Here is a 72,089-nt window from a genome sequence, read left to right as displayed (position 1 = left end):
CACCATGTTCACGGAACATAAAAGACACTATACAAAGAGTCAGTCGGTTGTACAACGAAAGATAACTCTAGTTTGATCTTAATATCAATATACATTCCAGAAACAAACTCTGTTAAATGACTATCTTTGAAGCATACAAATAAATGCAGATAAACGTTACAACTCATTCTATATCTATATTGGTACGTGTAGTTAGACAATATATGTATAGTGTCTTGAAATATGAAATTTATATGTATAAGGCTTAGAAACGGGGGAAATGCGAGGTTCTACCGAGCATTTTCCCGTTTCGTGCCGAATACAAATAATTTTCATATTTCAAGACACTATACGTATATTGTTTTTATACTGAAATCGATAAAAAATAAAAAAAATAATAAAAATATGAAACAAATATTGTTAAAAAAAGTGTTTAGAATTTCCCTCTTGGGGTACCATTTTGGGGTATTTCCCTTTGAGCGTAGTCCAGGCGGTACAAAATTGACATTTTAAGGAAAAAGACAGGGAAAATGAACTCTAATTAATAACATTTGATAAATCATGGTATATAAATTACCAATTTGAAGACATAACAAGTTTAAATTCATAAAAGTTTGACCATTGTTACTACACGTTGTCATGGTTGTGACGTGACGTTGTAAGTAGGTGGGGCTTATAGGTGAGTTGAGGTCATTGACGTATAAAGCTAACGTTTATACGTATAGCTTTATCTGTATAGTAAAATAGCTGATTGCAGTATAAAATCCTGTTAAGACTTTTATTCACTGTGGAGAAGAGCGTTGTTGTTATAGGCGGTGTTCTTGTAGAGTGGTCTTATATGCCTCTAGAGAATCTGCAAGCACACCTTTATCCGGTAATTGGTTCCGGTGACTGGTTGTTTCCATGAAGAATGAATTTTTATATTGTGGCTTTATTTAGCCGGCTTATTGCTGTCAGGTACTTTAAGCCTTCTGGTTTTATTGATTATTTATCGTTCAATAATATTGTCTGTTTCGCAGTTTGAATATATTGTGGCTTTTGATTGTTCTTTTCGGTCTTTCTGGTCAAGGCCGTAACTAGGCATCTTATTTTAGTGAGGGAAAATAATTGAGCCGAGCGAAGCGAGGCGAAAATTTTTTTTGGAGGGTATGAAATGAATGGTGCAAAATCCTGCATTCTAGGCATTTTTAGAGAGTTTGATAATGTTTTGAATTTGGACACTTTTTATATAAATTTTTCATTTTTTAAGACTTTTACTTACACCAATTTTTTAAAAACTTAATTTAAATTTATATGTAAGATAATCATCCAAATATCACTGATTTGAGTCTGCTGCCAGAACAAAGAACAAACATCAATTCAGTAGAGTTTGCCAAATTTTTCTATGGCCGGTTCAGTCTAATCGTTTCAGAATCATAATTTGGTCTGCTGATATCCTTATCACGATGAACATGGAGCATGGATAGACCGCACATTCTTTCGCCACTCATGCAAGCTCTTTTCCAAGTTTTCAGTCGTTTCAGGGCAGTTTGTGCTTCTAAAGGTAGCACATTATCTGTCTTCTTCCAACTCCTTCTCCATCAGCAGTTCGGTGGCAGCATCGGTGGTAACAGTTTTGTTTACAAAAGGGAATTAAGCTTTCCTGTAAGCACCATCATACACAGTCGCAGTTACAAAATATTAAACTCGCTTTTATATCTTTGACATTTACATTTAATAGGTCCGTATTTTCAAATTATTTCTGGAAATAGTTGGTGGTATTTTAGTTCCAAAATCTATAAATTTAGGGGTTAGGGGTTGCATGGGGGTGTCCGATTCCTAAACCCCGAATATAAAGAAACGAAATTCCGTAGTCCCGAATAAGTAACGACAAAATCCTGTGTTAAAGGTTCTACCATTCCTCAATAATATCAAATTGGAATATGGAATATTCTTTCAACTTTTAAGGTTAAAGAAACATGGATAAAAACTAATCCATGCATGTTTCATATTGTTTATATTTTATTAATCTGTACAGAGATAATCGTTACTAGGTTAATGTAATCGAGAAACATAACCCGTAGAGATGCTGAGTTATATCCAGGAAGAATAGTTTAAACGCAATGATGACAAGTTATAGAAATTAAGGTTGAGACAGAACAACAAATGACTATTATATTTATATATATGTATAAAAAAAATAATCAGTGTCAAAATTTTAGTGAGGCAATTGCCTCACTTGCCTCAAGGGTAGTTACGGCCTTGGTAGTTTTTCTAAATAAATCATATATATCTTTGTTTTGGATACGTTCCAATTTGTCTATATCCCCTTTCATATATGGGTTGCGCCATATTCAATTATGCATCTTACTAGAGATAAGTATGCGGCTTTTCTACATAAATGACTTCCTACAAGAGCATAACAAGGGACATTAAACCGACCAGGACTTCTCAAAAGCATTTCAGTTCCATACAACAAGTAACTACATAAAAACTGTCAGATCAATGCACACCATTGTGAAGGAAATATCCGGCGAAACAACAGTTGACTCTGAGGTACACCAGGGCACCTTTTTAGGACCAATGTTATGTTTCTGTGCCACATAAACGACCTGCAAGACAGCGAAATATCATCAGTAAGACTTTTTACAGACGGTTGCTTTTGCACACACCAATTGTTAAAACTGGCCAAAACCAAAACAAACTACAATCAGATTTGGATGAACTAGAAATTTTGGACCACAAATGGGGGATGCGATTCACCACCAAAAATTGCTATTCTTTAACGAGTTCTGTACCACAGGGCCGATTATCGGCCCAAAGTCATACTCCTTTCAGTGCCACAGTTGGAAAGCAAGTTCTTGGAAACGTCCGTTGTCGTCAAGCTCTATCAGCAACAATAGCAGGGGGAATTAATTAGGTGGCGCTACAGTCGTCCGTAACCTCAAAAAGTCCGCCAAATCAATCGGCTAAAAGATTGACGTTTAACGTATTTTCTTCAACTTGTCATGCTTTTATCATAATTAAATTTTAAAATTTGTAGGTTTTTTTACCAATATAGTTTCTTTACGACATACACACATTATAAAAAAAATGCTTGTTATTGCTATTCCTTAATCCTGCCGTTCTAAAAAAAATAGCCATCTTTTTTGTTCGCCAAAAAAATCGATTTTTCCTAACTTGACGTTTGCGTATCCAAATACAGAAAAGAACGGTTATAATTTTAAATGAAACCGGGAAACCTATTTCAAATTTCTACACAATTTTGAAGCCATCATTTTTTACTATTATAAATAAATTTTAGTGACCACCAGCCATGTCAATTTGTATATGGTTTTAGCTGCGTTTCTACTTCAAAACAGTGAAGTTTAGCTTCTTTTCATTGTACCTGTTTCAAAAGTACTCTAAAATACTGATTTTATTAAAGATATGAATGAAATTTTGATTAGAAATTGTGGTTCTTCACAATTCCATACGACACCTGTATTTTAAAGTAACTAAAACCCCTTTTGATCCCCTACACAAATTGACTGTGACATTGTTTTCTTTTTTCAACAAACGTCATGTAACGTTAAAAACAAAATATGTGTCAGGGTCATGTACATAGTAAAAATTTACACATTGGAAAAGTGAAACGACAAACAAAGATCTTCTTTATTGCGTTTGAAACTCTACGTCTCGGGAAATTCTGACAAATCTGACAAATTATTGTTTCCATTTGGATGGACAAAGTCAAAGGCACAAAAAATAGCAATAGAAAATCATTACAAAGAAAATTTCTGTAGGAAAAAACATATTTAAACAGGAAATGAAGGTCAGTTTAATAATTATATTTATATTTTATAAGTTAAAATCTTGCTTATATTATTATCTCTTTACTAAGTAAGCTACAATAATAAGAGCAAAAACTAGCTTATTAAGTCAAAAGATGTGTTCTTACAAAATTGAATTTATTTGGCAAATTCTTGTCAAATTTAATCATCATTGAACATTATTAAAGTAATATGCAGAAGATTTGTCCCACCAAATTTCATTTCATTTCTGAGATTGATATCCAATTATTCAAGTAAAATATATATACAATACAGCAGCTGCTACAGCAACCTGAAGAGAAGAAGCCCCATTTTTTCAAAAAGTTTACGTTCATAATCTATATAATGAGAAATAAGACAAAGGGCTACTGTGCAAATTAATCTAATAGTTTAATTCTACAATAATAATGATTTTGAAATTCAAAATTGTGTCACTTTCACTTATAATTTCAAGCATTATTTTTTTACAGGATTTTCTGTCAATATTTTTGGTATAAAACATGTAAAACTAATCCCTTTTCTGTAGGATATTTTCTAGGCAGTATTTTACTGTTCGACTAAGAAACAGTTACATAGTCTTCAGTTTAAAGGCTCTCTTACTTTGAAGAAAGTTATTGTGACCCTTGGTCCCATTTTACAGAATATAAAATATAAATGATCAGTACTATTATTCTATCCATTTTCAGAAAGATTATTCAAGTTGTTTAAAATATGTTTTATTGCATTAAATATTATCAGAAGTGTTTAAATAAATTCTTCTAGGTTTGATCCCATATACAATTATAAATATTACAAAGTATATTTCATCAGCCAGATCTAATTTATATCAATAATTCAGGGGCGGATCCAGGATTTTGGAAAGGGGGGCGAGTTTAAAAAATCGCCGAGCGTAGCGAGGCGAAACATTTTTGGGACCTGTTTTTAGCCTAAAAAAACATAAAATAAGTGTAAAATACACTTTTTAAACGGTTTCTGACGTGGGGCATGTATATTTTATAGTTGCTGTAAAGATCTGTAAAGTGTAAGGGTAGGACATTTTTGATGCTTTATAGTAGTCTCAGATTCTCCCTATTAACTGTCTATAATAAAATGATAGTATGGATTCAAAGCTATGTACTGATATATTTGATGTGAGACTTGTCAGTAATAAATAGACCTGGACAATTCTCGTTTGTTGTATGTTAAGTAAGCACAACCTCGTTAGATTTCTTGTTGTAAACAAAATATACGCCGGGCTATTCGATGGAATACAATACGACCGACACGAGTTAAAACAGACGAACACGCAATTTTATTCAAATGTTTGGTTGATATGCTTCACCAAACAAAATAAAGGGAAGTGAGGGGTTCCAAATCAACAAAAGGCTACGAATGAGTCTGAAATGACAGTGAATTAATGAACGACGGTCGACAAAAGGAGACATAAAGGCCACACCCAACAGGCAGGTTGCAGTCTGGCCTTGAGAAAAAAGTCAATATAGCAGTTCGGCGAAACAGGCATTCAGGTCAGACGTCACATGCAAACCTCCGCCCCCCCCCAAAAAAAAAATACGCCCGCTTTTTATTCATCATGTTCATTTAATGCTAAATGATTCTGTTGGAAATTTTCGTTTCTAATAGCAAAAATCAGAGTCAGATTTTGTTTACTCATATATCTCAGACTGCCCCCTCAAATCAAATGGTTCGTACCTTAGACTTAAAATATATCTAGAGCTTATACTGAGTGGGGATCATTATTCAGCTACATCTATGTTATTTTAGACCGCGTGAAAACTTCGACTCATCCGAAATTTCGAGTCAACCGAGTTCGATACAACGAGAGTTAAATGTATGTTATTTCAGAATAGGCTGGGGTGTTTGGGATTAAACATGCTTAATCCTGTGTCGCTTTGAAGGTGTCATGATTGTCAGTCTCAGCTTAAGCAATGTGTTACTGTAATTTGAATTCCAAAATGACTGAGTGACGTTTTTTCGACCCACTCGTCAACTCCACCATACCGAATCATATGACTTTGACATGATAAGTAAATACCAGCGAAAAATATCTTAATAAGTAAAGAATTGTCGCATGAAAATTAAAGACACGGGAAATAAGTTCACGAAGTCTAGTTTGATTAATCATTTTACGCCCCCCTCTGGATCCGCCACTGAATATAGTTAGGTTTTTAGTTTTACATGTAGGTGCCATTATCCACATTTCTGAATTGTTTTTTTTTACTAATATTTTGTCTTTTAATAATTACATTTAGTCCTTCTCTGAAAAATAGGGAAGTATTTCTTCTTTATATTATTATAACATAGTTGTAAATCGAGTTTCGTTTATTTTCTTTCTTATTTTTGTAAAGTAAGGCCACACCAATTTAATTTCTTGTTCTACGGATTTTTGGACTTCAAAAATTGGGGCGAGCGAGCGATTTGAAAATTTTAATAAAAAAATATTTGATTTGCAAATTTTTGAGGCGAAGCTTGAAAAGTAAAGGCGAGCGACTATATTTTTTTTTGTAAACATAAAATAGTAGGTTTTGACAATTTTAAAACTTGATTTGTCACTTGTACTTTGACTATGTTGACATTTCTTTAATCTATGAAGGATTTTTTCCCTGTTCACCAAGATATAATAGAATAATTAGAATTGCTATATGTATGTGTGCCAATTAATGAGACAATTCTTCATCCTAAAAACAATTTTATAAGTATCCCTTTTATGAGGGGTCAATATAAGTTATAATGTATTTTTTTGTAAATAACACTTTTTAGTACAAAAGGGCTCATCTTTTCCCAAAGAACTATATATCTATCTGGTATTAATTGATAAAAACATGTCCAAGAATTTTGTGATATTCCTGGACCTTAGCCATTTTAACACATTTTATTTAATATTATTTAAAACAAGTGGACCTCTCTAGTTGTTTAAAATATGATGTATTTCTCCTCTTTTTAAGTAATAAAATTGAAGTTTTTCAATTGATTTGTATAGAAGCACTATACAAATCCTTGGTATTTCTTTTCTACAACAGTAAAATGATCCCATATAAGCCCTGTCAACACAGGGCATTGACCCAGACCATCCAGCAAGCTATAAGGGACACAAAATTATAAGTAAAATTGAGAAAGGAAATGGGGAATGTGTCAAAGCGACAACAACCCGACCATAGAGCAATCACAATTTGAACTGGAAAACCAACGATCTTATTTATATATACAAACGGGAAAATACCAAATAATTTTTATGAACATCAACAAACGATATCTACATTGTAACTGCTGAACGACAAGCCCCTGAAGCAATCAGGACAGGTGCTTAAACATGCGGCGGGTATGTATTAGTTTTGTATTGCCAGCATACAATATAATTGCAGTTGAAGGCATTTCTTTCCGAAGTTCTTTGAAGACGTTTATTCTAATAGAATAAACGTCTTCAAAGTTAAACAAAGAAAATTTCTTGATAGAGAATATAAGTAAGGGGAAGGAAACCAATGTAGGTAACTCAATAATGCCAATAGTTAGCCAAACAACCCATATGGGGGCAGAGGCGGATTTAGGGGGGCCAGGGGGCCCGGGCCCCCCTTTTTGGGAAAAAATTTGGTTGCTTATACAGAGAATCATTGAAGCGTGACTGGAGCGGGCCCCCTCTTAGGTCAGTCAGTGGGCCCCCACTTATGAAAATTTCTGGATCCGCCACTGGGGGGGGTCTTAGGCAGCAACCATTTGATTTTCTGGGGGTGGGGGGGGGTGGGGGGGGGTCTATGGTTTTTTTTGGAAAAAAAGTTTGTTTCCAGTTTTTGGAGAAAAAAATAATTTGTTTTTGATTCTGAGAAAAAAAAATTGTTTGTTTCACCCTCAGCTCCCACTATATGTAATGCTAAAATTGAAAGAAAAAAAATTGTTTTCGACTTGTCGCGAAAAAAATAGATTGTTTTTGTCCAGAAAAAAAACCATAGCCCCCCCCCCCCCCCCCCCCCCAGAAAATCAAATGGTTGCTGCCTTACGCACATCAAAACCAGATGATCCTATTCCGCTGTATGAAAATGTGAAAAAAGCTAGACGAGCCATGTACAGTTTAATGCCAGCTGGTTTGCATGGGAAAAATGGACTGGACATACAATCCTTACTACATATATTTAACATCTATGTCATTCCTGTACTTCTGTACGGCCTGGAATTAGTAACTCCTACAGGAAAAAACTTGGATATTATTGACATATTCCACAAAAAATGCATTAAGCAATTACTTTCTTTACCAACAAGTACAGCTACGCCCGCCATATATATTCTTTCTGGACAACTACCAATAGAGGGCCAAATACATAAAAAGATTTTATCATTATTTGGAAATATATCTAGACAACCACATAATAGTTTAGAAAAACAAATTGCATATAGACAACTACTTATGAAAACGGATGATAGTCACAGCTGGTTTATTATTGTTAAAACGATTCTAGCGAAATACAACCTACCATCAGCTTTATATCTATTAGACAGTCAAATTCAAAAATTCAAATGGAAAAACATGGTAAATAAAGAAGTATCAAAGTTTTGGAAACATTTTATCGAGGGTCATTGTAAGCTGTACCCCTCACTAAAGTATTTAAATAGTCAATATATACCAGGAAAGACACATGTATTAGTAAACCTATCTGCTAGTAATTCCATGCAAGAAGCTATGAGAATACCCGTAAAATTAAGAATAGCAACAGGAAGTTATATACTCATGGCCGACAGAACAAGGCATTCAAAAAACAAAGGACTATTGGCAACGTGTCCTTTGTGTCAAACATCAGATAAAACCTTAGAACATTTCTTACTGCTTTGTCCTGCACTGTCGAACCAGAGAAAATCAATCTTAAGCAATATCCAACTGCTACACGAAAAGCTCAGTATTCAATTCAAATACAACGGAGCGAAGTAGACCTTATCCAAGTGATAATTGATTCAAGTACAATTGGATTACTGGAACCCAGTTGTGACAATTCAATCCTAATGAACATAGAATTTAAATCAAGGAGACTATGCTTTCTACTACACACAAGCAGGTCGAGAATTCTCAATGATATCGATCGAACATCAAGTTAGCTTAAAAGACACCGTGAGCGTGGGTTACGCCACACTCTACGGACACAACGAAGAAGCGATCTCAACATTAATACAAAATGAGCGTGGATTTCGCCACACTTGTTAACTCAACCATAGTCCATAACGCCTTCTAAACCGTGGATCTCGCCACACTTTATTGAAGATGCTAAATATATATCGTTTATCAGAGAATAAGCGTGGATCTCGCCACACTTAAATGAAACTTTAATACTACAACTCAGCCCAATAAAGTCCTATGAAGCAGTAAGCGTGGGTACGTGGCCACACTACACTGTATACAGATAAAAGTTAACTATCCTAAATAAAACCAGCAAACATGCAGAAGAACGATTTATGCTGATCATATATATATATACATGTAAATAAACTGTAAATATCGAGGAAGTTTTAAATTTTAAATTTCATGACGTTGAACTAGCTCATATTTTTATGCCGATACATATGTATATACAAAACACTTTAAATATTCCTTTTAATGATGATAGATGCCTACCTGTGTGACTTTTATATTTTAAAAATTAAGATATATGTACTTTTGAACTGATGGTGGAATACTCATTGATTGAGGTGCTCCTTTATTGGAGGAAGTTATGCAATACAAGCTACAAATGTTTTGTTTTGACTGGTATTTTCCTCCGTTACATATTTCTAGCGGAGCACTCCCACTTTAGTCTTGGGATAAATGTGTATCATGCTGAATCAAATATTATTTCAGATATTTACACAAATGGGGTGCTTATATGTTTAAAATCGTTATATACTGAGGTGAGACTGTATATCTATAATACTAAAATTACGAGGTCCAATTTGTCAGCCGTCATCACGTAAAAACGACGAATCAAAGAATTCAACTTTATATATAACTAATATAGTACAAAGGTGTAGATTAAAAATTACACCACTCCAGGCCCTTTTGTTTTCCACGTAATTAATATTGCCAATAATTAAGAAGTTCCGGGTCGAGTCCGATACCGATACCAATAGTATATTCACCTGTTACCGATTACCTTATCTGTACGTTTCGCATCAGACAGGCGCACCACCAAACGGTGTATTCAGGATTAATATGCTATATAGTGTTACACGGGTCATAATCACAGTGTTGACACTACTTAATTGTCAAATTGTTACCTATTGTAGTATTTTAATCAGTTAGACTTTCTAAGATAACAATACGAATACTAAAAATCTGGACTAAAATAAGGCGTATAGGTACAGTTTTCAATTTGTTAGCGGGCATGACGTAAAACAGCGAATCAAAGAATTCAATATTTATAACTAATATAGGATAATGCTGTTGATTAAAAAATACTCCATTCCAGGACCTTTTGTTTTCCAAATAATTAATATTATCAATAATTGATAAGTTCCAGTTTGACGGGTTCAAACAGAAAGATTTGAAAGCAGAGAAAACTGTGTATCTTATAATCAGCATGACTTTATCAGATGACAATACTAATACTAAAATAAGGCTTGCGCATAGTTATATACTTTAATTCAGTCACGGACCCGCGATATACGGGTGTGTTCTAGTATCTTTTTATATTTACAAAAAACGGTGCGGAAAATGGACACGATTACATTTCCCGATGCGGGAAGCGGGAATATAAAAAAAAAAATAAAAAAATTCTGTTTTGAAAAAAATAGGTGCAGGCGGGTTCGTTGAACAAGGAATTAAATTGGTGTGGTCTAATGATTGATTTATATTTCATGTTTTAAGTGTTTTGACTTTGAAAGTTCTATAAACGTATGCCGTATAAAGCCTAGAAAAATCAAACACAGCAAAAAAAAAAAAAATCATCGAAATTTATTCCATGCATTTAAATTCTCTGATGTCGTTTTAATGGAACATGGGCATAACTGTAGTGTTATCAAGACAAACTTCTTCGTCGAATGAATTGTGAAAATCAGCATGAAATAGGCAATGGTTTTGAAATTTTTCTGCAGTATTCTTTTATATGTCCTACATTCTGGTTAAATGATGTGTGATCTAATCTGTTCTTTGTAAAGGTATTTGAGTAACTTCTATCTTCTATATTTTATGTTTGTACAATTTTATTTGTATTATATTCTTTCCATTTTTGCAAAGTAAACGCTTAAAAACTTAAGCCAGTTTAGGAAAGTAATCCTATATAATACATAAATATACTAAATGACCTACTGCAATAGCGCCGAGAAAAAAGAGTGGATTTGAGACGCTATAGTTATAAATGTTATATACATATTTATAAATGCATCCTTACATAATTTTATTTTCATAAATTTCATAAAAAAAGCTCCCTTTTTTGGTGAAAAAACGCGCGAATGTTTCAAGACGGAGGAATTTTAAATTTATCACAAAAACGGTGACGTCATAGTACATTACGTACTTCATAACATCATAACAATCGTCCGATGAATCGGTCCTTTGCAGTTGAAAAGCAGGTCACGGTTTGACCCCAAGTTTATCAGCAACAATAGCGTCACGTGACCGTGAAAATTCAGTAAAAAAAAACGGACGAGACAAACCTCATTTTTACTCACTAAATACTATTGTTGTAATAAAGAATTATTGACCCAACTAATCTTGAATACACATAGTTTTCACTCGTCAAAACTTACACATCAAATCTAAGTCCTTTATTCTTTATTTTATCTTCAAACTTGGAGTTTGGGTTAAAATTGTCAAGTCTCCTGATCGAAAAATCTAAATATTTTAATACGAGGAAACTAAATATGATGGGCTGAATTTAAATTTAATAAAGCATCTCATTAAAACAAACACTCGATATAAATATCTAGGCAATAGAATGTTGGATACGCAAACGTCAAGTTATTTTCGATACGAAGCGGTGGTTTTTGTGCCGATTTGTGCAAGTGGTTATCTCCCCTTAATATCACCAGTCAAATTTATATATTAAAACCCAGCAAAATGCATAAAGGAGTTTACTTTACAAAAATAAGAAAGAAAATAAACGAAACTCGATTTACAACTATGTTATAATAATATAAAGAAGAAATACTTCCCTATTTTTCAGAGAAGGACTAAATGTAATAATTAAAAGACAAAATATTAGTAAAAAAAAAAAAACAATTCAGAAATGTGGATAATGGCACCTAGTCTACATGTAAAACTAAAAACCTAGCTATATTGATATAAATTAGATCTGGCTGATGGAAATATGCTTTGTAATATTCATAATTGTATATGGGATCAAACCTAGTAGAATTTTTTTTAAACGCTTCTGATAATATTTAATGCAATAAAATATATTTTATACAAATTGAATAATTTTTCTGAAAATTGATAGAATAATAGTACTGATCATTTATATTTTATATTCTATAAAGTGGGACCAAGGGTCACAATAACTTTCTTGTCAAAGTAATAGAGCCTTTCAACTGAAGCCTATGTAACTGTTTCTAAGTCGAACAGTAAAATACTGCCTAGAAAATATTCTACAGAAAAGGGATAAGTTTTAAATGTTTTATACCAAAAATATTGACAGAAAATTCTGTAAAAAAATAATGCTTAAAATTATAAGTGAAAGTGACACAATTTTGAATTTCAAAATCATTATTATTGTAGAATTAAACTAAAAATAGATTCGCTTGCACAGTAGTCCTTTGTCTTATTTCTCATTATATAAATTATGAAAGTAAACATTTTGAAGAAAAAAAATGGGGCTTCTTCTCTTCAGGTTGCTGTATCAGCTGCTGTATTGTATATATATTTTACCTGAATAATTGGATATTGATCTCAGAAATGAAATGAAATTAATGGGACAAATCTTGTGCATTTTACTTTAATATTAAATGTTTAATGATGATTAAATTTGACAAGAATTTGCCAAATAAATTCAATTTTGTAAGAACATATCTTTTGACTTAATAAGCTAGTTTTTGCTCTTATTATTGTAGCTTACCTAGTAAAGAGATAATAATATAAGCAAGATTTTAACTTATAAAATATAAATATAATTATTAAACTGACCTTCATTTCCTGTTAAAGTATGTTTTTTCCTCCAGAAATTTTCTTTGCAATGCATTTTCTATTGCTATTTTTTGTGCCTTTGTCCATCCATACTGGCTAACAATAATTTGTCAGATTTGTCAGAATTTCCCGAGACGTATAGTTTCAAACGCAATAAAGAAGATCTTTGTTTGTCGTTTCACTTTTCCAATGTGTAAATTTTTACTATGTACACGTACATGACCCTGACACATATTTTTATTTTAACGTTACATGACGTATGTTGAAAAAAGAAAACAATGTCACCGACAATTTGTCACGGTAGGGGATCAAAAGGGGTTTTAGTTACTTTAAAATACAGGTGTCGTATGGAATTGTGAAGAACCAAAGCTTTTAATCAAAATTTCATTCATATCTTGAATAAAATCAGTATTTTAGAGTACTTTTGAAACAGGTACAATGAAAAGAAGCTAAACTTCACTGTTTTGAAGTAGAAACGCAGCTAAAACCAGATACAAATTGACATGGCTGGTGGTCACTAAAATTGATGTATAATAGTAAAAAATGATGGCTTCAAAATTGTGTAGAAATTTGAAATAGGTTTCCCGGTTTCATTTAAAATTATAACCGTTCTTTTCTGTATTTGGATACGCAAACGTTAAGTTAGGAAAAATCGATTTTTTTTGGCGAACAAAAAAGATGGCTATTTTTTTTTTAGAACGGACAGGATGAAGGAATAGCAATAACAAGCATTTTTTTTATAATGTGTGTATGTCGTAAAGAAATATATTGGTAAAAAAACCTACAAATTTTGAAATTTAATTATGATAAAAGCATGACAAGTTGAAGAAAATACTGTAAACGTCAATCTTTTAGCCGATTGATTTGGCGGACTTTTTGAGGTTACGGACGACTGTAGCGCCACCTAATTAATTCCCCCTGCTATTGTTGCTGATAGAGCTTGACGACAACGGACGTTTCCAAGAACTTGCTTTCCAACTGTGGCACTGAAAGGAGTATGACTTTGGGCCGATAATCGGCCCTGTGGTACAGAACTCGTTAAAGAATAGCAATTTTTGGTGGTGAATCGCATCCCCCATTTGTGGTCCAAAATTTCTAGTTCATCCAAATCTGATTGTAGTTTGTTTTGGTTTTGGCCAGTTTTAACAATTGGTGTGTGCAAAAGCAACCGTCTGTAAAAAGTCTTACTGATGATATTTCGCTGTCTTGCAGGTCGTTTATGTGGCACAGAAACATAACATTGGTCCTAAAAAGGTGCCCTGGTGTACCTCAGAGTCAACTGTTGTTTCGCCGGATATTTCCTTCACAATGGTGTGCATTGATCTGACAGTTTTTATGTAGTTACTTGTTGTATGGAACTGAAATGCTTTTGAGAAGTCCTGGTCGGTTTAATGTCCCTTGTTATGCTCTTGTAGGAAGTCATTTATGTAAGTTATGAGATTGGTTTCACGGATTAAGTTGGTAAGGATCTTCTTTTCAATATGTTTTATGATGTCCCTGTATATGATATGTTCTAGTATTTTGCTTGTGGCAGATGTTAAGGATACAGGTTTGTAATTTTCTGCGAGATGTTTGTCTCCTTTTTCGAAGATATTGGATATTTTTGCATTCCTCCAGCCTTTTCGAAGATCACCTGTGTCTAGCCAGCATTGTTCAATTTTAGACCCTTTAGACCACAATGTGGACCAATTTGATAACCGGGCCCAAATATTAAAAATCTAAATACATGGTTAGATTCAGCATATTGAATAACCCCATATATTCATTTTTTGTTGAAATCAAACAGTTTAATTTTTGACCCTTTGGACCTTAATGTAGACCAATTTTAAAACGGGACAATACTGAGCAATTGAATATTTCTTGCTATCGCGCAAAATTGTGCAATTGAAAATGTCTTGCTATTGCGCAATATTGTGCAATTAGATATTTCTTGCTATTGCGCAATACTGTGCAATTGAAGATTTCTTTCTTTCTTAATGTAGACCAATTTGAAAACAGGACCAAAAATTAAGAATCTGAATACTCGGTAAGATTTGGCATATCGGAGAACACCAATAATTCATTATTTGATGAAATCAAACAAAGTTTAATTTTGGACCCTTTTGGCCCCTAATTCGTTGGGACTAAAACTCCCAAAATCAATCCAAACCTTCCTTTTGTGGTCATAGACCTTGTGTTAAAATTTCATAGATTTCTATTAACTTATACTAAAGTTATTGTGCAAAAACCAAGAAAAATGCTTATTAGGCACCTATTTTTGGCCCCTAATTCCTAAACTGTTTGGACTAAAACTCCCAAAATCAATCCCAACCTTCCTTTTGTGGCCATAGACCTTATGTTAACATTTTATAGATTTCTGTTAACTTATACTAAAGTTATTGTGCGAAAACCAAGAAAAATGCTTATTTGGACCCTTTTTTGCCCCTAATTCCTAAACTGTTGCGACCAAAACACCAAAAATCAATCCAAAATAAAGTTAGAGTGCGAAAACCAAATGTCTTCGGACGACGACGTGATACCAATATACGACAAAAAAATAGGCCCACAAAGATGTTTTGGTTGACATTTTCGTATTCTGTTTTCTTCAGTTTTTTCTTGCATTCCTTTTGACCATTTGTTTGTTTTCATGGCTGGTTTGTATAGCCTCTGTTTTTCTTGAGCATTTTGCCCTCTTTGTGTTTGATACATTGATCGTTGTTTCTCGATCTTATTTCTTTATTAGGAATGTTCGTGTTTATGGTGTTTTTGTGGCTTACTTTTAAAAGTGTCCCACAGTTGATGTACCTCATCTCCTTGATGATGTTTTTCTTTGACCTCTTTTAGATATAGAGTGTGTTAAATTGGTTCCATCTTGCCTTCTTGTATATGTAGCATTTTCTTGTTTTTTCCGGGTCGGTTGGGATCATGGATTGATATACCTGGTACGTTGTTCGGATATTTGACAAGAGTTGGTTTTGTTACAAGTACAAGACCTATGAGGGTTCCTACACGAGTTGGTACAGTATGTATTTGTGTCAGATTTTATGTTTCAGCTATGTCAACTAGTACCTGTTGGATTTCTCTATCTGGTCCACGAGCTGTTGATATGTCCATATGTTTTCAGGGCAATTGAAATCTCCTTCTAGAATGACATTGGTGTTACCATTGATCCTGGCCTTATTTAGTGATATTTTGCAATTCTTATTATTTTAAGTTTTTTTTTTTTTTTTTTTTTTTTTTCATCTCTGTGTGGTATGTAAAAAGATGCTACTAGCAAGTCATTTTGTTTTTTTACTTTAATCTTTACCTATTCAATTTCTCCGTCAGTGATTAATGATGGTTGTTCAACTGATGTGATTGATTGAAGGGCCCCGCTAACATTTCTGAATATGTTGTAATTAGGTGGAAGTATTTCGCTTGACATTCTGGCGTCTTTTGTGGGATTAGATTCTGGTTTTACTCCTTTTAGCCACGAGTCGTTGGCGCAGGCTATGCCTGGCTTCAAATAGTTGTGTGCTGTTTCAAATTCTTGTCTATTAGGTTTTTATACTTCGGCAGTATATTGTCAAAATGCGGAGGTAAAAAATGTATGTTTTCGCTGGTATCTCATGTGGATTACTACTATGTGTGATTGCCTTTGGTTTATTAATGATCGGGTTTCGCTGTGTGATGATAAATTTCCACTCTTTGGGCTGCATGACATCAATGGGCTGAAGACTGATGATATTGAGTCCATGGTGGAATCAAATCCTATAATTTGTTTGTAAATGTTGGTTGTTTCTTGTTCATAATTTCTGAAGGCAAATAAGCTTATGTTAATGCTTTCACATTTACAGCATATCCACTGTACGTTGGATGTTTCTAGAAGCTCGTAATCTTTTGAACAAAGCTCTGTGCAAGAATTGTGGTGCCAGATGTTACATCTATCGCAGCATACTCCTCGACAATCTATGTTACTGAATGCTCGCATAGTCCATAAGGATATTCAGGATAAACAGATATTTTTTGGTCGGTCCAGGGTTTAATTCGATATCTACACTTACAAAATTTTTAATCGTAGGAGCAAACATTTATTTTTGGTGTTACAGGTAGGTAAACACATTGGTCTTCTACCAGCTGGGTGTAGCTTAGCATTGCGTATTTGTTGGATTAAGTTTCGGTGAGTCCATATTTTTGTGTGTTGTGTTGGTACAATGAGTAGTACATATATGAAAATAAGGGTCACTGCAAACATAGTGATTTAGTGTAGATCAGTGTAGTGTGGGAAAACCCACGCTGACTATGTCTGTCTGCAATGATCTTTTGAGAATGGTTTATGTACCACTTCCCAGCAGTCTCTCTTGGTCTGCTCCGATGTCTTCTTTCGCCAGTATTTTTTAGCTAAATGATCGCCTGGGTTTATAACGTCCTGGTATAGTCCGAATTCGTAGCTTCTCTTCGTTTTGAGCTTTATGTCTTTCCCACAGTGGTGGTGTTACTAATATCTGAGGAAGGTTCTGGTGAGTGGCTTTCTATACATCTGTTTATTTCACATATTTTCTCGTTCAGTGTGTTTAGCTGTCTCTCTAGTTCATTACTAGTTTATTACTATTTGACTTCTTTATTTAACTGTCTTTGCTTGAAGATTGAGTAGGTTAGTAGTCACAAACAGATGGTCTTCTTGGATTCTTGGAAATATTAAACTAATCGCAATAAATTTATTTCACTAGATTTTTTTAACTTTTGAATTTCCCCAAAAATATCCCCTCAGGATGGATTTTCCATGTGTAGAGAAGAAATCCGAAAATGAACCCAAATCTTTCATTGTGACTGTGACTTCAATTTATTACTAGAAACAGAGACATGTAGAATGCAATTATGTTTATGATTATTGTATTATACATCTCCGCTAGAGAGCATTATTTTTATATTAAGTTAATTTTTAAATTCAAATAAAATGTTTCATTGATCACAGCCTGGTACAAATGAAAAGGTCGAAACCTGAACAGTTGGGGCAAGTTTGGACACGATATTCAAGCTTGATACTGTCTTAATTTGGATTATGATCAAATTTTTGACATAATATAGGTTTCTGACACAAAATAAATGTGGTCAAAGATCTTAAAGCTATTGCACAATACTATACAATTGAAGATTTCTTCTTAAAACTTTTCAAAAAATTTTGAAGAAAAAAATATGAACCCCCGAAACAATGTATTATCCCCAAACTCAATTTTAAAAAGATCCATACACTTAAATCAAGGTATATACTGGAAGCTACAATAATGCTAGTTACTGGCCCCTCCCCCCAATTCCTGTAAATTTGTCGCAATTCTTTTTGTAATATGGAACCTTATGGTACAATTTCAGAGAGATCCATATACTTACACACAAGTTATTGTCAGGAAACTTGAAAAATGCCTATTTTTGTTCCCTTCCCCCCATTCCTGCAAATTCGGGGCAATTACCCCCATACTCCAGCCTTCCCTTTATAATATGGAACCTTATGGTACAATTTCAGAGTTATCCATATACTTAAACACAAGTTATTGTCAAGAAACTTCAAAAATGCTTATTTTTGGCCCCTAATACTTAAACTGTTAGTTTAAACACATTTATTTATAGTGGGGTGGGAAACATATTATTGCAACTGTCAACGTGCCGGTATATTTACCCCTTTCCACTCTGCGGGGTCGAGTGCTGCCTTGTAGCAGTATTTGCCTGTTCTTTTTTCGAAATCTACAAGGGTGTCTTTTATGTGCAAGATATATTGCTCTCTCTGATATGGGCCAACCCATTTATTGCCTTCTTCCGACGGACTATCATCATTTCTCAAGACCATACTCGAAAATGGTGTGGATGGAGAGCCTGAATTTTTTTTCCGGGATGTGGATCGAACCAGAAACCTTTGTGTTTGTAGTCTGATGCGCTAACCACTACACTACGGCATTCCTAGACTTTTGGTACCATAACGGCTCTTCTAGACTGTTGGTAACATAACCCCCAACATTAATCCCAACCTTCCATTTGTGGTATTGAACCTTCTTCTAAAATTTCATAAAGATCAATTCACTTTAACTAAAAGTTATTGTCTGGAAACCAAATGTGTCTTCAGACGGCGAAGACGCAGACAACAACATCATAACTTTATATGGACTCCGAAAAAAATGCAGTTGTATAAAAATTAACTTGCTATAAAATATGTTTTTAAGATAGCCATGATCATTGTGAATTGACGAAACTGTGACTATGTCATACCTGAGTATTCTATAAACCTTGTTCAAGTTGTTCAATGATGGATGCATTAACGAGAGGACATTGCTGGATAGAGTGGGAGAACATCAGACGTGGAGGGATTATCTGAGTTAGCTAAGGATAGATTGAGAGAACATCAGACGTGGAGGGGTCATCTGAGTTAGCTTAGGATAGAGTGAGTTAACATCAGACGTGGAGGGATTATCTGAGTTAGCTTAGGATAGAATGATAGAACATCGGACGTGGAGGGATCATCTGAGTTAGCTTAGGATAGATTGAGAGAACATCAGACGTGGAGGGGTCATCTGAGTTAGCTTAGGATAGAGTGAGTTAACATCAGACGTGGAGGGATTATCTCAGTTAGCTTAGGATAGAGTGAGAGAACATCAGACATGGAGGGATCATCTGAGTTAGCTTAGGATAGAGTGGGAGAACATAAGACGTGGAGGGATTATCTGAGTTAACTTAGGCTAGAGTGGGAGAACATAAGACGTGGGGGGATTATCTGAGTTAGCTTAGGACAGAGTGGGAGAACATCAGACGTGGAGGGATAATCTGAGTTAGCTTAGGATAGAGTGAGAGAACATCAAACGTGGAGGGATTATCTGAGTTAGCTTAGGATAGAGTGGGAGAATATCAGACGTGGAGGGATCATCTGAGTTAGCTTAGGATAGAGTGGGAGAAAATCAGACGTGGAGGGATTATGAGTTAGCTTAGGATAGAGTCGGAAAACATCAGACGTGGAGGGATTATCTAAGTTAGCTTATGATAGAGTGGGAGAACATCAGACATGGAGGGATTATCTGAGTTAGCTTAGAATAAAATGGGAGAACATCAAACGTGGAGGGATCATCTGAGTTAGCTTAGGATAGAGTGGGAGAAAATCAGACGTGGAGGGATTATGAGTTAGCTTAGGATAGAGTGGAAGAACATCAGACGTTGAGGGATCATCTGAGTTAGTTTAGGATAGAATAGAACATCAAACGTGGAGGGATTATCTTAGTTAGCTTAGGATAGAGTGGTAGAACATCAAACGTGGAGGGATTATCTGAGTTAGCTTAGAATAGAATTGGAGAACATCAGACGCGGAGAGATTATCTGAGTTAGCTTAGGATAGAATGGGAGAACATCAGACGTGGATGGATTATCTTAGTTAGCTTAGGATAGAGTGGGAGAAAATCAGACGCGGAGGGATCATCTGAGTTAGCTTAGGATAGAGTGGGAGAAAATCAGACATGGGATTATGAGTTAGCTTAAGGTAGAGTGGAGGAACATCAGACGTGGAGGGATTATCTGAGTTAGCTTAGGATAGAATAGGAGAACATCAGACGTGGAGGAATTATCTGAGTTAGCTTAGGATAGAATGGGAGAAAATCAGACGTGGAGGGATTATCTTAGTTAGCTTAGGATAGAGTGGGAGAAAATCAGACGTGGAGGGATTATCTGAGTTAGCTTAGGATAGAATGGGAGAACATCAGACGCGGACAGATTATCTGAGTTAGCTTGGGATAGAGTGGGAGAAAATCAGACGTGGAGGGATTATGAGTTAGCTTAGGATAGAATGGGAGAACATCAGACGTGGGGGGATTATCTGAGTTAGCTTAGGATAGAATGATAGAACATCGGACGCGGAGGGATCATCTGAGTTAGCTTAGGATAGAGTGGGAGAACATCGGACGTGGAGGGATTATGAGTTAGTTTAGGATAGAATGGGAGAACATCAGACGTGGGGGATTATCTGAGTTAGCTTAGGATAGAATGATAGAACATCGGACGCGGAGGGATCATCTGAGTTAGCTTAGGATAGAGTGGGAGAACATCGGACGTGGAGGGATTATGAGTTAGTTTAGGATAGAATGGGAGAACATCAGACGTGGAGGGATTATCTGAGTTAGCTTAGGATAGAATGATAGAACATCATACGCGGAGGGATCATCTGAGTTAGCTTAGGATAGAGTGGGAGAACATAAGACGGGGAGGGATTATCTGAGCTAGCTTAGGCTAGAGTGGGAGAACATAAGACGTGGGGGGATTATCTGAGTTAGCTTAGGATAGAGTGGGAGAACATCAGACGTGGAGGGATTATCTCAGTTAGCTTAGGATAGAGTGAGAGAACATCAAACGTGGAGGGATTATCTGAGTTAGCTTAGGATAGAGAGGAAGAATATCAGACGTGGAGGGATTATCTGAGTTAGCTTAGGATAGAATGGGAGAACATCAGACGCGGAAAGATTATCTGAGTTAGCTTATGATAGAGTGGGAGAAAATCAGACGTGGAGGGAGTATGAGTTAGCTTAGGATAGAGTGGGAGAACATCAGACGTGGGGGGATTATCTGAGTTAGCTTAGGATAGAATGATAGAACATCGGACGTGGAGGGATCATCTGAGTTAGCTTAGGATAGAGTTGGAGAACATCAAACGTGGAGGGATCATCTGAGTTAGCTTAGGATAGAGTGGGAGAAAATCAGACGTGGAGGGATTATGAGTTAGCTTAGGATAGAGTGGGAGAACATCAGACGTGGAGGGATTATCTGAGTTAGCTTATGATAGAGTGGGAGAACATCAGACGTGGAGGGATTATGAGTTAGCTTAGGATAGAGTGGGAGAACATCAGACGTGGAGGGATTATCTGAGTTAGTTTAGGATAGAATGGGAGAACATCAAACGTGGAGGGATTATCTGAGTTAGCTTAGAATAGAACAGAACATCAAACGTGGAGGGATTATCTTAGTTAGCTTAGGATAGAGAGGGAGAACATCAAACGTGGAGGGATTATCTAAGTTAGTTTAGGATAGAATGGGAGAACATCAGACGCGGACAGATTATCTTAGTTAGCTTAGGATAGAGTTGGAGAACATCAGACGTGAAGGGATTATCTGAGTTAGTTTAGGATAGAATGGGAGAACATCAAACGTGGAGGGACTATCTGAGTTAGCTTAGAATAGAATAGAACATCAAACGTGGAGGGATTATCTTAGTTAGCTTAGGATAGAGTGCGAGAACATCAAACATGGAGGGATTATCTAGGTTAACTTAGGATAGAATGGGAGAACATCAGACGCAGAGAGATTATCTGAGTTAGCTTAGGATAGAGTGGGAGAACATCAGACGTGGAGGGATTATCTAATTTAGCTTAGGATAGAATGGGTGAACATAAGACGTGGAGGGATTATCTTAGTTAGGAGGGATTATCTGAGTTAGCTTAGGATAGAGTGGGAGAACATCAGACATGGAGGGATTATCTGAGTTAGCTTAGGATAAAATGGGAGAACATAAGACGTGGAGGGATTATCTGAGTTAGCTTAGGATAGAATGGGAGAACATAAGACGTGGAGGGATTATCTTAGTTAGGAGGGATTATCTGAGTTAGCTTAGGATAGAGTGGGAGAACATCAGACGTGGAGGGATTATCTCAGTTAGCTTAGGATAGAGTGGGAGAACATCAGACGTGGAGGGATCATCTGAGTTAGCTTAGGATAGAATGGGAGAACATCAAACGTGGAGGAATTATCTGAGTTAGCTTACATCATACACAGTTAATGTAATCATCTTGTTTTCATTAAGCATTTGCATGATTGAACACTGTTTTCTATATGTCCCTGGCAGGGAATTGAACCCTGGTCCCTTGCCAATAAAAGCAAGTGTACTATCCACTGTACTACCAGAGATTTCAATTGGATTTACAGCGTACATTGTTTTACATTAACAAGACAGCTTTGAACTTTTGAATATGAACAAATTTCTTACATAAAGTAAACCACGATTGAATCAACCATGTACTTGTCTAATGGTCCAACACATTTTGGGAATCCAGATGGAATTACACAAATGTATTCAAATAAAAGAATCATGGGTGCTATGATCCAACAAATTATGCAGCTTGTCAGATATTTCTTATTTTCAATATTTTTAATGTTGTTTTTTTTAATTCAAATAGTCTTACAAAAATCTTTTATCCTAAAACCAAAATATTGAATAAACATTTTACGTTTTATTTATTGATTGCTTTACGACACATCATTTCTTATAACCACTTGTTCAATGTTAAGATTTGTTACTAATGAGAAAGGGAATTAATTTTCAAGGTGATTAAATAACTATTTTTTTAATTTACATGTAAATTGTTTATTCTTCATTGAGAAAACAATAATTTCTTGTTTTCAAATAACTAATACTGTTAAATAGCAATATATTGGAAAAATAATAAATACATTTCTTTGCAGAAAATGCTCAGAGTTAGAGTTATGCAATTGTGTTTATTTTTAAACTAATTATTGGTATTTGTAACTTAAATTATCCAAAATTATTGACTATATCAGATGACTGTTGCACTGAGTTTGAGAGTGAAACAGAAACTGCTTGACAGGTGAAACACATATTTTATTTTTTAGGGTCTGACTGGATGTACAAATTGCTTAACATGTAAAGTCGAATTTAATTTTGCAGCTTAATGATTACTCTTTAACCATATTAACTAAAGATATTTGGTATATGTGTCGTGTACAAGTTGCGATTTTGTACAGGTTATAACATGTACAAAAATATTGTACATGTTATAACTTGTATAATGCAAAAATACAAGTTATAACATGTACAAAAGTACCTCATACATGTTATAACCTGTACAAAATACTGCTTAAAAATGGTTTTAACTTGTACAAAATTTAAAATAAATGTTAATGAAGTAAATAATACATTTAAATTCACCAATGCATAAAGAACGACAATAAATAGGCCAGAACGTGTCTTTTTCTGTAGAGGACAATGATCACAAAGTTTCAGAAATATATGTTTCATGACTTATTTTTGGCAAAATGTGTTTTCATGTAATTGTATGTTTTATGCAGTCCATCATGGCTTAAATAAGTGTGAATTTATTTACTAAAAGCTTGCATTCCTTAATGACAATTACATTAGATACTAGTAACTAAATTCTTCCAAAAAATTTAAGAACGATTCCTAATAATTTTGGGAAACACTCCTCCCTCTCGTTTTTATAGCATGCAAAGACTAAAAAAATGTCTTATATGCTTTCTCTATCAAAGCAAGAGAGAGCTGAAATAGTTTTCATTGGACCACGCTTCATTATCAATATCTTTTGATCTACTCTTCAACATTTTTGGCCTTCAGCATGACTTATGTAAATTTATAACTCAATTTTTGTTTATAAACTATAAGATCATTGCATGACGCGAATGTCATTTTGATGTTTTAAATATATATCCTCTACTTTGAAAGCATGTATTTGTGGCCTTTGGATGTTGTCTGGTCCATGGGCGGGTTGTTGTCTTTTAGACACAAACCCCATTTCAATTCCCAATTTTATTTGTAGACACATCTATCCTGGCTATCCTCTTATGTCTTTTAGTGTCAAATAAAAAGAAAGTATTTTACTATTGCCTTCAAAGTGAACATTCACAATTATAATTCATCAAATAAAGATATGTCCATAGATAGTCATAAGAGGATCATAAGACATGTCCTAAGATATATCTTATGACAGGACTTAGGAATGCTTCGTAATACCGACCGCTGGACATTAACTGTATAAAAAAAGGACAAAACACACTAACATGAAGGAATAATTCAAAAGTTTTGAAAATGTTATTGAGGTCAATATCATCTGTTGCGATAATAGAAAAATATCCTTATTTTTCGATTTTGTACAAGTTAAAACCATTTTTAAGCAATATTTTGTACAGGTTATAACATGTATGAGGTACATTTGTACATGTTATAACTTGTATTTTTGCATTATACAAGTTATAACATGTACACTATTTTTGTACATGTTATAACCTGTACAAAATCGCAACTTGTACACGACATATGCATGTGGTCCAATTATTTATATAAGTATAAGATAATATAAATAAACAAAAATGTTCACATAGGAATCTACAAATGTTGTTTGTGGATTCCAATGGTAAACATTTCTTTGTATATTATATTTTTTCTGTCTTAATTACTCATTAAAAATTGTTCAAATAATTTATTCAATATGGCCTGTAGAAGAAATTCTTTCAGGCCAGGATGGAAATTTCAGAAGCCAGACCTGGAAGATAAGGGATTCTACAACATACCTATACAGAAACAAACTTTTGGGCGAGTGGAACCACTACTCTTTTTAAATATCAATCATAATGTATACCTTATCATTCACCAGAAAGTTTCCAGATGGATCCTTGAGGAGCGTTGTTTCAAAGGAGGGCAGTAAGGCATATTTCTTGGTTTGATTAACATGTTTTTAGAGAGTAAATAAAGGCAGGGAATAGAAACAGCGTATGGGTGTATGATGGGAAGATTATTAGGGTGGAAGTTAGAACCATAGACTTACCAGAGTCGGTTTCAAACCAGTAAAAGCACAAAGATGAAATGAAAAGCAAACCCTCCTCTATAGCTTATGTCATGGACAAAAAATAGATTTCTTTGTATCAGAAGGAGAAGATGATATGGAGACAGTTATTAAATTTACATATCACAAAGAAAACAAATAGTAATTATTACAATTAAATCTAAGTTTATAACATTAAAAGGAATAACATTTCCCAATTCTGAATTCCAAATTCTGAATTTTGAATTCTGAATGCTGAATTCTGAATTATAGGTGAGCCTTCTCGGCTTTTGTAATATTACATTTACTTACAGATATCACAAAACCTCATCTTGAACATCTTGAACGGATTATCCTACAAGAACAAAGAAAGCAGAGACACTTCATTAATTATGATGTTATATGAGGCAGGTGTTACCTGTGAAAGTGGACAAAATCATATATACTATATTTAGAATTCCAGCATATTTCATCTTCAGAATCTGTTAAAAACAGAAATGGAATTACAGATTATTTTCCAAGGTCGTACTGTTATTAGGGATTTTTCTCTCTCCGTAAAGTGATTGTATACCTGTTCAGAAACTATTTTCCTTTATCCATCAATTAGTTTATAGTAGAACAAAATGTATCTGGATGGGAACTGGAACTGCCAGAGAGTTTAGGTTTTTAGTTGTGACATTATTTTCAATATAAACAAAGAAATGCTTTCAGCAAGTTACTTTTTCCTCATATCAATATATTTAATTAAATTGAAATTGTTATCGTACTCCTTTCTATATTTTCTAGACTGATAAATAGAATCAAATTCATAACAGTGTGGTCGACGGTAAAACGTTTGTTATTAATTGAACTGAAAAATTCACCTATATAACTGGTCCAAGGACACAGTTATCGTCCTTGGTTTACGTTGTCTACGAATATAGTCCCTAGTGTAAACAGTGTATAACTTGCATGTTTTATTTGATACACTTTCCCAATTTATTTCTTGATATCAAATGCATGAAATATTAAGTAGGGGGATGTATTTACATGTTAAAAAAATTTGGGTGCTGAATCTTTATGTTAAGTAGTGATTTGGTCCAGTTCAAAAAGGTCAAATTTTATCACGTCTGAAGCTGTCAAACTGACTTTTACACCCCCTTAACACAGAATTGTCAATATTTTGAGTTAGAGCTGGTAGAAGTTTCTATAATTTTGATATTATTTGTCTCACTGGTAGTACACTACACTGTAAAAATCTTTTTGAGAAAGAGCAGGTGCGATTTTTTTCATTTGAATTTATTGTCTAAAAGAAATGCACTACGAAATAACTGTGTTCTCGGGCCAACTTGTTTGTCATTGGCGATGATTTTATGCTCACTCAGTCTTTCAGAGGCTTTCTAGTGGGGATTTAAATCAGCGTGTTACGTTTGCGCTGATTGGTCCTACATTTGCTCGACAAAAATCCACGTTTGCGTGGATTTATACAAAAACATATGGAAAATAAATTTCTAATTTTTAAATTATCACTTGTTGAACATTTCGATACATAAAATTAAACTTTCTGTTCACAAAGCTTTTAAGGAATATGTTTTAAATAATTTTTATACCATCACATACAACCGTTTAATTTTTAGGTAAATAATGTTTATAGCTGATATCATAAAGTAATAACAAAAAAAGTGTTTTCATATATATATTCTTGTGATTTATTCTTTTGTTGAAGAATAAATGTTGCTCCATTTTATTTGCGATCGTAAAATATACGAAGTCGTCCATAACTATGTAAGTTGGCTCGATTTAAATAAATAAGTTGATATAAAAAAATAACCGAAGTGGTATGATTGCCAATGAGACAACTTCTTCTTGAAGATTTCTTTTGCCAAGAGTTTTTCACAAGTATAGTAGTGAACAGAACAGTTCAAGTTTCCTATATACAACAAATTATACATTTTGTGTATGTATGAAATAACGTAAATGCAAATTTCAGACGGTTAGATCCAAATACCTTTTTTACTATCCAATAACTTGCAAGTACGAAAAAGACAGAGCAGAAGTATATTTTGTCTATATGTCAGGCCTGGTAAACCATCTAATTTCAACCAAATGGTTGAGACGGAAAAAAGTATTCTGGCACTTCCTGTTGAGCTTTTCTGGTTCAAAATATTGAAAATAAACACAGGGTAGGTCGAATTTTCGTCGATTAACTGAAAATCAACGACTTTTTTGAAAAATCGGAGAATGTCATGCCATAGATAAATCATAATTGTAACTAATATGTCTCTTCTTGGTTTAAAATATTTTAAATTGAAGTCACAATCACTTTTCTCCTACGGATTATAATGTTTAATTCTTTAAATCCGATAGAACTGCTATGATATTAATGACTTTAGCAAGAAAATATGTCAATTTTTTGTGTTTTTTTTTAGGCTTTACGATAACCACGTCTGTAAATTGAACAAATATGTGTTTGTCAAGCCTACACTGAGCAGAAAAATAAAAAAAATAGAAATGGTTGAGATATAAAGGTATTGGTTGAGTCTTTCTGTCACAATGTTGAGACTTTCTGGTTGCGCTAAATACTATTCGAGTAATCCATAATTACTACTGAAATCAAAACATTTCATATAACATCAAATAAATTCACATAAGCAAGATAAAAAACTTAACTGAGAAACACGTCTAGTCGAGTCGGCCCTGTCGTGCTGAATGGCTATATCCCATGAAGCGCGGGAAAACAACTAACGGTCTATGGGAGACAACTAGAAGAAATTAATTTCAATCTAATTCAGTTCCTTCAAACGGTTGAAATTACATTTTCTGTCTGTGGTAACATAAAATCTAAATACAGATACGATTTTAAGCATTGGCGATAGAAAAATGCATGCTTTACAAATATAAATAAGATTATTTTACAATGGGTATTCATTAATATGATTTGGATGAATTCGATTCCTAACAGACATTTTTTAATGCAGAAAATGCATACATTTATAAAGAAATAAAATAGTTAGAAACTAAACAATCGAACAGGACCCCTTTTCTAGGTTTATTTTTTCGTACACATTATTTCAGGGTGGTGATAATTTAAATGTGAGTAAAAGATGTCATTTTTGTCAATATAATACTGATCACAAAAAAAATATGACGATTTTAAAATTGCTTTGTAAGTATTATAAGTGACGTCCAACTTAGTGTAATCACAGGTGTTGTATTGAAATAATTAAAACTTTGATGTTTGTTCACAACTGCATTCAGGGCACATACTTCATATTTGGTAATATTCAGCAACATTTATTTTATAACTGGCCCGGGCCCCGTCACACTAGGTCGTGATCGCACTACGATCTCTAAAAAAATAATGCTATTGACGATCGTAGTGCAGTTTGGTCGTGTTACGGTGGTGATCGTGTTGAGAGTAGCCAACTTTAAACATGTTCAAAACAATCGTGATGCGTTCGTGGCGAAATCAGGTCGCAGTTCTGTTCTAGTCGTAGATAATAATCAGTTCTAGGTAGAACTTACCAATGACCAAATCAGTTCTTGATTAGAACTGTTCTAGCTAGAACTGTCTTAAAATTGTCCGGAGATAGTTCCACATTTGTCCGCTAGAACAGCCCAGCTAACACATAATATTTTTATGATATTATTGACTGGTTATATGTATGTTTGTCAAAAATATTTACCAAAAAATATTTTATAGACATTTTTTTAAATCAGAAATTATGCATGAATGATATTTTAACAATAATATTTCATTCCAATGTTTGATTGCTAATATAAAAACATGTTTTGTTAATATTTTTTTATAATAAATAAATAAATATTCTTTGCTGATGTTTTTAAAACGTTAAATAGACAGTTTTCTAAATGAGTACAATTGTATGTCGAGGAGATATTTCTTTGCAATATTCAAACAATATCTGATGGACATTTTTATATTACATTTAATATATATATTTATTAGATGTATAAAAGAAATATTTATAAAACATTTTTGATTAATATCTATGTAAAGCATAGGTTTGATGTTTGATAAAATATCTTTTTGATGTAACATTTATATAATTTTCTTGTCTTAATTAAAAATATAAAAATGGTAATATCTAATGAATATTTCAATAACATCATAACACTATATTTTTTCGATTTTATTTAGAAAATATTAGTTAAAGACTGTTTCATAATCGTTTTAAGATAATATGTTTAATAGATATTTGTAAGATGTATGATAGAAATGTTTTCCAAATGTTTGTTAGTGATATTTGAGTGAAGAACATGTTTGATATGAAAAAAGAAATATTTTATAAACATTTTTACATAATATTTCTAATTGATATTTGTAAGATGTACGACAAATGTTTTTCTAATGTTTGTTAGTGATATTTGTGTCAAGCCCATGTTTGATATGAAAAAGGAAATATTTTTTATATAATTTTTTAATCAGATTAACATGAATGTCTTCTCATTTTTGATAGAAAAGTTTTAACAAATCTAATCTAACTTGGATGAAAATTCCAATCAAGTCAAAAGAAAAATTATCTATCGAATAACGATTGTGTTTGAAGAGCATTGAGGACTCAGTAAAAAATCAAATGATAAAGTCATACCAAATAGGACTACGATAATCTGTGCCTAGAACTAGAAAATTCAAAGTTTTTAAAACAGTGTTTATAAAAAAAATATCATTGATATTTCTTGCCAATAAAGAAATATAAGCCAACATTGTGCCAACAATATGCCAACGTGTTAGGTACTTATCTCCCCCCTTTATACCACATAATTGAAAATTTATGTTTTATATTATTCCAACGTTCTAACAAAAAAAAATGTGCTCTTCATTCTCTTTATCTAACATTTTCAAATCTGATTAGTCATTTAAATGTATTTACCTAAATGATTAAACATTTTTTTGCACAAATAAAAAATAGTTAAAACCAGCCCAAAACAACTTTCATTTGTTGTTTTAATTGAAATTATGAGATGTATGACACGAGAAAATTTACTGCTCTCCCATTGACAGTTGTGAAACGTCTGAATTTTAAGAGATGACTTATAATCTTACATACTAAAGCAATTAATGAATGGCTATTATCTATTTTGAATTTATTGAACCATAAAACTAATTTTTGACTCTTCACGTTGAATAATCCGCGAAGCGGATTATGTAAAATGTGAAGAGTCAAAAATTAGTTTTATGGTTCAATAAAATCAAAATAAATTATTGCCATTCATTATAAATAAATTTCTATCAAAAATAAGGCTAAAAGAACTTTTTATATTATTTAAATTACCAATAACAACGTACACACATGTTGGCGTATGAATACACAACGTCAGAGTGGGCGTGTCGCCATCAAAATTGATAACATTGGAAATAAAACTAATAATTTTAACCAATCAGAAGACAGTAAAAACACTAAATTTATTTATTTCATAATAAATCATAAACATTTTATTAAAATGGGTACATGGTTGACAGACTGTATATAAAAACATTTGGTAGACATCCATAAAACATATCCTAGACATAAGAAGAATATTTTTGTCCAGATGTTTGAAAGATGTTGTCTGGATATTTTCAATTGACACTGAATTATATCAAAATTATGTTAATTCAATATATAATCAAGATATTTAAAAATAATGCTCTTTAAACATTCAGAACAAATATTTCCATAAAATATGCTATTCACATGAGTAAAGCCAGACATATCACGTCAAAAACATGTTTTTGGATGATATTTTGGTTACATTTTGCAAGATATTTTAAAAATATCAATAAAATGTTTTTGTACTACCTGGGAGTCCTCCTTCAGATTATGACAGTTAGGGGTAATCTCCATTTGTATGTACATCTCTTTTGCAATTATCTATTTTAAATGAGAATAACTTTTGATGAAATGAATGAATTTAATGATTATCCATTTCTGAATATTAATTCAATTTTCTTTTTAAATATCTTAAGGTGGTACCTAACACTACAGGGAGATAACTCTGTAAAATCAGCTAAACGTTTTGATTACGTAGTGTTGTAAAGGGAATATAAAGCTTCTCAATGATAAAAATTGGTGTTTGTCAAAATGCTATATAACCAGTGTAATTTTTCTGACAAAACAGTTGGTTCAAATTTTTTGAATTTTTTATATTTTTGTTAAAGGGTCAAAGTAAGTACTTTGACAAAATTTTATAAAAATTAAACGAGCCAAATTAATTTTAGTACAAGTGTTGGGTACCACCTTAAAACTGAATTCGACGTAGCTAAATTATGAGAGATAGTTAAAAAAAACAATTATGTGTGTCTATGCTAAGCATGCGATATCTGCTAAAAACTGATCACACCTTACCAGATAACTCGAACGACGCCGAAAGGATAAACAAAAGTTTTTCATGTACAAATTTTGCATCCGTTAGGAGTCCGCGATGTAATGGCCAAATAAAACGGACGTGTTATATGCCGAAAAATGGGGTGGAAGAGGAATAAAAAAAATGTCAGAATAAAAAGCCAATAATTTTGCCTGATCATGATTAAGAAGATGAGCCAAAAATATTCATTATACTAAAGAAAACTAAAATATCAATAATTGCTTTTTCTTACGCGATTTGTTTTCAATTTGTATGTATCCGTTTTATTATCAATGTTCTTTCTGTGGTACGATTGCCAATGATACAACTCTCCACAAGAGACCAAAAATGACACGTAAAGTAACAACTAGAGGTCGGCGTACGGCCTTCAATAATAAGCAAAGCCCATACTGCATAGACAGCTATAAAAGGCCCCAAAATAACAATGTAAAACAATTGTAACGAGAAAACTAACGGCCTTATTAATATAAAAAAAATGAACGAAAAACAAATATGTTACACATAAATAACTAAATAAATTCTAGCCCTGGAGATGCTTAAAAAACACAGCTATTTACTATTTAGACTCTATTACAACCAAGGGCCTCTCTAGAAGCTGCTGTGATAACTACAGACAAGATTAAAATGACTGTTGAAATGTCAAACAATATACGGCAAGTTTATGAATTTTGACAGTTGTATATGTAATTGATACTAAACTACACAAGGTCGTGTTTTTCTCTGACTGTTTATGACGTCTTTCCACTAAATTCATTGGATGTTGGATATGTACGGATTGATAGTTTAGTCTTAGATGCATGATTTTTTTATGAGTTGTTAGTGGCTTTTAACCAGCTGTCAGATAACTGCGAGTACTCTCAAATCTGTTCCTAGTGTCTTTTTGTTGTCGGGATGTTCAAGAACCCGGCCACGTCCAATTACATTTTTGTCCATCTGATGAGTTAAACCGTTTTCAACTGATTTTTATAGTTCGTTCTTATGTTGTACTGTTATATATAGCACTGTCCCAGATAAGGGGGAGGGTTGGGATCCCGCTAACATGTTTAACCCCTCCACATTGTTTATGTATGTGCCTGTCCCAAGTCAGAAGCCTGTTATTCAGTGGTTGTCGTTTGTTTATGTGTTACATATTGAATCATATTTGTTTTTCGTTATTTTTTATTTTATTTTTTTATATAAATAAGGCCTTTAGTTTTCTCGTTTAAATGTTTTACATTGTCATATCGGGGCCTTTTATAGCTGATTATGCGGTATGGGCTTTGCTCATTGTTGAAGGTCGTACGGGGACCTATAGTTGTTAATGTCTGTGTCATGTTGGTCTCTTGTGGACAACTGTCCCATTGGCAGTCATACCACAGCTTCTTTTTATAGTTGAAAATTTCATTCACCAGAAGATCTCAACATTGTTCCAGAATATCTCAACCGATACCAGAAAATCTCAACATGACATACTTTATAACATATTTAGCTTAATGAAATTATATTAGTAAAGAAAAAGAACAAACTGTAATTTTATGTTTATAATGTTTTAGAAAAATACTAATTTACTGATATATATGCTAGTTTATCAATGATATCACTGTCATTTTGTCAATAGCTGACTGCGCTGGCCACATTTACCTGCTGGAGAAAAGTCACTACGATGTCATTTTAAATCATATTCATTTGTGTTATACACGAGACAAACTGTAATTCCAATATCTATGGCATGACATTCTCCGATTTCACAAAAAAACGCATTGATTTTTAGTAAATTGACGAAAAGTCGACCTACCCTGTGTTTATTTTGAATATTTTGAACCAGAAAAGCTCAACAGGAAGTGCCAGAATACTTTTTTCCGTCTCAACATTTGGTTGAGATTAGATGGTTTACCAGGCGTGTATGTTTTGATTATGTACAACTTTTGAAAGTTGATCATGCATTTGTTCTAAAATAAAATTTCAGACCACATAAGAGTTAATAATTATAATCTTTATTTGTCATATAAGTAACATTATACTTGTGACATAAACAAAAGTAACAACAACAATAAAATAACTGAGTTGAACACACACATATCTATATATATACAAGTAAAACTAACTAAGAGTCCCCTGTCCTCAGCTCTAAAGACTGTTTTATAAAGGAACCTGTTTTTTTTTCACTTGGTTTATATTAGAAGGATTTAGTAGGACTTCAGATAGATTTGGAAACATAGGATTATCTATTGTCATGTCATTAAAAAGTTTTATACGTAAAACATTATTAATTTGACAGTAGAGGAGAAAGTGATTTTCATCTTCTAAGGTTTTACAAGTTAGACATGTTCTATTGTCTCGAGGTATTTTTAGATATCTGCCCTTCTCAATGAGCAAATTATGGTCACTAATTCTAATTTTGGTAAATAAACGTCTAGTTTCAAAATTTGGATATTTTGGATAAAATTCTTGGTCTTGTTTGATTTTAATAATTTTGTAAAGAAAAAGTTTGTTATTTTCGTTCAAACTGTTTATTTTATTTTCCAGTAGTTCTGAATAAAAGTTGTTTGTGATATTCTTGATCCAAGGCTTTAGTTTGTTAACTTCTTCCATATTTTGACAGGACATTATTTTTTGTATATCAATATTCATTTCTTGTGTTGAATCTTTGATAAAAGTTCCTTGTGAATCAAGGTGTTTATTTAATGTATAACTTTCTTTTAGTAATGGGTTTATGTTTTCAGTATTTAATCTAGCCCAATAAAGAATTGCTTGTGTTTTTATATATTTTTCTATTGGTTGTCTACAAAGTTCAGCTTTAACACCTAAATTAGTAGATGTTTTTTTAGTACCTAGAATATATTTACAGAAATTAACATGAACCTTTTCGAAGGGAGTCTTATCCAAATATTGGAAATTATCCATATCTTTGTTTTGGGATTTTAATCTGCCTTTTGCTCTATAATAAGATTGATATGTATCCATGTATGATATTTCAGCATTATATGTTAAAATTGGTTTTCTAAGAGGAACAAAAAGATTACAGGATACATTAACAGGGAAATTTCCCAAAAAGGCTGTATGTGTTTTTAATGAAAACAGAGCTTTCCTAGCTTTTTTGGCTAAATCTGTTAAACTTGCATTTAGATTTCCATTATGTTTTATCAGAGTGCCCAGAAATTGATACCCAGTAACGTTATCATTTTTTTCATTGTTGAACCTTACAATGTATGGTTCCAGATTTGTAGTTCTTTGTTCAATGATCATCGTTTTTGTTTTTTTAGTATTTAGACATAACTGACATTTTTCACAGTAATTTGATAAGTTATTTAAGCTATTTTGAAGACCTTCTTTACTTTCAGATAAAATTATAAGGTCATCGGTAAACAAAAGACTTCCTATATCAGAATTTAATATTCTCAAGGGTTTTAAACCTTTATGGTCAAAATTTTCAACTATGTCATTTTAAATAAATAAATTGAAGAGTGTGGGACTAATACTGTCCCCTTGTTTTACTCCTCGGTCAATGGAAAGAATCTAGAATGTTTATCATTATATTTTAAAGATGCTTCAGTATGAATAAACTGTTGTTTTATTATTTCAAACATATGTTTCCCTACACCCATTATAGCTAGCTTATAAAGCATTCCAATTCTCCAAAGGGAATCAAAAGCCTTTTTAAGATCTACAAAAAAGACATAAAATTTTCTTTTATTTTTATGAATATATTTATTAATCAAAGTTTTAAGGATAAATACACTGTCTGCAGTTCTATGATTAACTCTAAATCCAAACTGGGCATTAGTTAATTTTTTTTCCATAGTTTTAATCATTCTTTGATTTAAGATACTGCTAAATAATTTGGATATACAATTGATTAATGAAATTCCTCTGTAATTGCTTGGATTACATTTGTTACCAGATTTATGTACTAAAGTTATGTATGCAGAATTCCAGGAAGTTGGATAGTATCCAGTTTTTAACATAAGATTAAATAGTTTAGCATATATGCTTTGGTAGTTACTGGACTACTAAATTTAATTACCTCGTTCAACACACTATCTGGACCGCTCGCTTTTCCATTTTAAAGTTTTTTATAATACATTTAATTTCAGAGCAAGTAAAAGGCTTGTCTGTCTCTGGGTTAAAAGAAATAGTATCTTCAATATTTTTCAGCTTTTGCTCAATTTTGGTTTGAAAATCATTATTTATTTTTGAAAACTTTCCCTGATTTTGGAAATGTTTAATTGTGCTTTCACTGTCCTTTAACATTTCTTTTAAATCATCATCTCCATCTATATTTTTGTTTTCTAGTGATTTTAGTATTTTCCAGTATTCCTGAGGATTTTTATTCATCGAATCTGAAAGTTTATCAAAGATTTTCTTTTTACATTCTATTTTTTTTGTTTCGTTAACTTTCTAAAAGATTTAAGTAAACAAAAATATTTATGTTTCAGTGAACAGTTAAAGGGATTTTGTCTTAATTCTTTTCCAACTGCATTTATTGACTTTTAATATTCATATACTTCATTATCTGACCATTTTTGTTTCTTTTTTTTTTGGTTTCTTTAAAGTTTGGTATACCTCTTACATGTCTTAGTGTACAAGATTTTTCTGTTAAGTTACATAAAATTAAATCAAGCTCACTAGCTGCCTGATCTATCCATTTTGATTTTCACTATATTTCTTTGAATAATGACATAATTCGACAATCGCTATAACGTCCGAAAAAATATAATTATCCGGCAACACATGCATTATAACTTTTAAAGCCAGTTAAAAAAAAATCTCTAAAAGTACGTGCAATATCATATTAATTGATTATCAAAACACAACAAATACACCAGTAAAGATTTTTTTTTAGATGTTCGATATTATAAATCAAAATTGATTTTTTTGGAAAAAATAGTTTGTTTTCCAGTTTTGAGAGAAATAGTTTTTGACTCTGAGAAAAAAATTGTTTGTTAAACCCTTAGCTGCCACTGTATGTAATGCTAAAATCGAAAGAAATTTTTTTTTTCGACTTGTCGCCAAAAAAAAGATTGTTTTCGACGAAGCGAAAAACAAAGTTTCATTTGTCCTGAAAACAATTAACGCCCCCTCCCCCCGAAAATCAAATAGTTGTTGCCTTAGTTGTTCCAATTATTTTATTTCGGCGTGGAGAACCTTTGGCGACCCCAGTTTAAATGTCTATCTTAGGTACGTCGTGAACACTGGTCGTTACAGACAAACGTTCACGTAAATTGTCCCAGTCAATAGATTAATTTAATGCGTCAATCAATGGCCAGAGCTACACTGTTATGAATTTCATTCTAACTATGTTTTTTTATAAAGAAAAAAAAGGAAGATGTGGTATAAATGCCAATGAGACAACTCTACAAAAAAAAAAACAAATGACACAGAAATCAACAACAATAGGTCATTATACAGCTTTCAACAATGAGCAAATCCCATACCGCATACATACATGTATATAGTCAGCTATAAAAGTCATCGAAAGGACATATGTAAAACAATTCAAAGAGACAATTAATGGCTAAATTCATGTTTAAAATAATGAACAAAGAATAAATATATTGCAAAACAAAAAACGACAACCACTAAATTATAGGCTCTTGACTTTGGATAGGCAAATACAGAATGCGGCGTTGTTAAACATGTTTGTCAACTCTTATGAACCTTTGCTTTTGTTTTTTTATTTTCAATATTTAGAGATGACTAGAGGGGAGAAGAATGTTTTATCTGTGTATGTCCATATACATTCCTCGACATATTTTTTTAAACTTAACAAAAGTCCTGGAATGGACGGAATAAATATAAACTTTTATAAAAAGTTTTGGGAACTTCTTGGACCGCTACTTGTAAAAATTTTAATTTAAGCTTTGAAAATAAACATCTGCCATTTACGCAAAGACAAAGTTTACTGAATCTAATTTATAAAAAAATGATCCTTTAGAACTTGCAAATTATAGACCAATATCATTATTAAATAGTGATTACAAAATACTCTCGTACACTCTAGCTTTAAGAATAAAAAAAATCTTAAATTTAATCATTAATGCTGATCAAACAGGATACATAAAGAACAGACTTATAGGTTTTAATTTACGCCAAATACAAGATTACGCAGATAAGTCTTAATATAGAAGGAGCAATTTTGTTCATAGATTTTTCGAAAGCTTTCGACACATTAGAATGGAATTTTATTTATCATACTTTAGAATATTTTGGTTTTAATAAACCCTTCATAAATTGGATAAAAACCTTGTATACAAATATAAATAGTTAAATATATAAACAGCATTAAATATAATCGAATTTTTTGAAACTTTTTCTGGATTACAACTTAACAGAAATAAAACGGAAGGAAGTTGGATTGGTAAACTAAAGCACTGCAGAGATAAATTTCACGGACAAACTTGTAAAAGTGCTAGGTATATATTTCGGCATTAATAAAAAAGATTGTGAAAAATTAAATTGGGATTTGAAAAGAAGTCGAAATCTGATTACATCGTGGAAAAAAAGAAACTTAACCATTTCAGGTAAAATTCTAATAGTTAAAACTCTCATTATACCACAATTTACTTTTTTTTAGCAAATGTCACAGTTTTAAGTAACTCAAAAATGATTGATATAGAAAGAGAATTCTTTAGTTTCATGTGATATAGTAAGAAAGACAAAGTTATAAGACATACTTCGGTAGCAGATAACAACCAGGGAGGGCTGAAAATGACCAACATAAAAAGCTACTTCTCCTCTCTTAAAATAAGATGGGTCTCTAGATTACCACAAGCAAAACAAGAAAATTGGACAGTGATACCAAAGCTATTTTTAAATAAATTAGGAGAAAAATTCCTCATTTTTAGAATGAATTTAAACAACCAAACTTTAAAAAAACTAGATTACATAACTAAGGACATTCCAGAATTTTATATAGAAATAATAAAAAGTTGGACTTTATTTCATGAAACGAACACCACAGAATTGAAAAACTTTGCCGAAATAAGAAAGCAAGTTATCTGGGGTAATAAATTTATAAAATTTCAAAACAAGCCGCTTATTTTGCATAACTGGATACACAGTGATTTTATTTATATTAACGATATTATTGACGATAATGGAAAAATTGCCCACGATAAAATATTTAAAAAACTGCGAAACACTAAAAATTGGATAGCAGAAATTTCAAAAGTCAAAAACTCAATTCCAACCTCATGGCAAAAAGCTTTAGCTACGGAAGAATCCATCAAATCAAAAGTAAATTTTAACAGATTATTTATCAATATAAATAAAGAAAACATTGAAATTGAAAATTTAAGCAACAAAAACGTGTATCAATTGCTCGTTAAAAAAATCTCTCCAAACATTGGCATAAATAAATGGAAAAATGAATAAGAAATAAATTATAATTTTACCAAATATATGTTTAAGTTTATACATCAACATTTAAAACTGAATAAACTTAAAATGTTTAGATGGAAATTAATAAGTTGCATTTTACCGAATAGAGAAAATCTCTGCAAATGGAAAATCGACACGAGTCCATTTTGTCAACTTTGTCAACTTAAAGACACGTATCAACACTTTTTCATCGAATGTAAATTTCTGAAAGAATTTTGGGAATTCATTAATAAAATCTTATCTCAAATGAATTTTAATAAAAACATTAACTTAAGGTTCATGTGGACCCGGTGCCTAAAATGACCGTATTTTCACCTCAAAATTTACTCTGAGTACAGACAAACCTGTGCATCTGGAAAAGTTTTAAGGCATAGCATGGCCTAGATAAATAGAATTCAAATGCATTGTATGATATAGAAAATTCATAAGTTAACTGGATTTTGCCGTGCACTTTTTTTCGTCCCTGCAGAAGATGATAAAATTAACAAACAGTTGAGTTTCCCTTGACATGGTCCACTCATGTACACAGTTTAAATCACCAATTATTGTCAGGTATCTATTGTCCATCTAATGTCCATGTCAATCAATACAGCTCACTTCAATTATTACCTGTTGGGATGTTCTCAAACCTGTTTCCCCAACTTAGTTTATTTTGGCACCTTCTGGAGGAATGAAAAAAAGTGCACTACAGAATCCTGGTAAATTTTTCTTTTTCTAAAACATAACACATATTTGAAATTTATTTATCTAGGGGATGCTATGCCCTAGAAAATTTACAGATGTGCAGGTTTGTCTGTAATCAGAGTAAATGTTGAGGTTAAAATACGGCCATTTTAGCCAAAGGTGTCCACATGAACCTTAAAAGATGTTGTTATAGGCTACAAAATAACAGATATGAGTATATCGGATTCAATATAATTCTGACAATTGTAGGATTTGCTATCTACAAATCATACTATTTATCCAATCAAAGAAATAAATCAACTAATGTATTCAATCTCTTTAAATCTGAATTTGACGAATACGTAAGATCTTACAATCTACAAGAATATACAGGGCAAAGTCAAAATAAATGGTTCCTTGCATATATAGCAATATTTATAAACCATGCTGATGATTTAATTGGATAATTTGATGTGGCTTGATGTGTAGAATATTCCTGCAAAATTTCTTTGGAAAATCTCGTGTATTAAAAAAATTATGTTAAAAAAAGATGCCAAAATTGTCAGGAGTGCAACACTTTTTTGTGACATTTTGAAAAATACTTTTTTTGTCAAGACACAGCAAATTGTTTTATGGAGTGATATGCCATACATTCTTATTTCGTTGAAAACTGTTATATCTTAGTAATGATTTTAGTTCAAAATAAAGCTTTTCCATTGAATCGTTTTGATACAGATGTTTTTTGAAAAAAAGTTGTGCCATGTCAGGAGTGCAACACAAAAATTAATATTACTGAGGAATAGAATGAATTTTGCTCAAATGACTCACACCTAAACATAAACAAAAGTCAATACTGTGAAACAAATATGTCCTTTCTAGAATAACTAGTTCATTTACCTGATTATTGATATGAATAATGTGTGAGAGTCAAGTAAATAAGGCCTTCCTATGAGTGTCAGGAGTGCAACTTTGAAGTTTAAAGACTCACACTCCAAAAATACAAAAGCAAATATATGGTTCTGTTTTATTTTTCAAAAGATACTATACTAGATACAAGATTGCAACCAAAGAGTAGTCTGATAGACAAGTAACTTTTCTTTTAGAACCATTTCTTTGATGTCAGGAGTGCAACACTTTTAAAATGACATTTTCTTGGACTTACATTTTAAGATAACCTCACCTTCTAGTGACTTATTTGTATCTAAACATGTTTTCTAACTATTTAGGTTACATGTATGAGGTATAATAAATTCTTAAAGGTAGGTTTCAAAGCAGGACTTAGATCCAAGAATTGTTTTTTGTCACAGGCAAACATATTTTAATGCTAAATATTCATATAATTTTCAAATTATGGAAGGTAATTGTCTTAAACTTTGTCATTTGATTCGGAAATAGCCATATTTCATTTTACAAATTTGAGAATGGTTTCATGTAACACTTATCAAATTATTATAATTGTTATAACAAACTATTAATTGTGTTGCACTCCTGACATGGATTTACCATAACAAACCATTTATCACATTTTGAGTTCAATTTTTAAACCCAACCTTTCAATGAATGAAAGATGGGAAAGATGGTTGTGAAACTAAGCTTTAGAGTAATATCAGGCAGGCTAGGTGCATACAAAGTCAACAACAACTTCAACTTTGAGGAGTAAAACATCGAGAAACACAATGAAATAAGATCCTAGTCTGAAGGACAATCTAGACAAATATAAACAAAGAAAGAATAAAGAAAACAAAACAATGTAACAACACTGGACACTTTAAATTTGCAAAACACTCATTTGCAAATCCGCTGCCGCCTCAAATAAGAGCTACAGTGTCATGTATATAACCAAAATGTGCGGAATTACATGGGATTCAATAATTTCATTAGTTTTCTACTGTTACTATTATATTTATTTTGCTATTTGATTTATAAAAACATGGGATTTTCAATATCCCATGGGACAGGGCAAAATCCCATGGGATTTACCATTATCCCATGGGATTTTGGTTAAATCCCATGGGATTTTTTTTTGGTCCCATGGGATAATTGTAGTCCCATGGGATATTTGTTGTCCCATGGGACAAAAAAAATCCCATGGGACTATAATTATCCCATGGGATTTTTAATATCCCATGGGACAAATTAAAATCCCATGGGATTCAACTTATAAATATATAGATATAAATATACAGTAATGTGTATGTTACAATGTATTCTATTTAGTAGTAAATTTTTATAAGATGAATCTTTTTAATTGAATATCTTTTTTCTTTGGAAATGTTAATTCAACATATTGTTCTATAACTGTTCAAAACTAAACCTTTACACAACAAAGTAGATAATGTGAGTATCAATATATGTTTATTTATGAATTATAGAATACTTTCTTGAAACACTATTATTTACCATTTGAAATCAATGAAAAACTCTAATATAAAGGCTGAACATACTAGTGCTGTAAATTCAGAAATTATTGCGTGCATTTATCATTGGATTTTTGTCATTTAAGACTAAAATGAGATTTTAATTTTTTACGATTTTGAGATCAGTTTAATTCATATAAAATATTTCTAAATGGGAGTTTAAATTATTGCGTTTACAACTGTGTTGCAATTTTTTGCAAATATAAACCCTCACAATAATTCTTGAATTTACAGTAGCTATTTAAGTAAATCTATTTTTTTCACAATATCCCTCCACACAAAACATTAATAGTTTCTTATCATCCAGCATTGTGTGATCTTATAGTCCACTTTTTGGTCATTCAGCACAGAACATTGACATTATTGTGGTTTCAATATCTTTTGGTATTTAAAAGAACTTTAAATCATTGACTGAGTGATGAAAATAATAGCTGATCCAACTTTTGTCTTTGAATTTTATTCTGGTCTTGTTTCTATGTTTCCTCCATTTATTCTAGGTGATGAATTTCAATCCTTCTGAAAAAGAACCAATAAAATCTGAAGTATTATATAAATTTTTTTGCATACATGAAGCAATAATATGATTTTTAATAAAAATAGCTATGCTGCATGGATTTCACTGATTGTTAAACATGTTAAAGGTTGTCCAGTGTCATCAGTTGCTAACCTCTTACATCCTTTGGTCTCTGATGGAGAGTTGTCAAATTAGCAATATACCACATCTTTCTATTTTAATACTACCGGTATATAACAATCAATTAATTTATTCTTCTTTATAACATTTGGGTATTTTCACAAGTTATATATATATCATATATATAAAGATCAATGTTAAAACTTTAGGCAATTATAATAACATATTCCATTATTCACTAGAATTTTCAATATATTATACAAAATGCAGACAACAGAAACAATATATCTTTAAGCTTTTGAAGACCTGACAGAGTTCAATTTGTGTTTTATTTCAATGTAAAAATACCTTGAAATCTTCGGACATATTGGAAATTATAACATTGATACAAAAAAAATATATATTGTTTTATCCTTATTTTTTGTGTTGTTGGCTTGCTGTCTCATTTTACAGTTATACATACATCAATAATCTTCTTCTTTATTAAAAGTAAATATGGGATATTTTTTATTTTTATAATCTGAAAACATTATATTTCTATCGAATAACTTATTACCAAGTTCACAAAAACCAATGTGTTTGTCAGATACTAATTTTAAGACATGTATAAATGTTCCAGACCATATAAGTATTTGGACCATACGTTTACGGTCTGAAACATATAAGTATACTCTTACAGTCCGACCATATTCATACAATCAGACCATTTGAGTATACCCGGTACTTGTACTGTCTAATACCAGAGCTCAACCAAACATGTATTTTTATTTCTACTGCAATTTAACTTTTTGTATTAATCTATTAAAGATTTCAGTTATGTTGATCTGTAATGTATATTTGTTTCTAATAAACTTGACCAACTTCTTAAAATTAGGCAGACTGTACGCGTAGTCTAAATACTCATATGTTCTGGAACATAAACATGATTAACAAGCATTCAACAGGATGTCATGCTAAAATCCCTTAATATTCGTACTGAATTTTGAGTATATATACAGAGGCGGATTTAGGGGGGGCAGGGGGTCTGGGCCCCCCCTTTTTGTGAAAAAATTATGGTTGCTTATATAGGTAATCACTGAAGCGTGACTGGAGCGGGTCCCCTCTTAGGTCAGTCAGTGGGCCCCCACTTATGAAAATTTCTGGATCCCCCACTGATTTTGTAAATCCACAGGCTACTTACTGAAATTCATGGCAAACACTCACCAAAAAATTAAAGAGGATACAATTTAGAGGAAGGACTGGACAGATGAATGCACAAACACTATTAAAACAGAGCATAAAACTTACCAAAAACAAGATGTTTTACATTTATCCTTCAGAAGCTGGAAAATTGAAAAGTTTTTTTTTCTTTCTCTGCGGTCCATGGTATAAACTTTAAATTCATTCATGCAAAATATGAAAATCCGCAAAAGTAGGACCTTGAACCTCAGCTTATCCACATTTTGACTTTTGAGCTGCATATTTTTTTTCTTTTCATCTTGCTGACAATCTACATGATCTAAACATAAAAAAATGATAAAAACATAATTCTAGATTAACTTTGTGTTTTTATTTTTGTTGATACAAACAATTTTTCCAAGTTTAAAAGGAAAACATCATCACAAAAAAGGACGTCATACTAACCTCCGAAATATTTAAACAAACCAAAATTATTACTTGATTAAGATCTTGTCATAAATTAATAGCATTGATACTCTTATTTTTGAAGACCATATATATATATGTCTTTTGCATATACTTATATTCCTTTGTACAATAGAATGCATATTAAGATTGATTCCAAGGACTTAAATGTTAAATTAGCATGATTAATTTTACAGTTTCTCAGCTCAATGTGTACAATATGAGAGTATCTTGCAATGCTGTATATTCTGATATTCAGAACATATTGTGAGGTTTTTATTAATGCAAATGAGAGCTGTATATCATTCTCATTTCTGAGACATATTTATGAGCTGAAGACCAGTGCCAAAATTTCCTCACTGCATTGAAGACCCATAGATGACCTTCGTCCGTTGTCTGCTCTTTGGTTGTGTTGTTGTCTCTTTGATAAATTCCCAGTTTCTACTTCCCATTTTATAACATGTATGCAGATTTTTCGTAAATTACAATAATCAATCACGCAATTCTGTCCATTATTTATTTGTTATTGAAAATAAGCAAAAATAAATGGACACAAAATTTAACATGGTTAATAAAGGCTTTTTTTTAAAATTCAAAACAGTTGCCTACACCGTTAATTTCCTTGTTTGATTTATTTCATATTTTTAAATAAAATTGAGAATGGAAATGGGGAATGTGTCAAAGAGACAACAACCCGACCAAATAAAAAACAACAGCAGAGGGTCACCAACAGGTCTTCAATGTAGCGAGAAATTCCCGCACCCAAAGGCGTCCTTCAGCTGGCCCCTAAACAAATATATACTAGTCCAGTGATAATGAACGCCATACTAATTTCCAAATTGTACACAAGAAACTAAAATTAAAATAATACAAGACTAACAAAGGCCAGAGGCTCCTGACTTGGGACAGGCGCAAAAATGCGGCGGTGTTAAACATGTTTGTGAGATCTCAACCCTCCCCCTATACCTCTAACCAATGTAAAAAAGTAAACGCATAACAATACGCACATTAAAATTCAGTTCAAGAGAAGTTCGAGTCTGATGTCAGAAGATGCAACCAAAGAAAATAAACAAAATGACAATAATACATAAATAACAACAGACTACTAGCAGTTTTTAAAGCCTTGATAGCTAACTAGATGGTATGCCTGGATGGATCCAGCCATTTTATAAAGGGGGTTCCCTGTTCCCAACCCAAGATTTAGAAGGGTGGTTCCAACTATATGTTCCCATTCAAATGCATCGATTGTCCAAAAAAAGGGGGTGCGAGTTCCAAGTTGAACTTCCAACCCCTAGAATCCTCCCCCTGTGATCCAGAATTTTTTTCACTTAACCACTGGGGATCCCAACCATTTAAAAGTTTTTCAAACATGTGAGGGTGGGGGTGACCCCCCCCCCCCATGGACTCTCCCTATATTTCATTTGATGTGTTTTATTGTTCCATACAAGAATATATATGGTTTAGGGGTGGGGATCTTGACCGTTTACAAGATAATAGCACATTCTCAAATTGAACGGGATGAGGTGACCCCCATGGACTTTCTTTTAATTTTAATTGATTTGTTTTATCGTCCCATTCAATAATATATATGGTTTAGGGGTGGGGATCTGGACCGTTTACAAGATAATAGCACATTCTCAAATTGAACGGGGATGGGTGACCCCCAGGGACTAACCTTTAATTTTAATTGATTTGTTTTAAAGTCCCATTCAAGAATATGTATGGTTTAGGGGTGGGGATCTAAACCGTTTACAAGATAATAGCATATTCTCAAATTGAAGGGGGTGGGAATTACCCCCGAGGGACTCACCCTCCCTTCTTTCTTCCCCCAAAAATACCTGATCACCCCCCCCCCCCCCCCCACCCCCCTTCCTCATTTCAATCACCCTGATATGATCTGATATAAATTTTAATAGTTTTATCACTTACAGGTTTAAATTCCCCAATTAATTCTAGTCGGTCAAATATATGAATAAATTGATTTAACCTTTATACCATTAATATCAACATATTTCATTTTTGATAAAGAAGGACAAAAGTTACTAATTTTGGAAGCTGTCAAATTCATAGCATGCCGGTGGCTGTTTTCAAAGTGCTGGTTTTTTTTTTATCACCCTCGTTGTTTGCGGACTAACGATTTAGGCCTGTGGTGGATAATAGTGTTCGTGCATTAATTTTCTATACCTGTTCAATTAATATTTTCAAATACTGACGGCAAGTGTTGTAATGTATCAGTGTCTTACTTGAGACCAACGTGCTATTTACATGTGCGATCGAAAATGCAGGGGAAGGAAACTTGTCAATTGTGTTTATTTTTAATCCAAAATAAAATAAGGGACCGGTCAAAATTTATCGTCACATAGGACCGGTGCAAAAAATAAAAACATTTAATAAAAGTAACAACCCTATCGCTTTCTGACTGAAAAAAAAATGATGTCCTATGCCAACTTAGTAATAAAAAAGTTGGTGTCCTATCCTACTTTTCCAATGTATTGTAAATAAAAGTATACTTAATAGAGGCATTTAACATATGTTGTCTTTATAATATGATCAAAAGAAACAGTTTAATGTTTTATTTTGTTGATTCACAAACAATTACAGGCATGGCATTATCATAAATTATACTATGAATATAGCATTGAAAAAAACAAAGACATTGCATAATGCAATCAAACCACAAATAGGTGTTTGTTAAACTGAAAAATTAATGAAGCTGCATGTATCTTATATAGAATTTTATCAATACCTTTAAATATTAGTTATAAAAACAAGCTCCAGGAGAAACATGAAACTCAATAGCATTTGGTTGAACTCTATATATATTTTAACCTGAAGACCCATAGGTTGCCTTGGAATGTGTTTTTTATTAGGAATGGTAATAATTGCTTTAACATTTTCCCACTTATAGAAAATGTACCTGATGTGACCCCCAAATTTTTGCTACTTTGTTGGATGATATAATGTACATGATGTACATGATGTATGTTTGTTGCACTTCACCATATAAGTGAAATTAAATTTTACAGCAAAACAACAAAAAACTAAATGACATTGGATTCAGTAAGCTTGATATATATCTAAGATAGCTGCATAGTTTGAGTTGAATTTAAAAAGTTATAAAAAAAATTAAAGTGTACTATCTCTATTTTGTTCGAACTGCAAATTCTAGCTTTTTTGACCTAGATTAATTTAATTCTTGAATTTGACAGCAATACAACAAAAAACAAAATGACCTGGGATTTAGTAAGCTTAATATATATCTAAGATAGCTGCATAGTTTGATGAAAATCCAAGTTGATTTGAAAAAGTTATTAAAAAAATTAAAGTGTACTATCTCTATTTTGTCCGAATTGCAAATCCTAGCTTTTTTTACCAAGATTACTTTAATTCTTAAATTTTATAACAATACAACAAAAAACTAAATGAAATGGGATTTAGTAAGCTTGATATATATCTAAGATAGCTGCATAGTTTGATGAAAATCAAAGTTGATTTGAAAAAGTTATAAAAAGAATTAAAGTGTACTATCTCTATTTTGTCCGAATTGCAAATCCTAGCTTTTTTAAACCAAGATTACTTTAATTCTTAAATTTTACAGCAAAACAACAAAAAACAAAATGACCTGGGATTTAGTAAGCTTAATATATATCTAAGATAGCTGCATAGTTTGATGAAAATCCAAGTTGATTTGAAAAAGTTATTAAAAAAATTAAAGTGTACTATCTCTATTTTGTCCGAATTGCAAATCCTAGCTTTTTTTACCAAGATTACTTTAATTCTTAAATTTTACAGCAATACAACAAAAAACTAAATGAAATGGGATTCAGTAAGCTTGATATATATCTAAGATAGCTACATAGTTTGATGAAAATCCAAGTTGATTTGAAAAAGTTATAAAAAAAATTAAAGATGCCTATCTGAATTTTTATATAATAATTTTTATCTTTACATATTGTATATTATACTTGTTATTTTAAGTTTTGTTATAAATGTATTAAAAATTATTTCAAAGTAATCGTTTGAAAAAAAACTTGTGTCCTATGGATATTATCTGTGAAAAAAGTGATGTCCCAACAAAAGCGATTCCGGAAAAAAGTATCTGTCCTACTGCACTTTGCACCGGTCCTATGTGTAGATAAATTTTGACCGGTCCCTAAGCCGCCGTAAAATTAACCTTGGGTAAATTCCTCAAATTGATGCAAAAGGCTTCTTTTTTTTAAGCTATATTTTTAATGACTTACACTTTTTACCATTATTCTCTTTCTTTCACTATTCTTTATTCCGTTTTTCTTTGCCCGTTATTCTCTTTTCTGTTAAATAACCTCTTATGTGGACTTTCGGTGGTTTATTTTTTTAGTTCTGTGATAAGTCAATATTTCATGCAGGTTCATGAAATAATGGTTTTATGCATATCAGCCAAGATTGTGCGTGGAATTTTAATAAACTTCTTCTTCTCCTCTAAGTAAATTCCTCTGCAACAATTCAACACCACACGTTATGTGAATATGATTAAAATCGATGAACATGAATTTGACAGCTAGTGACCCTTTTACAGGTAAAATTCAATTAACAAATTCTGACCTACTGGCATTCAACACAAAATTACCTACTTGCTGTATATTGATAAATGTGATTGTATGTCAATACCTCAACATCGTGAATACGCCATGTGAGGTGTTGGTTATGTGTGCTACGGGGTCACTGGTGGCGCCTTCAAAACAGAAAAAAAATCCAAGTAAAAAAGTGTGGAATTTTGTTGCTGAAAATTTAAGTTGTAAATTCCTGAAAAATGTACTTAATTCCGTTCAACTGCTAACATGTAAGTTCGCTACGAAAATAGGATAAAAAGCATTCGAAAAATTTGTGATCAGTAATTATTTTTCGAATAAATGAAGAGCAATGGGTTAAAAAAAAACTGAAGAAGAAAAGTAAAAAGTAAAAGAAAGTCGTTGAATTAATTATTTTACAATTGTTTAAATATATGAGAGAATGTTTTAGGCAAATTGTCTTTATTTACAGATAAATGTATTTAAGTTCAGGAAATGATTTATTCTTCTGGCGGCTTCAAATATTTTTTTTATCAATAACTTATACACAAGGAGACATTTTTGACTTTTGACAGCAAGGACCGCAGTTAATTAGCAAACACAAATTAAGACACAAAATCGTTTACAAATAAATTTTATAGAAGGAAAAAAAAGGGGGGGTAATACGCTCACATACTTCTAAAAAGATTTGCATATGAAAGCTGTCTAAAGATAATTTTAAATTATTTCAGGAGTTTTGAAAAAAGAATACATATATATATATATATATATATTTACAGTTTAATTTTCGACGTCTATACTGTTACAAAAAAAGTGATTCTTTTTAAAGATTTGGTACTTCTGTTTCGACTCAAAATTTCTTTTTGAATTGTTAGATGGCAAACTATTTAGGATAAGATTGTATCTGTTCTTTAAGTAATTATGGTGATATTGGCGACGAGATTCTTTATATTATAGCAAGGGCTTGTACAAATCCTTGATTAAAGAATTTCAGCAATATATATATATATATATATATATATATATATATATATATATCTTTATTACCAAAGTCTATATAAACTATAGGTATACAATTATATTAACATCAATAAGACATATAATACATACATAAACACAGACTATGTGACAGCAGAAGGTGTTGTAATGATAAACAAACATTATTTTAACATTTCGGATCTAAGCTTAAAAGATCTAAAAATAAATTTACCTAAATTACACAATTCTTTTACATTATTAGTACTCATCAGTTTAATAAATTTGTACATCGACGGTGTTTTCCAATAAAATGGCTTAATATAAATTGTTCTAAAACCTTCTATAAATAGACGAAAGTAGACAAACAATTATTAAGATCTCCAATCGGGCCAAATTGTACATCGAAAAAGATCTATATTTCTAAATGTTTTTAAATGATATAACTTGAATAGAAAATTTCCCAACTATGTGAAGATTTTTTATATTTCTAAACGTCTTCAATTATTACATACCAAAGAAAAATTTATTTAGCATATTCATATAATATTATATTTTTTTCCAAGTAAACTTTTTTTGTAAAGTTTACTTCTATGCGTTTATAACCATCAACAGAGACACATTCTCTGCCATCACCAATCATTCCTAATCATTAAAGATCAATTGACAAAATTCAAATGATGATTGGTATTGAATATGATCATCGGTCATCCGTGACGTATTCTAAAATCCCAAATAACGGAGCATGTCGATAGATAGATAGTTTATTAATTATCGTGTCGCCCTTTAAATTTCACCAAGGGGTTGAAGCAATGAAGGACTTAATAAAACCAAGGATGTGTATAGTTACTATACAAATCCTTGATAAAACTATGTACACGTACTTATTAAAATTTCTATAACAAATTACAAAAACGTTTAGTGTAAAAATCATCGATTTATAAATGTCTCTTTTTGCCTAAAATATATTTGCAGGTTTTGGCATTTTTGTAAATAACATTAATGTTTTGGCATCCCAATGCAAAACACAGGTGACAGCCGATTCAAACTTAAATAACTTCTTTAAAGTTGGTTTTATTCTATCAGAGACATATAATACATGTAATATATGTCTCAATACATGTATTTATGTCTAAAATTTTATCAAAACAAAAATTACAAGATTATGAAATAAGTTATGAATCGAATGAATACCCTCAACACTAAAATACATGTCCTAAGTAACTTTTTATGTCTTGCGTGCACTGAGGAGACCCTTGACGGTTTTTAAACGTACCATTATTATTTATGCATATATTTGAAGCATTTTGTTCATAATAGGTATTTATATGTGTGTATCAGACAAAATGACTTCCCAATTAGCAGAGGCGGATTTAGGTTTTTTCCAGCCCCCACCCCCCACACACTAATCTTGGAAAATGGGAGATTATATAGGGAATCACTGAAGCATGACTGGCAGGGACCCCTCTTAGGCCGAGTCAATGGGTCCCCACTTATGAAAATTTCTGGATCAACCACTGCTTAGTTCTAGTTATCTAAGGTCCTAGTGTGAAATATAACCAATAGGAATTGGTCTTTTTAAACACTTCTATATAGGCCTACATGTATACGTTTTGTCAAGGGTTAATTCATTACCGACTGTGCAAGGGCTGTATAGCCAGTCAAGGTCGTTAAAAACTTCCATTTGTTGGTTCATGCAATATTGAAATTATGTTTACTCAATGCGCAGTTAATAGTTACTGAGGTTGATATTTGCTACTTTTCTTCTTTATTTCATATAATTGATTTTTTGATTTTTTTTTTCTTCGAAAAATTCGTGGTGTTGAAATAGGGAATAGACACAGATACCTAAGCACATTTAACAAAAGAAATTTTGTGTAATGTCATCAATCTGTATCTGAGATCTGTATTACACGTAGACAGGATGTTCTCTAGAAAACTTTACGTTATACACACCGGAGAGTACACGCACTGTCGTAATGGAAAATTACTGTATGTTATAATTACCTGTAATCAGCTTTGCAACAAATCAGTTGACTGACCATGTCATTACAGTTCAAACAGATTTTCCTCAAATCAAAATGGAATTACATATTCATTTGTATATCTTTAAAATTTAAAACTTTAAAAAGTACACTTTAACAAAATTATGAAATATAACGAATTCAACAATTTAAGATAGTATTTTAACAAAGTTTAAGATATATAATTTTACAACGATCCTAAAAATATCCAAACAAACGATAAATCTAACGATATGAACTTACGCAGTTTTATATTATAAGACTGACACACACCAGTTTGCTAACTCAGTGTGCTGGGCCAGGGTGCTGGGTGAGGTGTTGAAACTTGATATACATCATTAAGTTACAGTTCTGTTAAAATTTGACTGCCTTTTTACAGGGAATTTCTATTCTTACTGTTAACAGTTATTATATACTGTTCCTGGCTTAGAATGATTCTCTGCTCAGCAACTGGTGCGTAATTAGCATTTTATTCAAATATCTTGTAGCAGTAAAAAACACAAATTAATGTATTTTTCAAATAGCTTTATTCAGCTTAATAAGCGAAAAACAGCGAACATGGGGAAATAAAACATTTTTAGTAGCCTTATTATTAAATCTCCAGGCGAGTGTGATCAAATAAAGAGGTTCTTCGTAATACTTGGAAAATCTTATCTGATTCAGGATCAATTCATCGGTTACACTCCCCTATCACCAGTGGTTCTTTGTTTTTAGCTGACATTCTGAAAAAAAGGTGTGTAAGTGTTGACTCGCAATTTGCATGATTAATAACAGATATAGACTCGTTACCCGGACTACTGCAAAAACAATAATTCAGTTCACTGATTTAGATTGAAGGTAAACGGACAGAAAGTCGCAGGACAAAAAGTCACAGGACATAAAGTCACAAATTTGATAGGACAAAAAGTCACAGAACAAAAAGTCACAAACAAATTGTTGACAATTGGCCCATGGTTTGAATATATATGAAAAAGATCTTGAAATATTTTCTTTTTATTACATATTTTCATTTTTAATTTAAGGAAATTGCTCATAAAGCTTGATAAACATGATAAATGGAAATGTATTATATTTTAATCTTGCAAAGGATATATATATTTATGGGGCCATATTTATTGGCAAATTGAAGCCATTTAAGTACCAAGCCACTTTGACATTTTGTTTTCATAACAATTATTTGATTATTATTGATATTTATTGAATAAATTTTAATTACTAAGTTGCTTCTTATATAAAACTTCAAGAAAAATACAAAAAAAAGTGTTTTCGTGTTCAAAGAAAAATAATCTCTAAACTGAATTGTGACTTTTTGTCTGTGACTTGTTGACCGTGACTTTTTGTCCTGTGGCTTTCTGTCCTACATTCCGATTGAATAGGGGTTTGGTTGACCCCGTCTCCCTCTATCTGAGACTACTATCTCAGTGATGAACTTAATGTTTTATGTATTGTGCTTGTCATATATATGTATGTTGGATAAAAGCTCTTGAGTTTATGTTGTATTGTATGTATAACCAACTTTAAATAAATCTTTTTTGTTAGCCCGTAACAACTAACAAGTAAGATTTAGGTTTCTTCTTTTTTAATACAAACAATTATTACGCCTTGAAAGGATTTTTTTTTACTATGACGGCGTCCAAGAAAAAAGTTGAAATAGCTAGACACTTACTTTATATTGGACCCTAGTAGCTTTATATGCATGATATGTGCTTGTGGTTGCAAATATAAATGCATGGATGCCTGCTACACTGTAGAATTCATGTAGAATACATGACAAGGAAGCTTTGCTTTGCTCTTCATGGACTACGAACTCGTATTCATAATTAAAAACCTTCCGCCAAGCAAGCGTAAGGGTCTTTGACAGGAACCAACACTCATCTCACGAGGCGTACCTAGCAGAGATGGGTCCGATTACTTTCAATGTAATTGATTAAATTACAATTACTTTGTCATTTGTACGATTAAATTAAATTAATGATTACATCATTTCTGAAAGTATCTGATTAAATTAATGATTACATTGGCAAAGTAATCATGATTACATCTGATTACAATGAATTTAAAAACAAAATATTTTGAATGATGTGGATGAATAAACATTTAATATAACTATAGCAATTTTGAGAACGTATTTTATTTGGTTCAATTATAAAATGATAACTTCAAATTAAACGTCATCTATTTAAATAAACACCAAATTTCACTACATATATATACATTACACTTTATCACCAATGTTCTCTAAATTATTTTGAATTAAATTTAATAAAGATATATCATAATCAAGAGTTTTTTTGTTTGTCTTCTGACCTCTTTCATAATTTATATGTATTCCAAGTTGCAGTTTATGGAAGTTTAAATATGGATGAAACAAAGTTACATTTGTACCAGTTAAAACTATGTTAAATTTTAATAGAAATGTTTAATCAAATTGTAAACAATATGTATTAAAGTACTAAAAACCATTTCATTTTACACGTCCAGTCCAAATACAAAAAAAAGTTTAAACAACATATTTGTCCAACTTTTAATTTAGTTTGTGCTAATTAGATAAATTTTCATGTCTGATTTATCTTTTATCATATATATTTCCCTACAGCTATACTCAATTGGTAATTACAATAAAAACAAACCTTAATTAGTCTCCTACCTGTCAATTCAAAGTTGACAAAAATCACAAAAATTAACAAAAGATTATAATTCAGGGTTAAAGAAAAGTATTACTTGAATATATAACAGTTATAATCAAATATTAATATGAAGATCATTATAAAACGATGAATATACATGTATGTACAATATCTTTTACCAAGATAAAAGGTATATAATTGTATTATATGTCTCTGCTTAGGCTAATGATGACTTTTCAATAGACAATACTTTAACAGTTTATTTTTTACTGAAGTAGACAAGCTTAACCAAACCATTTTAGTATGTTAAAAATTTATCAAATATGAACAAAGAGGTTCATTTAATGACCAAAAACACATTTTAGATTTTTTTCATTGTAATCAGAATGTAATCAAAAAGTAATCATGATTACAGAGTATTTTGAAAAGTAATTGATTAAATTAAATTACATGTAATCAGATTTTTGGCTGATTAATGATTACACTGATTACTTGAAAAATTGTAATCAATTACAGCTGATTAACGATTACAATTACAATTACCCCAAGTCTGGTACCTAGTATGTCTTTTTAGGTATATATATATATGTAAACATTTATACGTCATTGTGGGAAGTGCTCCTTTGAAGCCAGAAGGAGGGATTTTCTAAACCAGAACAGAACAGAATAGCCATGCAAGACTTCATTATCATTTGGACTAATATTATGGCACATTTTGTCTTACCACAGGGATTTGTGTCAATTTATCTGGTTTTCTATCCTCTGACCTCATTTTCATGGTTCAGTGGTTATTGTTAAGTTTTTGTGTTTTGGTCGGGTTTTCTAATATTGTATGCAACATGTCAAGTATATTTTTTGTATGAAAATTTTTAGGGATGTACATGTTAGACTGGCATGTTTTATTCAATCTTGACCTCATTTTTATGGTTCATTGCTTAATGTTACCTTTTTGTTTTTTTTGGCCAGTTTCTCTATTTTCTTGTTTTCAAATTAGCAAAAGGTCAACTAGGTGCATGTGTCTGACTGAGAAGTTTCATCTTACTTTATTTTCATAGTACATAGGACAATATAAAAAAAGAGATGGGGTATGATTGGACAACTCCCCATGAGAGACCAAATGAAACAGAAATTAACAACTCAAGGTCACCCTACAGCCTTAACAATGAACAAATATAAAAAAGAAGATGTGGTATGATTGCCAATGAGACAACTGTCCACAAGAGACCAAAATGACTCAGACATTAACAACTAAACGTCACCGTACAGCCTTCAACAATGAGCAAAGCCCATACCGCATAGTCAGCTATAAAAGGCCCCGCTAAGACAATGTAAAACAATTCAAACGAGAAAACTAACGGCCTTATTTATATAAAGAAATGAACGAAAAACAAATATGTAACACATAAACAGACGACAACCACTGATTTACAGGCTCCTGACTTGGGACAGGCACATACATAAATAATGTGGCGGGGTTAAACATGTTAGCAGGATCCCAACCCTCCCCTAACCTGCGACAGTGGTATAACAGTACAACATAAGAATAAACTATAAAAATCAGTTGAAAAAGGCTTAACTCATCAGATGGACAAAAATACAAGTGGACGTGGCCGGGTATTTATACATCCCTACACAAAAAGACACAATTAACAGATCTGAGAGTACTCCCAGTTATACTGCATAGTCAGCTATAAAAGGTCCAGAAATGACAACAAAAACAATTCAAACCAGAAAACTAACAACCTAATTTATGTACAAAAAATGGAAAAACAGTTAAATGTTACACATAAACAAAGGACAATCACTGAATTATAGGCTCCTGACTTGGAACAGGCACATACATTATGAATGTGGAAGGGTATAAGGAACTATGAAAATGTTTCGTTTTTGTGGTTTGGTTTATTTTCCGGATACTGTAAGCAATTTATTTAGTGAACGGAATGATTGTAAGATGCACATGTCTGTCTTTCATATTTTATATGACCTTGACCTCATTTTCATTGGTCAATGAAACACTGCATTTGTTTATCATAATTATGCTTAAAGTTACAGGTCGATTATATTTGTAGGATATGTAACAATTGTAAGGTGTGCATGTCTCTCTGGCAGATTCATAAAACCATGACCGCATTTTATGGTTCTTTGAATAAGCATAGGTCTACTTGTTGTACAGAATGAATGCAAGGTGTCATATAAAAAAAGATGTCTGTTTGCCAAGGTTAAATTCACTAAGACCTCATTTTCATAAAACAATGATAATATTAAACAGCAAGAATGAGGATCAAGTCGAAGTTATATATACAAATGAGGCAAAATTTTCAGTTGCCTACTTTTTATGTATTAGTAGTTATTTTTGTCATTAAATGATATTGTTTACCCTTTTATGTGTAGGGAAAGAATATTAAAGATAAAGGGAAACTATAAACAGAAGAAATTAACAACAAAAATAGATTTACAAAGGTCAACAAAGCCTAAATGGTAAGTCCACTGTTAAAAAAAGTAATAGCCCTTGAGTAATGATTAAATATTTATTAAAATAAGATGTGGTACGATAAATGAGAAAACTATCCATCAGAGTTCAATTAAGTGGATGTAACCATTGTAATTACTTATTAGAGGCCAATGATGACCTGTTAGTAATTAAAAAACTCATACCCTATACATGATATAGTAATCTATAAAAGACAACGCTAAAAAAATTTGAAATGAAAGCATCAATTCAAACTTCAAATATACCAGACTAATTTATAAAAAAACAAAATATTATGAAAAACAAAAATGACGGATATGAACCAACATCAACCACTGAACTATGTACAAGCTCCTGATATTGAACAGGCATAATATGGCTGGGTTGATATAAAAATAAGAAGCAGTTTGATTTCAAATAAGACTTTTCTCCAATAGAGATCAAATGCCATTTAAGGAGGCTCGAGGGTATAAAAATTTCAGAAAAATATTAAATGTATTTTTTTCATAACTAATTTTATTTATAACTTTATTAGTTTTTGCTTTATCATATGGTACAGAAATTTTTCTTAAAAATCAATTCGTTTTGGCCCCAGACAACTTTTAAAATGTATATATCATTGAAAAAGCTCCAAATTATCTCCCTTTGGTGCAGAAATGCCATTTTTTGGCATGAGAATTGTAATTTCTTTTTTAGCTCATCTGAGTGACCTATATTTTTTGTTATCATTTTTAACTAACTTTACTTAAACTAAACTATTGTAAAATTTAAGCGATTTCTGTAATTAAGTTCTTTTTTCATTTCAAAATTACCTCTATTTCTCCTATTAGTTCAACAGAAAAAAAAGTACCTTTACAAAAATGTATATATGCTTCTTTCAAAGGCGGATTGTGAGTGTGAATGAATGGTGTCCCCATTTTTTAAATTTAATTTTTCTATTTTTCTATAAAGTATAAGATAAAAGTTCATTTATAGAAAAATATAGCGTAACCCTATATTAAGAAAAAAATTGATTGAAATCTGCGAGCCCCTTAATTTAACAAAAATAGTTCACTGTACAGCCTTTGACAATGAGCAAACGCTATACTGGACAGTGGTTTTAATAACAGCACAACATTTGAACAAATTGTAAAAATTTGTTGCAATGGGCTTAACTCAAAAGACTGCAACAAGGAACCAAACAATAACCAGTAATATGTAAATCATAGACGCAAAGCACTGAAATAAGAGTACTAACAATAGATATTTAAATGATAGTTTATTAAAATGTTCATAAACATGATAAAATAGCCATTTTATTGCTGTATTTCTCTTCACTGATAATTTTTGAGTTTTGTGTATTTGTAGGTCAGACATCTCGGTTTTCATGGTCATCATTCAACAGATCAATACTGAACAGAAAACTTGGAAGATGATATTTTTCTCAATAGTGCGACTTTTTTAATTAATTTGAAATGGAACGTTTTTTTCCTACATTTAATAGAAAAAGGAAATTTCAACATAATGACTATAAACAAAAAGGAGTCATATCATCACGATCATAGATGCTCAAGAACTTGATCATGTAAATGCAACAATGTAATTATCAATTGAAAGAAGGAACGAATGAAAAAAATATTAGTATGTTGTTGTCCAAATTAACCTGCTTTGTCTTCTCATTTGAATCGCTCCATCCAATAAAGATGTACGGAGGAAGATCTTTGAAGAACAGATGGAACAATGTTTTGTCTAAGAATTGCAGGAATATTCTAGTGGATGAAATAATTTATTGACTTGACTCTTATATAGTGGACTGAATAATTGTACATAGCAAGCAGCGAAAAAGAAAACTTAAACTTTAACACAAAAAGTGTTTAAATTATAAATTTGCAAATATAAGCATAATATTATGTACACCACAAAGGTATATAATTCAAATTGTTTGCATATTCTTGTATTGCAATGAAACTATAACAAAGGAAACCTTACCTCATGAAAAGAGTAAACTATTTAGTCAGACTATTTTATTTCAATTCTATTTTTCATTATAAAATAAACAAGACAAAGATTTCAAAACAATATTTTTTCATTTATTTAAACATGTCATCATTTTGTTTCAGTGAAAGAACTTTTCTTTGACCTTAAATTTTATTATACATTCCAAAATCAGAATTATAATCTTTATTGTCATATTAACAAACAAAAAACATTTTTGTGACAAAATGAAAAAAAAAAATATAGATATATATATATATATATATATATAAAAAAAAATTGTATACATTTAAAACTTTTTACTACCAAACAGCAGTCATTGCAACATACACACACTGTATATTTATATCTATATATTTGTAATTTGAATCCCATAGGATTTTATTTTGTCCCATGGGATATTAAAAATCCCATGGGATAATAATAATCCCATGGGACTACAATTATCCCATGGGACCAAAAAAAATCCCATGGGATTTAACCAAAATCCATGGGATAATGGTAAATCCCATGGGATTTTGCCCTGTCCCATGGGATATTGAAAATCCCATGTTTTTAAAAATCAAATAGCAAAATAAATATAATAGTAACAGTAGAAAACTAATGAAATTATTGAATCCCATGTAATTCCGCACATTTTGGTTATATACATGACACTGTAGCTCTTATTTGAGGCGGCGGCGGATTTGCAAATGAGTGTTTTGCAAATTTAAAGTGTCCAGTGTTTAACACTTAATTCAAAAGACTTTGACCAGAATTTAAACACATATGAGAAAAGGAAAACAAAACAGAGAAAGTGGCAACAAAAGAAGAAGAAAATTGATACAAGCTGAAAAAGTTTCAAACCAGCAGAAAATTGTCCAGTCATGTAGCAAAAGTACAGATGCCCTCACAATACCTAGAGAAATCAGAAAGAGAAGTCAAAGAAAAAGACATTATCTGCCTGACCATTCCAAATCTTGTGGTAAAACAATTGAGCACATCATATTCACAGCTACACCAAGTTGGTTGTCAGAGTTAATCAGAACTGATGGCAGCTGCGTACCAGAAATTGATGAGTCTTAAATATGTTGAAGTAGAAACAAAGATAAGGAACCCCATAAAGATCTGAAAACTGTTGAAAAGAAAATGAAATTTTCAAAGAGTTCCTTAGTTTTTTTATTTAAGTCTAAGTTTTTTAGGTAGCCTCTACTCTTTTTGAAAATGCCAGTTTCTTTTCAAGTTTCCAGATCTATTAGGGTCTTTCAACTTTGTTTCCACTTCAGCACCCATCAATTTCTAGCACACTTCCACCAGTTCTGATTAGTTCTTACAACTACCTTGGTTTAGCTGTGGATATGATGTATTCAATTGTTTTAGGGTAATATTTGGGTTTGTCAGGACGAATTAGTCTTCTCTCTCTAATTTCCCTATATGGTGCATCTGTACTTGTACTTTTACTTATGGACTGGATATTCTTCTGTGGGTTTGGATTTTTTTTTGGCTTGTGTAAATTTATTTTTCTCTTCTGTTGCCAATCTCTCTGTTTTTTTTCCCATTCTTTATATTTATGTTTCTGTTTTCATGTTTAAGTCTTTGTAATTAAGTTTTATATTTCTTGTTCTTTCTTCGATTATATAATTTCTAGTGTGTCCTTGAGGTGGATCTTCTTTCAGATTTTTTCTCAATTTTCTGCTCATCAAAGTTATAGTCGATGTTGACTTTGATGGTGTGTTTTGGTCCCTTATTAGTCTGTCTGATTTTATTCTCAAGTAAGTTTAGTAAGTTTAGTTTCATCAAATATCTTTCCCATCTTTTATCTATTTTAAGGTTGGATAAGCAAGATGAACTCAAAATTTGCGAAACTTATTAAGATAAAAATATTGAATATGTGCAAAAACTTTTTTTTGTGGTAAATTCATGTCAGGAGCTCAACAAAATTAACTGTTTGTTATTACAGTTATAATTAAAAAGTCAATTGTTCATGAACAATTGAATGGTCTTTCCTTTTTTCTTTTATTAATTGCCTTCTTAGTTAAAAAATATATGGTTTCTAAGGACTTTTATGTTCATAAGTGGTTGCTTAGGGCAAAAATCATTCCTAAGGATAAATATATTAAAATAAGTTATTACAAATGTCATATGTACTATTCATTGTATTTAAAGTTAAAAAAATAAGTGATTGCTAAGGACTTGTATGTCGTTGCTAGGGACAAAAATATCATTTCCAGTAATAAAAATGTCATATTTATATTATTCATAGCCTTCTAAGTTCAAAAATATATGGTTGCTATGGTGTTTTATGTCGTTGCTAGGGACTTGACCTCTGACCTTGACCTAACTTTGTAGATCTTATTATGCTGATCATTTGTGCAATTCAAAGTTTCTTTCTATCTCTAACTACTTTTGAGTTATAAGCAAACAATCATCATTTCGGACCCCAAAAACAGTTTTGGTGCCCTAGTTCCATAACAGTTGGTCCAATGATTTTCAACCCAACATAACAAATGTAGATCTTGACAATACACATATTTTCTCCGTTACATTTTATCAGCCATCTTTTACGGTTTTTTAGTAAATCCGATAACAAGCTAAGATCAAAATCTAGGTCATGACCTTGACCTTTGACCTTAGGTCAATTTTCATGTCCATGTAAATTGATGATCATTGGTGATAATCCTAGGTGGCTACAACTTACAGTTTTTGAGTTTTAGTGGCCAACCGACATTTGTTAATTTTCAAAGGGGCATAACCCTACCAATGAGTCGTTGAATCTTTTCGATTCAAATGTAACGAAGCACCAGGGTCTGTTCCTGAACAAATTCCACCCTTTGTTTTTTTTCTACCTATTATGGTTATGGAGTTAGAATGATAACAAGTTTTTCTGTGTTAGGGGAGATAACCCCTATAAAAGAAATGTTACGGGGTCGTGCCCTCACCACAAGATAGCTTTTGGTCAACTGATACTAGATACCTAATATCATTTCAACATGTCGCGTATTTTTTTTGGGAAATTTCGTTAAAGTTTGGCGGAAAGAATAATAATAATAATTAAACTGTCAATTGTTCTTGAACAATTGAGAGGTCTTTCCTTTTGTAATGTAAAATACATGTTCCAACAGACGTAGAATGTATTGAAAAGGTCAAGGTCAACCATAAAAAGCTCGAAAACACACTAAAAATCCTTTATATAAGGTTAAAAACACTAAATTCGCACTCTGGGACATGACCTTGACCTTTGACCTTTTGACCTTTGGCAAGGTCATTAATCCCCAATGCCATTACTGAAGACCCCAAGGGTCTAGGACCTTTGGTTATATAATAAAAGCTGATTTTGTGTTTTCAGAAACCTAAAACAGGCTTTATGCCCCTTAAAAAAAGGTCAAATCTCTTCGGTCAAAATGTAACAAAGTTGCACGGTAATGACCCAAACATTTTCCACTATTTAAAACTTCTGTAAGTATAATGGTTGCTGAGATTATTCCATAACAAGGTGTAAGGTCAAAGGTCAAGGTCAACATACAAATTTGACCTTGAGATATTTTTCGAAGATACATGAATTGATGATGAATGGTGAAGATCCTAGGTCTCTACGACTTACGGTTTCTGAGTTTTGGTGGTCCACCGACACCGGTTAATTTTCAAAGGGGCATAACCCTACCAATGAGTCGTTGAATCTTTTCGATCCAAATGTAACGAAGAACCGGGGTCTGGTCCTGAACAAATTTCACCCTTTGTTTTTTTTCTACCTATTATGGTTACGGTGTTGGAACGATAACAAGGTTTTTTGGTTTCGGAGGGATTACTCCGAACCGACAAAATATTTCTACTAACAGGGTGAGTTCCAGATAGGTATTCATGACACCGATACAAAGTGTGAACATGAAAGCGACACGTCTTACGGTTTAGGCTGCTAACTTCGTCAAAGTTTGGCGGAAGAATAATAATAATAATTAAAATGTCAATTGTTCTTGAACAATTGAGAGGTCTTTCCTTTTCGAAATGTAAATAACATGTTCCAATAGGCGTAGAATGCATTGAAAAGCTCTCAAACACACACAAAACCGTTAAAAAATTACAAAAACAACAAATTCGATAATTTGGACATGACCTTGACTTTTGACCGTGTAACCTTTGTGAAGGTCCTTGGTCCACAATGTCATTGTAAAAGACCCCATGGGGTTAGGACTTTTCGTTCAAGAGTTAAAGCTAATTTTACCTTTTCAGAAACCGTTAACGGCGGTTATGCCCCTTAAGAATATGTCAAATCCTTTCGGTGAAAATGTAAAAAAGTTGTGTTTCAGTCACCTAAACATTTTTCACTGTTGACTATTTTTGTAAGATTAACCGTTTTTGAGATATCGACTAAAAAGTTGAAAGGTCAGAGGTCAAGGTCAACCTTAAAAACATTTAAAACACACTAAAAAGCCTTAAAATGAGGTCAAAAACACATAATTCGCTGTTTGAGACATGACCTTGACCTTTGACCTTGTGACCTTTGTCAAGGTCATTAGTCCCCAATGTCATTGCTGAAGACCCCATGGGTCTAGGACCTTTGGTTATATAGTAAAAGCTGATTTTGTCTTTTCAGAAACCTAAATCAGGGGTTATGCCCCTTACAGAAAGGTCAAATCTCTTCGGTCAAAATGTAACAAAGTTGCGCCTTAATGACCCAAACATTTTCCACTATTCAAAACTTCTATAAGTATAATGGTTTCTGAGATTATCCCATAACTAGGTGTTAGGTCAAAGGTCAAGGTCAACATACACATTTGACCTTGAGGTATTTTTCAAAGATACATGAATTGATGATGATTGGTGAAGATCCTAGGTGTCTACGACTTACGGTTTCTGAGTTTTGGTGGCCAACCGACACCGGTTAATTTTCATAGGGGCATAACCCTACCAATGAGTCGTTGAATCTTTTCGATCCAAATGTAGGGAAGAACCGGGGTCTGGTCCTGAACAAATTTCACCCTTCGCTTTTTTTCTACCTCTTACGGTTACGGTGTTGGAACGATAACAAGGTTTTTGGGTTTCGGAGGGATTTCTCCGAACCGACAAAATATTTCGACTCACAGGGTGAGTTCCGGATAGGTATTCATGACACCGATACAAAGTGTGAACATGAAAGCGACATGGTGTACGGTTACGGAGGGAAATTTTGTCAAAGTTTGGCGGAACAAGAAGAATAATAATAATAATTAAACTGTCAATTGTTCTTGAACAATTGAGGGGTCTTTCCTTTTGCAATGTAAAATACATGTTCAAATAGACGTAGAATGTATTGAAAAGCTTTAAAACACACTGAAAATCCTTTAAATAAGGTTAAAAACACTAAATTCGCTATCTTGGACATGACCTTGACCTTTGACCTTTTGACTTTTGTCAAGGTCATTAGTCCCCAATGTCATTGCTGAAGACCCCATGGGTCTAGGACCTACGGTTATATAGTAAAAGCTGATTTTGTCTTTTCAGAAACGTAAAAGAGGCTTTATGCCCCTTAAAAAAAGGTCAAATCTCTGCGGTCAAAATGTAACAAAGTTGCGCTGTAACGACCCAAACATTTTCCACCATTTAAAATTTCTGTAAGTATAATGGTTTCTGAGATTATCCCATAACAAGGTGTTAGGTCAAAGGTCAAGGTCAACATACAAATTTGACCTTGAGGTATTTTTCAAAGATACATGAATTGATGATGATTGGTGAAGATCCTAGGTGTCTACGACTTACAGTTTCTGAGTTTTGGTGGCCAACCGACACCGGTTAATTTTCATAGGGGCATAACCCTACCAATGAGTCGTTGAATCTTTTCGATCCAAAGGTAACGAAGAACCGGGGTCTGGTCCTGAACAAATTTCACCCTTCGTTTTTTTTCTACCTATTACGGTTACGGTGTTGGAACGATAACAAGGTTTTTGGGTTTCGGAGGGATTACTCCGAACCGACAAAATATTTCGACTCACAGGGTGAGTTCCGGATAGGTATTCATGACACCGATACAAAGTGTGAATATGAAAGCGACACGTCTTACGGTTACGGAGGGAAATTTTGTCAAAGTTTGGCGGAACAAAAAGAATAATAATAAACGGAAGAAATACAGTAAGGTCTTTCCCTTTAGTAAAAGGAAAGACCTTAATAATAATTAAAAACCAATTGTTCAGAGAACCATTGATGGTCTTTCCACCAGTAAGGATCTTTTTTTATGAAAATATTAAAAATTTGGTTTTAAATGTCAATTGAACCGTCAAATGACAGCTTATTGAACGTTGATTCCAAAAATGTATGGTTTCTATGGAAAAAGATATAGATAAGGGGGATAATTGTTTACTTCCGGTTCAAACGATGTAATTTTCGGTATAGTTTGATAGTTTAATTGACACTGATTCCAATAATATATGGTTCTATATACTTTTACATTTATTTAGAACAAAAAATAGCTACTTCCGGTAAACAAAAGGTCACTTCCGGTTGGCTTTTACAAGGTCACATTGCTTGCAACCTATTGCAAAAAGTCCCATGTCTTTATCATGTATACATATGTGGTATAAGCAAAGGTCAAAATCTAGAACGTTAATTTTACAAATGACCTTGAGCTCAATTTCAAGGTCATCAACCAAGGACCTCAAATCAAAAGACTCTAGGTCTATACTTTATAGTGTTAATGAGTTATACTACCATACGATTGATATAAGATATAAAAGAGGGAAAACTCGCATCAAATGTTTACGTACCCTTTCGACTAAAATTTATGTGTAACGACATGTTGCGACTAACAATTGTGTGAAAATATTTTGTCAATATCTTATAAGATTTCTGAAAATGAGAGATAACAAGCCAAAATCAAAATTTTGAACATGACCTTGACCTTTGACCTTGACCTCATTTTCATTTTTTTGAACCAAGGACCTCAAATCAAAAGACCATAGGCCTTTATCACTTATGGTTTTTCAGTTAGAAATACATTTCACTTATATCAAACAAAAAAGGGGAAATAACTCTCATATGGAGTCTCCGGATAGCTTCGGTCAAAATAGATCAAATCATCCTGAGGATATAAAGAGCAATTTGGTAAAATAAATTTGTCAGTTTCAGATACGGTTTCGACATATAAGTAATAACAAGAAAAACAGTGTTCGGGGAGATAACTCTTACATGGATAAGATTTTGGTTACACGGTGTCAGTTTCAAAAGCGTATTAATTGTTCGATATCATATACCATATATCTAAGCGACATCTTGCGAAACAAAAAAATTACGAAGGAACAAAAAGTTGGCGGAAGAAAAAAAATAATAATAATAATAATAATAATCAGAAGAAAACCAATAGGTCTTTCCACGGAAAAGTGGAAAGACCTAATAATAATCAGAAGAAATACAGTAAGGTCTTTCCTTATAGAAAAAGGAAAGACCTTAATAATAAACAGAAGAAATACAGTAAGGTCTTTCCTTATAGAAAAAGGAAAGACCTTAATTAAACTGTCAATTGTTCTTGAACAATTGAGAGGTCTTTCCTTTTGTAATGTAAAATACATGTTCCAATAGAAGTAGAATGTATTGAAAAGCTTTATTACACACTAAAAACCCTTTCAATAAGGTCAAAAAAACATAATCCGCTATTTGGGACATGACCTTGACCTTTGACCTGTTGACCTTTATTAAGGTCAATAGTCCCCAATGTCCTGAACATTTTGCACTATTTACTATTTCTGTAAGTATAATAGTTTTTGAGATATCCAATAAAAAGTGAAAGGTCAAAGGTCAAGGTCAACCTTAAAAAGCTTTAAAACACACTAAAAATCCTTCATATAAGGTTTAAAACACTAAATTTGCTATCTGGGACATGACCTTGACCTTTGACCTTTTGACCTTTGTCAAGGTCATTAGTCCCCAATGACATTACTGAAGACCCCAAGGATCTATGACCTTTGGTTATATAGTAAAAGCTGATTTTGTCTTTTCAGAAACCTAAAACAGGCCTTATGCCCCTTAAAAAAGGTCAAATCTCTTCGGTCACAATGTAACAAAGTTGCGCCATAATGACCCAAACATTTTCCACTATTTAAAACTTCTGTAAGTATAATGGTTTCTGAGATTATTCCATAACAAGGTGTTAGGTCAAAGGTCAAGGTCAACATACAAATTTGACCTTGAGGTATTTTTCAAACATACATGAATTGATGATGATTGGTGAAGATCCTAGGTGTCTACGACTTACGGTTTCTGAGTTTTGGTGGCCAACCGACACCGGTTAATTTTCATAGGGGCATAACCCTACCAATGAGTCGTTGAATCTTTTCGATCCAAATGTAACGAAGAACCGGGGTCTGGTCCTGAACAAATTTCACCCTTTGTTTTTTGTCTACCTATTACGGTTACGGTGTTGGAACGATAACAAGGTTTTTGGCTTTCGGAGGGATTACTCCGAACCGACAAAATATTTCGACTCACAGGGTGAGTTCCAGATAGGTATTCATGACACCGATACAAAGTGTGAACATGAAAGCGACACGTCTTACGGTTAACGCGGCTAAATTTGTTAAAGTTTGGCGGAAAAAGAATAATAATAATAATTAAACTGTCAATTGTTCTTGAACAATTGAGAGGTCTTTCCTTTTGTAATGTAAAATACATGTTCCAACAGACGTAGAATGTATTGAAAAGGTCAAGGTCAACCTTAAAAAGCTCGAAAACACACTAAAAATCCTTTATATAAGGTTAAAAACACTAAATTCGCTATCTGGGACATGACCTTGACCTTTGACCTTTTGACCTTTGTCAAGGTCATTACTCCCCAATGCCATTACTGAAGACCCCAAGGGTCTAGGACCTTTGGTTATATAGTAAAAGCTGATTTTGTGTTTTCAGAAACCTAAAACAGGGGTTATGCCCCTGATAGAAAGGTCAAATCTCTTTGGTCAAAATGTAACAAAGTTGCGCCATAATTATCCAAACATTTTCCACTATTCAAAACTTCTGTAAGTATAATGGTTCCTGAGATTATCCCATAACAAGGTGTTAGGTCAAAGGTCAAGGTCAACATACAAATTTGACCTTGAGGTATTTTACAAAGATACATGAATTGATGATGAATGGTGAAGATCCTAGGTGTCTACGACTTATGGTTTCTGAGTTTTGGTGGTCAACCGACACCGGTTAATTTTCATAGGGGCATAACCCTACCAATGAGTCGTTGAATCTTTTCGATCCAAATGTAACAAAGAACCGGGGTCTGGTCCTGAACAAATTTCACCCTTTGTTTTTTTTCTACCTATTACGGTTACGGTGTTGGAACGATAACAAGGTTTTTGGGTTTCGGAGGGATTACTCCGAACCGACAAAATATTTCGACTGACAGGGTGAGTTCCAGATAGGTATTCATGACACCGATACAAAGTGTGAACATGAAAGCGACACGTCTTACGGTTAACGCGGCTAAATTTGTCAAAGTTTGGCGGAAAAAGAATAATAATAATAATAATAATAATAATAATAATTAAACTGTCAATTGTTCTTGAACAATTGAGAGGTCTTTCCTTTTGTAATGTAAAATACATGTTCAAATAGACGTAGAATGTATTGAAAAGCTTTAATACACACTAAAAACCCTTTCAATAAGGTCAAAAACACATAATCCGCTATTTGGGACATGACCTTGACCTTTGACCTGTTGACCTTTATCAAGGTCAATAGTCCCCAATGTCCTGAACATTTTGCACTATTTACTATTTCTGTAAGTATAATAGTTTTTGAGATATCCAATAAAAAGTGAAAGGTCAAAGGTCAAGGTCAACCTTAAAAAGCTTTAAAACACACTAAAAATCCTTTATATAAGGTTTAAAACACTAAATTCGCTATCTGGGACATGACCTTGACCTTTGACCTTTTGACCTTTGTCAAGGTCATTAGTCCCCAATGTTATTGCTGAAGACCCCATGTGTCTAGGACCTTTGGTTATATAGTAAAACCTGATTTTGTCTTACCAGAAACCTAAAACAGGGGTTATGCCCCTTAAAAAAAGGTCAAATCTCTTCGGTCAAAATGTAACAAAGTTGCGCCGTAATGACTCAAACATTTTCCACTATTTAAAACTTCTGTAAGTATAATGGTTTCTGAGATTATCCCATAACAAGGTGTTAGGTCAAAGGTCAAGGTCAACATACAAATTTGACCTTGAGGTATTTTACAAAGATACATCAATTGATGATGAATGGTGAAGATCCTAGGTGTCTACGACTTACGGTTTCTGAGTTTTGGTGGTCAACCGACACCGGTTAATTTTCATAGGGGCATAACCCTACCAATGAGTCGTTGAATCTTTTCGATCCAAATGTAACGAAGAACCGGGGTCTGGTCCTGAACAAATTTCACCCTTTGTTTTTTTTCTACCTATTATGGTTACGGTGTTGGAACGATAACAAGGTTTTTTGGTTACGGAGGGATTACTCCGAACCGACAAAATATTTCGACTAACAGGGTGAGTTCCAGATAGGTATTCATGACACCGATACAAAGTGTGAACATGAAAGCGACACGTCTTATGGTTTAGGCTGCTAACTTCGTCAAAGTTTGGCGGAAGAATAATAATAATAATAATTAAAAACCAATTGTTCAGAGAACCATTGATGGTCTTTCCACCAGTAATGATTTTTTTATATGAAAATAATAAAATTTGGTTTTAAATGTCAATTTCAGCGTCAAATGACAACTTATTGTACGCTGATTCCAAAAATATAAGGTTTCTATACAATAGGATATAAATAAGGGAGATAATTTTTTACTTCCGATTCAAAATATGTTACTTCCGGTGAGATCTTATAGTTTACTTGACGCTGATTCCAAAAATATTTGTTTTTAAATACTTTTACAATAATTTATTACAAAAATAAGCTACTTCCGGTTTACAAAAGGTCACTTCCGGTTAGCTTTTTCAACGTCATACTGCTTGCAACCTAATGCAAAAAGTCTAATAGCTTTAACATGAATACATAAGAGGTAAAAGCAAAGGTCAAAATCTAGAACGTTAAATTAACATATGATCTTGAGCTCAATTTCAAGGTCATGAACCAAGGACCTCAAATCAAAAGACTCTAGGTCTTTACTTTATATTGTTAATGTGTTATATTACCATACGACTGATATTAGATATAAAAGGGGGAAAAACTCGCAGCAAATGTTTACGTACCCTTTCGACTAAAATTTATGTGTAACTACATATCGCGACAATCAATTATGTGAAAATATTTTGTCGATATCTTATAAGATTTCTGAAAATAATAGATAACAAGCCAAAATCAAAAATTTAATCATGACCTTGACCTTTGACCTTGACCTCATTTTCATTTTTTTGGACCAAGGACCTCAAATCAAAAGACCCTAGGCCTCTAACACTTATGGTTTTCCAGTTAAAAATGCATATCACTTATATCAAATATAAAAGGGGAAATAACTCTCATATGGAGTCTCCGGATAGCTTCGGTCGAAATAAATCAAATCATCCTGAGGATGTAACGAGCAATTTGGTAAAATAAATTTGTTGGTTTCTTATACGGTTGCGAATATTAAGTGATCACAAGAAAAACAGTGTTCGGGGAGATAACTCTTACATTGAAAAGATTTTGGTTACGCGGTGTCAGTTACAAAAGCGTAATAACTGTTCGATATCATATACCATATGTCTAAGCGACATCTTGCGAAACAAAAAAATTGCGAAGGAACAAAAAGTTGGCGGAAGAAAAAAAATAATAATAATAATAATCAGAAGAAAACCAATAGGTCTTTCCACGGAAAAGTGGAAAGACCTAATAATAATAATAAACAGAAGAAATACAGTAAGGTCTTTCCCTTTTGTAAAAGGAAAGACCTTAATAATAAACAGAAGAAATACAGTAAGGTCTTTCCCTTTTGTAAAAGGAAAGACCTTAATTAAACTGTCAATTGTTCTTGAACAATTGAGAGGTCTTTCCTTTTGTAATGTAAAATACATGTTCAAATAGACGTAGAATGTATTAAAAAGCTTTAAAACACACTGAAAAACCTTTAAATAAGGTTAAAAACACCAAATTCGCTATATGGGACATGACCTTGACCTTTGACCTTTTGACCTTTGTCAAGGTCATTAGTCCCCAATGTCATTGCCGAAGACCCCATGGGTCTAGGACCTTTGGTTATATAGTAAAAGATGATTTTGTCTTTCCAGAAACCTAAAACAGGTGTTATGCCCCTTAAAAAAAGGTCAAATCTCTTCGGTCAAAATATAACAAAGTTGCGCCGTAATGACCCAAACATTTTCCACTATTTAAAACTTCTGTAAGTATAATGGTTTTTGAGTTGTTCTGATAACAAGGTGTTAGGTCAAAGGTCAAGGTCAACATACACATTTGACCTTGAGGTATTTTTGAAAGTCTCATGAATTGTTGATGAATGGTGAAGATCCTAGGTCTCTACGATTTACGGTTTCTGAGTTTTGGTGGTCCACCGACACCGGTTAATTTTCAAAGGGGCATAACCCTACCAATGAGTCGTTGAATCTTTTCGAATCAAATGTAACGAAGAACCGGGGTCTGGTCCTGAACAAATTTCACCCTTCGTTTTTTTTCTATCTATTACGGTTACGGTGTTGGAACGATAACAAGGTTTTTTGGTTTCGGAGGGATTACTCCGAACCGACAAAATATTTCGACTAACAGGGTGAGTTCCGGATAGGTATTCATGACACTGATACAAAGTGAGAACATGAAAGCGACACGTCTTACGGTTTAGGCTGCTAACTTCGTCAAAGTTTGGCGGAAAAAGAATAATAATAAACAGAAGAAATACAGTAAGGTCTTTCCTTATAGAAAAAGGAAAGACCTTAATAATAATAATAATAATAATAATTAAAATGTCAATTGTTCTTGAACAATTGAGAGGTCTTTCCTTTTGTAATGTAAAATACATGTTCCAATAGTTGAAAAGCTCTCAAACACACATAAAACCGTTAAAATATGACAAAAACAACAAATTCGCTTTTTAGGACATGACCTTGACTTTTGACCTTGTGACCTTTGTAAAGGTCATTGGTC

General features: G+C 32.4%; 2 long non-coding RNA genes across 3 annotated transcripts; one reads left to right on the top strand and one right to left on the bottom strand.

Moving 5' to 3' along the window:
• Nucleotides 1-42,197: 42,197 nt before the first annotated feature.
• On the bottom strand, nt 42,198-49,611 carry LOC143048527 (uncharacterized). Its single transcript, XR_012969876.1, has 3 exons — nt 49,077-49,611; nt 44,094-44,304; nt 42,198-42,688 (listed from the first exon to the last, which is right to left on the bottom strand). It is a non-coding gene; the product is annotated as an uncharacterized LOC143048527 (long non-coding RNA).
• A 2,977-nt stretch (nt 49,612-52,588) lies between these two features.
• LOC143043395 (uncharacterized) lies at nt 52,589-59,130 on the top strand. 2 transcript variants are annotated; one of them, XR_012968367.1, is made up of 3 exons: nt 52,589-52,708; nt 56,994-57,080; nt 58,420-59,130. It is a non-coding gene; the product is annotated as an uncharacterized LOC143043395 (long non-coding RNA). The 2 variants fall into 2 exon arrangements; XR_012968364.1 differs by having other exon boundaries at nt 52,591-52,812.
• Nucleotides 59,131-72,089: the final 12,959 nt, after the last annotated feature.

The sequence above is a fragment of the Mytilus galloprovincialis genome, chromosome 1 (genome assembly GCF_965363235.1).
Source record: "Mytilus galloprovincialis chromosome 1, xbMytGall1.hap1.1, whole genome shotgun sequence".
Lineage (NCBI taxonomy): Eukaryota > Metazoa > Mollusca > Bivalvia > Mytilida > Mytilidae > Mytilus > Mytilus galloprovincialis.
The sequence above is the reverse complement of the archived record's forward strand: the minus strand, read 5'-3'. Positions and strand labels throughout refer to the sequence as shown.